The sequence below is a fragment of the Bidens hawaiensis genome, unplaced genomic scaffold, assembly GCF_021521415.1.
Source record: "Bidens hawaiensis isolate Kalapana, Puna unplaced genomic scaffold, B.hawaiensis_p1.1 tig00035446_1, whole genome shotgun sequence".
Lineage (NCBI taxonomy): Eukaryota > Viridiplantae > Streptophyta > Magnoliopsida > Asterales > Asteraceae > Bidens > Bidens hawaiensis.
In genome coordinates, this window is record NW_027496159.1 from 34,543 (window position 1) to 106,631 (window position 72,089).

Below are 72,089 nucleotides of genomic sequence, written 5' to 3' on the forward strand. Positions count from 1 at the left end.
GGACGACTGAATCTGATTCTCTGCAACGAGGCGCTGAATAGCATGGGTCTGGATAAGATTTACCCTTGATTGTTCTGCCACGACCCTTTCAAGCGCTGCTATTCGTTCCGAGTCGGATAAGGTTGCATCGAAATCAAACCTCAGATGTGATATATCTTGAGTGTACTGAGGAGGGATTTCCAATGTAACCGGGACCTCAGAAGTAGGCGTAAACGTAACCGCAGGTGGTATCGTAACTGACAACCCTGCAGTAGCTACAACTGTCGACTCAATAAATCTTACCACGACCTCCGTTGGAGTAAGAGTTGGAGGTGGCAAAGATACAATCTCCGGAGTCGAGAGTTGGAATGTAGTGGGTGGGATGCCGAATGAGGATGAGGTATCCACCACAGGAACATCCGTGGCGCTTGGCCTTGTAACTGGCAATGACGAAGGGACTATTGTCATACCGGACAGTGCGGGTGGAGTGAAACGAACCACTCTTGAGCTCTCACCAGCTCCCGAACTTGCACCTGTCCTCTCCCTTCTTGATCTACGGACCAACTGATGTACTTCTTCCTCAAAATCTGACTCACTGTCATCATCGTCTCTCTTTCTCTTCCCTTGAACCCTTTCTTGTGTTACTAAAATCCGTCTCGCTTCAGCCACATCATCATCTGACGAATCTGAATCAGCCACTGTCGTAGCTGCCCTAGCAACATCCACACTAGAAACCCGGGCTACCGAGACCTGTACATTTTCTTCAGGATCAACACGCTCCATATCAAAAAATCCTTGACCGCCAAACGCTTCATCAAGGTCTACATTTTCCTCCGGTGACACAACAGGAGCAGCAGGTATAGCTTGTTGTACCTCAGGTGATTGAGGTGCTCCAGCCTGTTGTGGTGCCGGATCCCGAAACTCGTCCCCACGAGCTGGAACATACTCTGGGTTGATCAAGTACCCGAATAATGGAGTATGTCGAGGACGGAGCTCAGGTTTGCTTCTTGCACTCGATGATCTGCACTGAGCGAAGATCCTTTTACTTACACTTTCCACGTATCTAATTGGGCGGCGCTGAGGTAACGTGGGAGCAACATGATTCAAGATCATTTGTAGGAATCTTGGATACATAAGAAATCCCTCACGCGCCACCGCTCTTCTCTGACGATCTATCTCGTAAAATACCATCTGACTAAAGCTGTAACGCTTATTGTAAGTCAGTGCAGTCATCGCCGACTGCATGGTCGCACCCATCCCATCTGTACCAGCCTTTCTCCCCGACATACACATGATCATCACGTGCATTAGAAAGCGCCACTGGTCTAGCAAGAACCCCTTGCGTCTCTGAGTATCCCCCAAAGGACCAGAATATCCCATCCTCAGAAACGCACCATCTCGGAATGGAGCCACAAAGTCGGTAGGATCGTCTCTTGTTTCATCCCCAAACTGTAACGCCACCCTTATCTGTTCAGACGAGAACTGAACTATCTGATTGTTAACCGTTGCACGCATAACCGGGGGCTCGACTCGACAGTCATATTCCACTGTTTGCCAGAAATCTTCAATGTTTGGCAAAGATATAGGCAGTGTTGTGGTAATAGCGTGGAATATACGCGAGCGAAGTAGAAATGTGATGATCTCGCGGAAATCATCAACACCACTCGCATCCGGGTCCAATGTGATGTACATGTTATGCCCCGGGAAAAACTGTCGGTTGTTGTCTCCACCTTCATCACCACCTGCACCACCTGCTCTAGCAACAGCTGCCATTTCTGCAACAAACAGTCTAAGTTAGAGAATCGTCGAGGCAAATCACAAGTTCGCCTGTTACCATGAGCGAAGTTATGATTTATTCTGTATAGGCGAAGTTAGAGGTGGGGCGAAGTTGGGAACAACTTCGCCTCAACTTGAACTTCGCGTAATAAATGTTAAATAAAAAGGGCAAGGCGAAGTTAATGATAACTTCGCCTAACCACAACTTTGCCTCATATACTGTTACATAATTAATTATCAGGCGAAGTTAAACCTCAGGCGAAGTTAAGGATAACTTCGCCTAAACTGTAAGTTCGCCTGAATATGAATCGGCAACAGTTATACGTTCAATACGAAGTGATTTCGGTCAATTTGGAGATTGCGGATCTCGTAAAACATGTTTTTAAGACGATCTAGACGATCAAGTTAATTACGACCACGTAATAACAGGTTTGAAATCGGGTGTTGAGGTTTCGAATAAAGGGGGTCGCGAATCGGGTCGAAACGACCTTTGATTATCATTAATGACATAGATTATAAGATACATCGACCCTACACACCTTCAATTCTGATTAGAAACTGAGGATAATAAGACAGATTTATTCGAAAGATAAGTTCGCTTAGGGTTCTGATAATAAGTTCGCAGGTTGTTTTGAAAAATAATAATTCGTTTGACCAAAAAATATCTTTATATAGGGTCAAGATTATACAGGCGAAGTTATGGATAACTTCGCCTATTGCAGGCGAAGTTATGGATAAGTTTGCCGGTATTAAACTTTACAAAACAAACCCCTATAATTTGAACAATTTGCAATTAAGTTTTAAAACATCCTTTAAAGCGTTAAATGATACGATCAAGACCAAGTAACCAGGTATAAAATCATACAACTACATAAGTAGAATAAAATTTTAAAATAAAGTACACGGGATCAAATTTCAGTCTCGACAGGGACTACCATGTTTTAGAAAAGATCCGAACAGGAATCATACTAATTAAGTGACTGTCACACAGATCCATGTTCAGCTGTATTATGACATAAAGAAACAGGTTGTAAGCAGGTAAATAACTTAAAATGGTTTTCATCGCTTCTGTGATACGGGTTAGGTTCAATTAAACTCAAAACTTAAATGGGCAACACCTCAGAGATTGTGATGTCTCCTATCTATTCTCAAAGCGTATTTGGCTTTCCCCAAGTCACCCCGAGTTGACCTCGACCCGTATTGTCTGATTAAATAGTAAGTACTCTTCGATCTTTAGACTCTTCTTCCCGTTCTCTTTCTTACATCTTGATTGAGAAGTATTAACATTATAAGCTCTAGAATGTCTCAGTAACATTTTTTTTTTTTTAAGTATTTACACAACTTCAGAGTAAACTACTGCAAGTCCCGAATCTGGATCACTGCAGTTTCTTGACACGTTATCTTCACGGGAATCAGAACACTCACGGGCTCATGTATGACTGGGTAATCGCTTTTCTGCCTTTCATTCGGAAAGATATATATGGAGACATGTACAACTCATAAGGAGTTTCCACGTAAAATCGAGTAGATTTAGTTAGTATCACTTCTACTTTTACGCACCATAAAAAGCTACCATGACATACAATGACTGTTCTAAAGTCTTTTAGGCCTAATAACTTCACTAGTTAAGCACACAGAATCAGTATATCTATCACTTTCCAAGGTTGGATCAATTTTCTGTTAAACATAGTAAAGGAACTTCTTACGAAGTAGTAGACTTGAAAAATAATTTCATCTCCCAAAAAAAATTTTAACTTCTATCGCCCCGATCAAGTCGAAGTCTTCAGGTAAACGGCTATCCTGAAGATCCAATGGATCAACTGGACCGACCACATACGAGTATGTGTCCTTCTAACTAAGTATGAACGACTAATTTTCAGCGAAAGAATAAAAAACACATCATAAACCGCCCCGGTCACTTTCAGTCATCTGGTTAATGGCTATCCTTATATTCTACAAGTAGAAATGAGGACCAAACATATCCGAAGATATGTCCTTCAAACTGAGGCAACCGACATAATTCTAAGCGATAGTGACGTTTTTTTTTTTTTTTTTAAACAAAGACAAAAAAACACGGTTACTCGGGATTGATCATCCATTCAGCTCAACAAGGTTTTGAAAACGAGTTTTGTCAAACGCTTTAGTAAACAAATCAGCGAAATTATCTAATGTATCAACCTTTTCGAGCACAATCAATTTCTTCTCAGCACAATCCCGTATAAAATGATGACGGATGTCAATGTGTTTAGTTTTGCTATGCTTTACGGGATTGTTAGTTACTGAGATAGCAGCAGTGTTATCAATGCAAATAGGAGTATGAGTGAAATTCAGACCATAATCGCGCAATTGCTGTTGTATCCAAAGAACCTGGGAGCAGCAGTTCGATGCTGCCATGTATTCTGCTTCACAGGTAGAAATGGCGACTGAGGTCTGCTTCTTGCACTGCCATGACACTAATCTGCCTCCAAGAAACTGACATCCACCTGTTGTTGACTTCCGATTCTGATTGCATCCTCCATAATCAGAATCTGTGTAGGCGACTAACTCCAAGTCTCCTCCTTTCGTGTACCACAACCCTAGCTTAGGCTTGCCTTTGAGATATCGCAATATCCTCTTCACACCCTTCATGTGAGATTCCTTTGGGTTTGCCTGAAAGCGAGCACAAAGACAAACTGCAAACATAATATCAGGTCTTGAAGCAGTTAAGTACATTAAAGAACCTATGATTGCCCGATATTGGGTGGGGTCCACGTCTGCATCGCTATCTGAATCAGCACCCAATTTATGGTTGACGCAAACTGGAGTATCAAATGGAGTGCTGTCCTCCATCTTGAAGCGTTTGAGAACGTCATGGACATATTTAGTTTGATGAATGAACATCCCATCTTTCTTCTGATCAACCTGCAGTCCTAAAAAGAAAGTTAGTTCACCCATAGCACTCATTTCAAACCTCTTTTTCATAACGGCTTCAAATTCCTGACACATGGCGACTTTTGATGCAGCAAAGATGATGTCGTCCACGTAGACTTGCACCAGAAGAAAGTCACTTCCGTTTCTCTTAAAGAACAGTGTGCTTTCGATCTTTCCCCTTTCAAATTCATTCTCAAGCAAGTAATCGGATAGAGTTGAGTACCAGGCACGAGGGGCCTGATGTAGCCCGTATAGCGCTTTACTTAGCTTGTACACGTGATCAGGAAAGTCTGGGTCAGTAAAACCCGGAGGTTGCTCAACGTACACTACCTCATCGACTTTACCGTTAAGAAACGCACTCTTCACATCTAACTGGAACACCTTCATCTCCTTGTGTGCAGCAAATGCCAAAAACAGTCGAATCGCTTCCAATCTCGCCACAGGAGCAAACACTTCATTGTAGTCGATCCCCTCTTGCTGATTAAAACCCTTTACAACCAGCCTCGCCTTGTTCCTGATAATTATCCTTTTTTCATCTCTCTTGCATTTGTAAACCCATTTTGTGCCAATCGCATGCACATATTTCGGTTTTGCAACCAAATTCCATACCTCCATCTCCTTGAACTGGGCTAACTCTTTTTGCATGGCTTCAACCCACGAGCTGTCCTTGAGAGCCATTTGATAGTTCTTTGGTTCAATCTGGCTTATGAAGCAGGTGTACAAGCATTCGTTAATGATGCCTGTATCTTTAATGCTTGTGTAAACACAGGTGTGCTCATTCAAGCTTTGTCTTGTTTGTACACCGTCGGACAGATCACCTATCACGTTCTCCAAAGGGTGATTTTTGTGAACTCTCGTGGTCGGAACCGAACTGACTTGCAGATTGTCTTCTAGGTTCGAAGGTAGCTCATCAATGGGTGATTGTTGTTGAGAGTGAAACGGATTGAAGAATTCCTCTTCTGTAGAGGCAGCAGGGGTATCAACAGCATTTGACGAGGAAGGTTGACATTCATCGTACAGCGGTCTTTGCACAAAATTGTCTTCCTCATCGTAAAGCATCTTCGTAGTAATTCTCTCATCAACTTCTGCACAATCCAAGTAAGGCATGTTAAAAGATTTAAAAAGCCTATCATAGTCGAAAGCCCCAGCGGGTTCCGTGCTTGGTTTTGGTGATTTGTAACTTGTGATATCAGTGTTACACACCACCTCAACCTTGCTGGTCGATGTATTAAAGACTCGTCTGTTGGGAGTCCCAACAACATATCCGACTAAAATACCTTCGTCGGCTATTTCACCAAATTTTGAGTTCGTCTTTAATATCGAACACGGGGACCCGAATGGTTCTAGACCACTCAAGTTAGGCTTTCTCCCATGCATAAGTTCATAACATGTTTTATTCAATCTTTTAACAGTTAACACTCTATTAAGGATATAACAGGCTGTTGCAACAGCTTCAGCCCAGAACACCACAAGAAGTTTCGAATCAGCCAGCATGGTTCTGGCTCCTTCAATTAACGTTCTGTTCTTCCTCTCAGCCACCCCATTTTGTTGCGGAGTATACGGGGCACTGTACTGGTGGTCTATCCCTTTCTGTAAGCAGAAGATCTCCATCTGATAGTTTTTGAACTCTGTCCCATTGTCACTCCTGATGTATTTAACCTTTTTCCCCATAATATTCTCAACCTTGGTAATCAAATTTATTACCATCTGCACCGTTTCATCCTTTGTCTTCAGGAAATATACCCAAGAATATCGAGAGAAATCATCAGTAATCACCAAACAGTATGATGTTCCACCTAGGCTTTTTACATTCACGGGACCGAAGAGATCCATGTGAAGTAGGTCTAGGGTACTGACTATTGAATTAACCTTCTTGGTGTGATGGGATTTCTTGTGTTGCTTTCCCTTTTTGCACGATAAGCATTGGTCTTCAAAGTTGAAATTTTTCATGGGAACACCCAGCACCAGCCCATTCTTGACAATGTAGTTCATTTTCCGAAGATGAATATGCCTCATTCTTTGATGCCATAACTCGGACTCCGATTCAGTTGCTTTTGATAGAAGACACGATTCTTCTGTTGCCATCTCAGTCGACCTCATGTCCATAACATACGTATTCTTTTCCCTTGGAGCCTTCATTACTATCCAATCCTCTTGTATCTTGAAACCAGGATACAGTACGATCGCTTCATTCTTGGTAAAGTGCACAGTGTAATCTTTGTCACATATCTGCGATACACTCAGCAGATTATGCTTCAGTTCTTCAACGAAATTCACTTTCTCTAACGTCATTTACCATTAGTCACCGTCCCAATTCCAGTAATCCTTCCACCACTCTCTCCAGCAAAACTCACTCTTCCTCCCTGAACAGGTTTCCATTCGTGTAACAAATTCTTGTTACCTGTCATGTGCCGGGAACAGCCGCTATCCACAACCCATAGATTGTTTGCAGCCCTGTTCAACTGTTCCTGCATGATTAAAGCAGAGGATTAAAATCTGGGGACCCAAGACCTATTGGTCTTGGGTCGATACATCCCGTACTTTGGCTGTCCAAAGTTAGTATTAGTATGATTTCTGTAAGTCCTAAAAGGATACCTTCTTATAGATTGACTATGAGGCCATCCAAACCTTCGTGAATTAAATGAATTATTACTAATGGTATGGTTGTTAACAGGGAAAAACTGAGATCGATTTCTTTGAAAACCTGGATTAGTCCAATATCTGAACTTTGATGAATTTTCATTTTTACAATTATAGTAATTACCGTTAGTTCTATTCTCAGTTTTTGAAGGCCTCATACCTCTGAATCTCTGCTTCAGAGGGCAATCAGCAATCAAGTGTCCTAATTGATTGCATCTGAAACAACTCCTGTGTTCAACTTTCGTATCAATAGTTGTTTTAGATATTGAGGCTGCATTACTGCCCGTTTGTCTAACATATGGTGGGACATACGGGTTTAGTGGAGAATTCTTTTCAGTTGGTTTATGTTCCTCTCCACGTTTTGGTAACACTGCCTCTTCTTTTGTCTCACTCGACTCGGACGACTTGTCCGAATTTGATGAGACAGGACTAGGAACAGAAATCTTAACATTAGAAACAGGCTTACTCGTTTCGCCTTTACTAACTTCTGGATCTTTAATCGTAACCTTAACCGGAACTGTCTGGCCAATTTCAACATCAACGGATTTCTGATTACTAGGATCATAAGTGTAGTTATGATTATAAGGTGGTGGAACTTCATTATATCCAATTCCTCCCCTTTTAACTGGGGAACGTTGATCACTTACAAGGTGATCAAGTATAGCAGAGGAATTTCTAAATTGCTCAAGCTTTCTGTTAAGTTCCACCACTTTCACCAGGTGATCAGCTATCTGTTTATCCCTTTCAGCTATTAGTTTGGTTTTCTCTTCTAACACTTCATAGCTAAGATCAATTACTTGTATTTTTTCAGCTAGACTGGCTTTAAGACTTCTGATATCTTTCTCACTAGCTTTTATTTTTACCTTGTAACTATTTTCTCTAGCTTTAGTGTAATGATGATCTTCTTTTAATGTTTTAAATTGAGCATCTAAACTAACAAGCTGATCAGTTATTGTTTTCAATTGTTCAGACAGATTTTCACATTTCGTACAAGGGAGTTTAGTACTTACCTCGGAGAGCTGATCTTTCACTTCTGCCATGTAATCTTGATTTTCTCCGGTTAGTTTCTCACTTCCTGCAGTTTCGAGGTTCGCCAAATTGGCCTGTTCGAACACTTCCTCAACATGCAAATTCCAATTGTATTCCCCGTTCTGTCTGGAAATCATCGCCCTATTCTCACTACTTCCACCACTCTGTTGTGTAGACCTGTTCTGACTACGTTCAACTCTGTCATTTGTGCATTCTTTGGCAAAGTAGCCATTCTGTTGACAGTTGTAACACCGAACCTTTGACTTATCAAAACCTGGTCTTTCACCAACAAACTTTCTACCAGTTTTCTTCATAAACCTTTTAACCCTTCTCACAATCATCGCCATCTGCCACTGCAGATCCATCTCTTCCAGATCATCAGCATCGATCTGATCATAGTCTTCGTCTAAAGTTGCAGGATCAACAATCTTGCCTTTAATGTAATTTTCATACGAAGCAATGAAAGATGCATAGAGAGCAAACTGCTGTTCAGCAGATTTAACACTCATGGGCATCTGAGAGTAGTTGTTGTTCGGAACACTTGAAGAGAAACTACCCTTGGTTGCTTGAGGTTTAGAAGCATTTGTACCACCAGCTACAAAACACATATCACCATCCATGTTGAGAGATACATGACCTTCATGTGTTGAGTTATCGCCTGAGTCTCCCTTTGAGTAGTAAGCAGATGATTCAGACTTCGAACTTGAACTTGAGTTAACCTTTGCACCATACATTCCCGAATCCTGAACCTGATCAGTTGGTGTCTCTTTTCGAACCATGTTAAGTTCAAAAGTTCCTAGTTTGTTGACTGCTGTTTCCAAGTCATAGTCGGCAAACTCTTTATCTTCTCTCATCAAGACAGTGTACATCTCCCATTTCGGTGGGAGAGCATCAAGGAGTTTTTCCACGATCTCCTCTTCTTTGTAAGCAATGGAATAATTACTGAGTTCGGTCTTCAGGTGATAATATCTCGTGATGATATCATCAAGTGATTCATTCTTCAAATACTTGAACACCGAGAATTGGGTTTTGAGTAGTTTAATCTTGGATGCACGAATCCCCACATTACCTTCAAATCAGTTTTCAAGTGCTTCCCATAGCTCTCTAGCGGTTATACTTCCTGAAGGTGTGAAGAATCTCTTGTGGAAGAGCCATTGTTATCGCTGCATGAGCTTTGCTTTCAGCCTCATACATTTTCTTTTCTTCCTCTTCCATCTTGTTGTATTTCTTAATCTGTTCACGACCCTCATACAGAGCAGTTGGTGGAATGTATCCATCTTGAATGCACACCCACATCTTAGCATCTTGGTATTTAACATACTGCTCAAACCGATCCTTCCAAGCCACAAAATCGGTACCCTTTAGCATCTTCGGTGCCTTAGTAGCTGAACCCGCTTCCACTTCCATCTTCACCAGTTCCGTAATATTTATCGAAGTCATCTTTTACGAAACGAAAACACAAAGAAACCCGAAAAATAAAAATTTTATCCTTAACAGTACTGTAGGCGAAGTTGTGGATAACTTCGCTTAAGTCTTAACTTCGCTTGAATTCTTAACTTCGCTCTTCTTTTTAAATTCGCCTGATTTGGCGAAGTTGTGGATAACTTCGCTTGAGATAAGCGAACTTGTGAGGTAGGCGAAGTTGTGGATAACTTCGCTTAACCTTATATCTTCGCCTAAACCCTACAAACAGTAGCGGCAACTTCGCCTGATGAACACGATGATTTTGCAGGTTTGATTTTGACGTTTTGCGCAGTATGCGAAGGTGTAATGGGTTGTTTTTGATGGTGGGAGGCGAGTAGGACACAAAAACTCGGTAAACTCGTCCCGCGAATAGTCGAACGGAACGATTTCTACACCCGGGTGATAATCCCGAACCACACAATAACGAGCAAAAGCTCTGATACCAATTGTAGGTTCCCAGCCGGATCTACACGGAATATCTCGTTCTACGTAGGTGCGGAATCCCTACGTAAGACGTTACGAGCGTAGAAGACGATACATGTTAACACGATCAAACACACGTTACAATAAACAAAGACACGTTGTATTGCAACTGGAAACACGTGATTCATTGATCACCGATTACACAACTCGTAAACTCGTTAACTCTAACTCGTCTCCTCTACTGATCTAGCCGAACCTAGCAGTTTATATAACACGACAACTTCGCCTAGCATGTTTAGGCGAAGTTGTCCCTAACTTCGCTTGTTCCACAAGTTCGCCTATATAAGCGAACTTGTGAGAACTTCGCTTACATCCAAATACAAATCCAACTAACTCGATTACAGACACTAGACACTGAAATACTGACATCATGTACCAACTGACTCCCCCTTGGCAGTAGCTTCATATCTCTATCTTCGTCTTCAATAAGTTTTCCTTTCTGTGGTTTCAACAGCTCAAACTTTTTCTGATACCAATTGTAGGTTCCCAGCCGGATCTACACGGAATATCTCGTTCTACGTAGGTGCGGAATCCCTACGTAAGACGTTACGAGCGTAGAAGACGATACACATTAACACGATCAAACACACGAATGGGATAAACACATCTGCAGATCCTTTCATATAATAATCATAACTCGTTACATACCAAACACGAAAACAAAGACACGGCCGACCCGAGGTGAGCTCTACCTCGGGTCATCCCACACGACTCTCCTTCCTGTTTCTCTCTAGACAATTGAACTACACAAAACACACTCTAACTTTTCTGGATACTCAAACCTAAACAAGACACATATATATATATCGAAACAACTTCGCGGGCTTGGGCTTGGGCCAGTAGGCGAAGTTGTTATAACTTCGCCTATGGCGAAGTTGTTCTAACTTCGTACTTCGTTTCCGCTGATCAGAATTGCATAGCGACGGTCACAAAATGCACCAACAAAGTCACTAGTTAACTTCTCAAATTTCCTACTACAAGAAAACTGGCTGTTGAACAAGTTAACTAAATGAGAAAAAGATGTAACAGAAAAGGGAGGAAGACTTAGTACCATTTCATAGCTGATCCTGATAGTGTGGCTCTAAAGCCTTTGCATAGACAAGCCTCTTTGAGCCTCTCGGGAATCGGGTTGATTTCCATCCTTTTTTTGTATTGAGTTACGTGCTCTTCAAGATCAGTGGTCCCGTCATACACTTTCATGTTGGGGGTTTGAAAGCGTTTCGGGGTTTTCGCGTCATAGTTTGGTGGAGAAAATCTGGACAATTTGTGGCTTCACTCCGGTATCTCGGGCATTGGACGTATCGCCCCGGGTACGCTTGATATCATATCCTTAAGTTTCTGCAGTTCCTTATCCATGGCTTGGTTGATACCTGCATCCTGCACGGAACCACGGTTAGCATTTAAGGACATAGGGTCATGCATGTTACCTCATTATTGTGTGAAGGTTGGCATTCCGAAAGAATGGCTGAGTTAAGAAGTGTTTGCTACAGGAGTTGGTCCACCAGAAGCTATGGTCTGCATGGGGATTATATCTCCTTCATGGACCTCGGAGGATCGTTGATGTCGAACCCCTGAGAATCCTTGATCCTGAAAGAAAGATCCTTGATTATGGACAAAGGATCCTAGTGGTTGAGAGTTGAAGGATCCTTGAAGATATGATCCGGAGGATCCAGGTTGAAGAATCATTGGTCCTTGTTGAAAGGTTGAGGATCCTTTAGCTGGTTGACCCATGGACCCCAGGTGAAGGATAGATGATCCTTGCTGAAAAGTTGAGGATCCTTGAACCTATTAACCCATGAACCCCGGGTTAAGGATGGATGATCCTTGCTGGAAAATTGAGGGTCCGTGAGTCTGTAGATTCATGGCTCCCGGTTGAAGGATTGATGATCCTTGAGCAGGTTGAGCCAAGGATATCGAAGTTTTAAAATCTAACATCCTGGGCATCAGGGGAGTTTGATCCTTCGCTAGCCTCTTAGTCTTTTTGAGATCTTTTATTTCACGAAGGATCCTCTGGTTGGTTTTTTTTTGCTGCTCCATGTATGCTTTAACCTGCGAAAACATAGAGGAAGCATCATTGTTAGTATTAACCACCGAAGTGGCAGCAGCAGTTTTCGAGCTCTGGAAGACTGGTAGTTGCGTCTTGCTTCCAGCAGCAGCAGCCCGTGGTGCTCCTGTGATTGGAGGAGGCATCGGTGGCAAAGTCCTTGATGAGAGAGGAACCGAAGATGGCATGGTTGATGAAGAAGAGGTTGATTGAGAGGCCATTGATAGTGACATGGGTATGAAAAATTGAAAATTGGTAGGAATAATATGGATTATAGCACCAATTGCCCCATGATGGGCACCAAATTGTTTTGGATAAAAATCAGCTAAGGATAATGTATCCAAATCTGTAAATGTGAGGTATAGTGCTATGATATTAGCAATGATTGTATGAACGAAATAATGAACACCGTGATTTGTTGCGAGGAAAAACCCCTTGATCTTGATTAGATCAAAGGAAAAAAAAACCCCGGGTGATGACAAATCGTCTATCACCACTTTATTAATATCAAAAAAGGGTTACAATGGGTGGAGTTTATGATCAATGAATACAATCGAGCTATGTGTGTGTGATTACAGAGAACTTAGCAACTAGAATACGTGAGAGTGTAACTATATGGCCTAGCATTGATCACAAACTCGATATATAAAGAAAAGAAAATTACAACTAACAACTAACTCCTACTAATCCGCCATTTCTCCACTTTCTTCCTTCGTGCCTTTTGACCACGTGCTATAGAAGTCCAATAGCGAAATAGATGGTGGACTGAGTCTTAGAGCCGTTGCATTCATTAAATAAAAACCTACATACAAGAGACAATTGTTAATAATACCAATTGTTGAGGATCATTGATCCTGTCACAGCTCCGGAGCCCTTCAGTAGAATAATTAATCCAGATCTGTCATCAAGAATAATATATCCTGAGCATCAAAATTATCTGCTCTAACAGATCCTATTACGATCAAGGGATTTTCCTCGTAACAAATCTCTGTGTTCATCCTTAATTTGTCTATATAATTACCATTTATACATGCACTCTAACTCACAAAACAAATTTGGTTACATTATCCTTAAACCGATTTTTGACCAAAACAATGCATTAACAGATTTATCGATTTGGGGTTCTAGGGCTCATATAGTCTATTGGGATTGAGCGTATCTGCTTAAATTCTTTCTGGTCAGTTTATTAAACAACTAACCCCCTAGCCCAGTTGGCCAGGGGTGTGCGTTAAGGCTTGTAAAGGTTGGGGGCGCGGGTTCGAGCCACCCCCAGCACCGATTTTATAGTTTATCTTTGTAATACTCATTTAATCAATTATATTGATGTATTTAGATATTTAAACTATATTACAAATGTTATAAATACATTATTTTTTATTTAAAACCGACATCCTAACTAATTACGTTTCCGAATCTTGGTTAAAATTATGTGTGTGTATATATATGTGTGTGTGTATGCTATTATTAAAAGATTATTAAAGGTTTTAATAAAGATTTAAAAAGATTGTTAATTTAAAATACATAACTAAAATATATATTATTAAGTATTTATAAAAGATGTATTTTATATATTTAAATGATTTAATTAACCTTTTATATTTATAAATATGTATAATAATTTATGATACTAAATATATTAACTAAAGTATGTTACATAATTAAAGATCTATAAATAAGTATTAATAATATATAACTTAATAAAATAATGTTTAACCATCGAACTCTCGAATCCCATCATATCCGTCAACTTTGTATATTTATTTCCGTATTCAATTTCTTTATTAGGCGATATCGTCAACGCGTGAATCACCGCCTTCATTGTTATCATTATCTTACTAATCCCGTTTGCTCATCTAGCAAGGTGAGCATCTCACTCCCCTTATTTTTACTTATTTTTAACCGTTTTGGGGACATATGCGTTCATAGATATTTTACTATTATTTAATACTCAAACTCGCAACTGTTAGTCTTGTGTGTGTAACAATTTATGCCTAACATGTTATACGCTTATATGGTTTACTTGAATACATTTCGGAAAGGTCCAACATATTCTCATACTAGTATGATCATACGCTCGTCGTGTTAGCCATCGTTCAGTTCATCTAGCATCGAGCTTACCGACAACATTATTTACTTGCTCATTGATTAAATTGCTTATCTCGCTTGACACAGTTTGCTCTTTTATATTATTAGTATAGTGCCTTAAATATGGTGTTTACTCACTCAACCTAGTGTTGACAAAATTATTGTATTTTTAACATGTGTGTAGGTTATCGTGTGATGTGATTCTCAAGCTTATTTTGAAGAAAACTTAGGATTGCATGCTAGAGAGAAGAAATAAAAATTTAAAGTTTATTTTTGTCTTTACTTATCTTAGTTGTGGTTTATGTACTTAGTATTTTATAGTTGTTGGATTTATTTAATTTGAATTAATAGATATTATAATTTTAATTATTGCATGATAGTACCTTGAGAGTTGTGAGCAATCAGCTCACACCCTGACATTTCTGTCGTAGGTTGGGGTGTGACAAAAAAACATATTTAAAACCACCTGTAGTCTGTTAGTAAAACCCGTGCAATGCGGCTGTGAGTTGAAGCAAATTTGGTTGGTATCAGGTTATGGCACTAGAACTAAACCAAACAATAAGTTCGTCAACGCCAAAAGATAACATATTAACATACCCAAAGAAACATGTGTGTTTCTATGGCTAATTGACGTGAGTTCGATTGGTATCAAAATATTGCACCGAAACTAAACAAACAAAATAAATTCGCCAACGTTCGAATACAACAAAAAATATATTTTTTTATTTAGGTTTTTCAAGGTATCGAAGTAAACCTAAAAATTAAAAAATTATTTCTTCAAGATAACAGACTTAAACACCAAAAAAACATATTTAAACAAAAAACAAAAGCATTTAAAGCTCACATAAAAAAAGAAGGAAAAAGGATAAAAATAAGAAAATGAAGAGGAAATGGAATGAGAGAATGAATAAAATGAACAAGGGAATGAAATGAATCGTACCATTCATTTGTCTTGTTTGGTTAACCTATGGAAATGAAATGAATAATTACTTTATGTTATTTGGTATAAAAAAATTGTATGAATGAAATATAAACAAATAAAAACATTCTTATCTCAAAATATATTTATTTTTATACAAAAAAAAAACTGAAATGACGACGGTGGTGATGGTAGCTCCGATGACGAAATTGGTGGTGGCGGCAGTCAGGTGGGGTGGTGATGGCGGTGACAGCATTAGTAGTGATGGCGATGGTAGGGTCACGACGACGATGGTGGTGGTCAGACGGTGGCAGCGGTTATGGTCAGGTGGCAGTGGTAGGGCTAGTGGTAAGGTGGTGGTGGTGGTGGTGGTGTCGGCGGTGGTGGCGGCGGTGTCGGTCAGGTGGTGGTGGTAGTGGTGGTGGTTGTTGTTAGGTGGCGGTTGTTGTTGTTAGGTAGTGGTGGTGTTGAGAAAGTAGGGTGAAAGAGGAATGAAATGAAAAGAAAAAGAGAGTGGGAAGGAATGGTTTTGATGAAATGAGATTCCGTGTGTAATGGATGATTTCATTCCATTAAGCAACCAAACACCACTTTTTTTCATTCTCACATAATAAATTATTTCATTCTCTCTGTCATTATTACATACCAAACACTTTATTGTCAATGGGTCATCGTCAAAAGCACAAACACAACTCCACTTGAGATAATAAATTAAACAAATTTAAAAATGCAGGACAAGGGACTCAAACATGGACACAAAATACAACTCAGCATTAAGAAAGCCACATTTAACCATCAAACCAGTAGGGTAGATTGTAAAATTAATACAACAATTTACTTAAAAGCAAATAAAAGATCTTAAAAATACTTTCTGATACCAAACTTCAATATTTACCTATAGTTATAAATATAATTATAATAATAATATATTTCTTTTTTTCTTTTAAACAGTCAACTAAGGAACGCCGGGTACTCCGTACGCGGTTCCCATTGGCTAAAGATAGCCCGAGCCGGCTACTAGTCCGGACAGATGGAGCCCCTAACGGTCCACCTGTTGAGGGATTCACCGGAAAACCCGATCCCCAATGATTGATAATAATAATAATAGGTTTGAGAAATGAATAAATTAATATTTAAAATGAAAAGATTAAAATACCCCTATGTTAACGTTAAAAACCAATGTTTTAAAAACCGGTTTTTTCATTGTACCGGATTGGGCTAAAAAATGGTACAACCGGTTGAATCGGGTTATACCGAAAGGTTCAACCAGTTGAATAGTTTACCTTATAATTTCCTATAAATGCAAGTTTTATCAAAAAATAACTCAAAAGTAAATGATTTCACTACAAAAATAATCTAAAAGTTAATTCATATTAAAAAAAAGTAATGCAAAAACACTCAATTTTAAAAAAGTAGTCCTAAAGTTTACAAGTTTGAATGTTAATTGTTGGGTTAAAAGTAATTTTAAAAAAATATGAGCCGCAAATACCAAAAATTTCTCGGACTTAAAACCGATTTTCCGGGTAACAACCGGTATTTTAGAAAAAAAACCGTCGGTACGATATTCTAGCAAACCGGCCAAAATACCGGGCTCAAAATACCGGCCCACTGTGCGAAATCCGGTTCAACTGACCGGTTTGAACTGGTTTTTAAAACACTGTTAAAAAATGACGGATTTAATAATTTGAATGAAATTTGCAATAATCAGAAACCTCAACTCAAGGTTCCAGATGAAAGAAACAACTATTTTAAACAAAACTCGCATAAACGACCAAATCTCAAAAACAAAAATGGCACTTTAATAACAACTAGTATTTCTTTCGGCGCGTTGTGCCGAACAGGTTGATAAAACCCAAGTGTTGAAACGGTAAGTTGACGTGAAATCGGTTAGTTTTGTTTACGTGTGTTATAGTATCGAAACTAAGACAAAAATAAAATAAAATAAATATTATAAAAACTAGGGTGAACCAATGGCATGACGTTGGTCGAAAAAACACGATTGTTGATAAATACCGATCGTTATCGATCTCGGATGTTGAGGTGGTTGAGTCTACACGAATTCAGTCGCTTTTCATTCGTTACGGTAACATAACTAAAAAAACAAAAATAGCATTCGGTCAGTTTTCGTTACGTAGTGAAACTAAAACAGAACTCGGCGAGTCTACGCGAATTCGGCCAGTTTCCATCGCGTTCGACATGTTACCGTAACTAAAACAAAATAATGAAAAAGAACAAAAAATGTAATTCACATTCAGTAAGTTTTCGTTACATTCATTGCACGTCGAAACTAAAAATATTATACCAACAGAGTGCCACAAAGTGGCCCCAATAGAGACTTTACAACACCAAAGTTGTAAATTATTATATATAATAATAATAATAATAATAATAACAAAACTTTGACCACTATTTATTGTCCGTCACTCCTTTGCCTCATCTAAAGAAATCAAAAACTTTTGTGGCCCACAATTAAGTTTGTGTTATAACTATATACTAGATGGGTGACCGCACGATGCTGCGGGAAACCAAAATCCTAGTAATCATGTAACAATTAAGGATGTTTAAAGTTCATTTAAAATCTTGAAAATGTTTAAACCAATCACTACTTTTGATTAGCTGGTTTCTGAATGTTCAAACCATAGAAAAAAGTTCGGTTTACGGTTTATACCAAAAATTGGCCATATAAAACCGGACCGGACTGTAAACTTATTATTGAAACTCAATGTGTGAAACCAAACCATTAGTAACGATTCAGTTTAAATTTTCTACGCTTTAGTTTTCGTTTTCAATGAAAAAAAATAACCAACGGTTTAACTCACTATTTAACTTAGAAACCGGTAAAATTGAATTGTGAACGCCTATATGTAACATGTTAATTTTTTAATTGAAGAAAACTATAGCAATACCATACCCAAATTAAAGACAATAAAATGCTCGTTTTTATGGTGTAATTTTTAAAAAAATGTATTAACGTATGAAAAAGTTACGGCTGTTGGAAAATCGTTGGTGGGAAGTTGGTTACAATTAAAATAAAAAAGAATACATAGGTAAAGATCAAGGTTCAAAGTTGTAATAATTTTTAAAATTTACAAAAGTTGAGTAAAGATGAGGGGGCAATGTTGTAACTTTTTCATGTATATTTTCTAATGGACAAGTTTGTCCCTATCTTACATGCTATAGAAGGTGTACCTTAAGCTTTATAAGTTGTGAATTACTTAAAATTAATGTGTCTTAATTTGCCCATGTTTCATGCATTATATATAGTATAGATTATTATAGTTATCAATATTAAATATAGATTAGGCTTTTTTTTTTCAAATTATTTTCTCCTATATATGCATATCATTATATCTTATTGTAATACACATATGATTATTGAAATATACTTTTTTCTCCCTACATATTTTTCTCTTGCGTTTTAACTATGGGAAAATTTTCAAAATAAACGTTTATGAAAACGTTTTTAAGGTTTTAGGTGTCATTTGCAAGAAATTTCCAAAATAGGTATTATAATCTAGTCGTGACGAGTAGTTTGTATAACCAATTAAAAATTGACACGTGTCTTTAAACTAACCATAACGAGCAGATTTACTAACCATTTACTCGTCATGACTAAATAAGTTTTATGTCTCGTAATCAATGCCCACGAGTAATTCATAAGTTCTTTAGTCGCTACGAGTAGATTGTAAGGTTAAACTAGTTACGGCGAGTTAAATACTAATAAACTACTCTTGTAGGGAACGCAAACCAGATAAACTAGTCGTCACGACTAAATGACTTATGAATTACTCGTGGGGGTTGATTAAGATGCATGAAACTTATTTAGTCGTGACGAGCAAATGATTAGTGAACCTGCTCGTTACGGTTAGTTTAACGGCACGTGTCAAGTTTTAACTGGTTCTACAAACTACTCGTGTGTAATCATAAACTATTCGTCATGACTAGTTTATAATACATATTTTAAGAATTTCTTGCAAATGACATCTAAAACCTGAAAAACGTTTTTATAAACGCTTATTTTGGAAATTACCCTTTTAACTATTATTCTTGTTTCAAAACAGTTTGGTGAGTAATTCATCCGGATAACTGGCCAGCTACTTTTTAATTCTAAAATATTAAAAAAAAACTGGAAAGCTACTTTTTTATAATTAAAGAATATGCCCTCGATTAAAAAGTTCTCACCATGTGAAGAAAACACATTTTTTTTAAGAGAAGTAAAGAATGAATACTTTTTGGCTAGGACTAGATAGTATTAAGATACAATAATTCTAAAACTATATTCCCATTTAATTGTATTTGTGTATAAGAGTATGTTATGGTTTCGTTCATATAGTTTGTTAAATTCTTTTCACAAGTGTTTGGTCGTACATATTATTTGTCAAGCGTATGTTTCTTTAACGAATTTACCGTTCATGTATTATTTTATTTCCGGGTATCTGTTTCATTTCCAGTTTTATAATTATTTATTTTTCTTAAAGATGGATATATTTTATATTTATACATTCTTTCATGTTAAGATGATGTATGCTCATAAAATGAATACTTTTTGATGTCAAACTATAACATTCAACTAACATATTCAATGCTTTCAGTTAATATATAGAAATGTGTAATAGGAACATTATGAGAAGATTTTGTCTTCACAAGGCCTACAAGTCGGTCGCACATGCTATCAGTCTATTTTCAACACCAAAAGATCAAGTTTCTATAGAACATAATGGAATAGATTGCTGGTCGACTCCACGTCAGTCACCTGCTTTCAAAACGATTTTAGGATTAGATAAAAAGCCGACCAGGGACTCCAAACAGATCCAGGTAGGGCTGTCGGCCTTGCAAATCCCCCTCCGAGTATAAGTACGCCAAGGAGTTGCTTAGGGTTTGCGATGCCAATCGTGACGGTACGGTTGATTATCACGAGTTTAGACGCTACATGGATGACAAGGAGCTTGAGCTGTACCACATTTTTCAATCCATTGATGTTGAACATAATGGCTGTATCTTGCCTGAAGAGCTTTATGGTGCGCTTGCTAAGGCAGGTATTAATATTGTACCGATATCAGTGTTTTAATTTAAGTCTTAATTTTCAACTTTTAGTGTTGTGAGTCTTAATTAGTTCCTACTTGCTACAATTGTTAGTGTTTTGCAACTTGCAAAAGGATAATTTGTTAATAGTCCGAAGCGTGCGTATACTGAATTGTTAGTTTCAAAGTGCTATATATATATATATATATATAAATTCTACATCATATTAAAATTACCGATATCCCACCGCGATAACCGATATCTGATATTTTTCCGTATTAACTGCGTAGTTATTAACCGATAAAATGAACCATGACTGAACAAAACCGGTGTTTTTGGTTCAATGGATTTGATTAACCAACCATTTGGTTATGATTACGGTTAATGTGTTATCGTTGACCGGCTTTAATGAAAACCGAACTGAACCTATCATGTTTGGAATGCCATAATTGAGCTTGGAACACTATAACCGAATTATTTTCATTTGAAGCAATGGATAAAAAGATAAAAAAATACATTACACAGTTAACCGAACTTAACTGAAACCGATGGTTAACTGATTATTTGGTAATTTTGGTTGTGGTTACGGTTAAGCCACTGTAACTGAATCGCACTGACTTTGCACGTTCATACATTTGATACATTGTACGAATATTTTAATTAGATTTTTTAATAATGATAACTCAAGGGTAAGTAACTAAGTTTTTCAAGTGTTGCGCTAAATTTACTAGTTTTAAGTTTCTTTTAAAATCACTCAAATTATATTAGGCGTTCAGAAACTATGTAATATTTTATACAGGTTTAAATTTTTTAAAAATTAAATGAGGCAAATGAAACATATATGAATGTGGTTACTAATAAGTGATTTTTTTTCTCAATTAACTTTAATAGGAGGCAACAGTGAAGAACAAAATTAACTAAGTACTAATTGTGTTTTATAATTGTTAAATTTAAGTCAAATTGTAATTTTTTAATCGCTAAATAGTGACAAAGGTTCATATATGTTTCATTGTCTCACTTACTTTTTAATTTTTTAAACATTTATAAAAGAGCTACATAGGATTAAAGCGTCTAATAGAAAGTTGAGTGACTTTTAATGTAGCATAAAAAGTTTGAATGACTTTATTGTAAACTTGATTACTATTGTATAAAGGAACCCTTTTTCGTTATCGTGTAGGGTATCAGAGCCTTAAGGTTATTTCCTTTTTTTTGTTCACTTTAATGTATAAGAATGTTTAATTGTTGGTGATGGTTTGTTCTTACTTTGATCTATAAAGTGCAATTTTGTTTGATTGTCTTTCTTTGTAGAATGATAGTCTTGTTGCTTTACACAACACAATGACTCTTAAAAGATAAGATTCTTGACAAGAAAGTTTATTGTTGGACCATTGAACTATTGCCTCTGATTTGCTCATCAAATGGTTCTATATCTAGTTTATAAAGATGGCACATAACCATTGGTGCTTCTTGATGTTGACATTTATTGGTCATTTTAACTAATACTATTAAGTAATAAAATACTGTTCTTTTTAGTTGTATTGTTCACATCTTATCATCTATAACAGCTTTTTCTTTGCAGGCATAGAACTCAATGATGACGGGTTAGCGAGTTTTGTAGAACGTGTCGATAAAGACAACAACGGGACCATAACATTTGAGGAATGGCGAGACTTTTTATTACTTTATCCACACGAAGCAACAATTGAAAACATCTACCAATATTGGGAGCGTGTATCATTAGTTGACATTGGCGAACAAGCAGTAATCCCAGCTGGCATAAGTAAACATGTTCACGCCACCAAATACCTCCTCGCTGGTGGGGTGGCGGGTGCCGTCTCTCGTACCGCCACCGCCCCACTTGACCGCCTCAAAGTCGCCCTACAAGTCCAAACAACCAAAGCTTCAATCGGGCCAGCGGTTAACAAGATTTGGAAAGAAGGCGGTGTGTTATCTTTTTTTAGAGGTAACGGGTTAAATGTCGTTAAAGTCGCACCCGAGAGTGCTATTAAGTTTTATACTTATGAATTGTTGAAGGATGTTATTGGTGGTGGGGATAAGGATGATATAGGGACGTTTGGCCGGCTGCTGGCGGGCGGTATGGCGGGCGCGGTGGCACAAACCGCGATTTATCCGATGGATTTGGTGAAAACGCGGCTGCAAACTTATGTTTGTGAAGGTGGAAAAGCTCCTAGCCTGGGAAAACTTTCAAAGGATATTTGGGTTCACGAGGGCCCACGGGCTTTTTATAAGGGGATCGTTCCGTCTATTCTTGGTATTATTCCTTATGCGGGAATCGACTTGGCGGTTTATGAGACGTTGAAAGAGATGTCTAAAACATATATTTTTGTTGATAGTGGTATGAACTATGAACAATTACCTACGTGTGCGTATGTTTTTGTTATTATATTGTTATTATTAAAAGTTTGTGTTTTTTTTGTAGAACCCGGTCCGCTAGCTCAATTGGGGTGTGGGACTGTTTCTGGGGCCCTTGGAGCCACTTGAGTATACCCGTTACAAGTTATCAGGACAAGGTAGTTGTTTATTTGCTTTAGAGGTGGATAAGCAGGTCGGTCGTGTGGGTTTGGCTGTTCATAATGGTATATTTTATAAGGGTTGGGATGACCATAAACAAGTTCTATAGGAGTATGCAAGGTTAGGTTGGGTCGGTTTTGGGATCAAACAAACCAAATAGCGAAAATTCGGGTTTTTAAGTTTTTGAAAACATTTGGTTTTGGTTTCAGTTTTACCAACTGGGCTTTACACTTTTGGGCAGCAGAAAAATGGTCTAAAGTAGTGAATCTGAGCCTAAAACTGGGCCTAAACCTTTTTGTTAATTAATAATGGATTATTATACATTTGGGCAAAAATATTTGGGTCACACTATTTTTTAAATTACTTAACATTCAAAATTAATAATGATAATCTATAAATGGGTTCGGTTTGGTTTTATTTACAAACTTTATATTAATTTTTTGACGAATTTAGATTTATACAAACTGCTATGTTTGTTTTTTATTTTTTTTTTACTTTTTCTTTTTACATCATACACGCCATGTCTTATCGCATTGTATTTAAAAGATTATTTGTTGTCAACTTATTTTTTTTATAAAATGGAAAAGAAACGACCAACATTGAACCGAATTTGCATTGTCCAATACTCAAATTTAAAGCATTTATCCATCTCAATTCTTTCCTCACGTAGTATAAATAAGTGCAAAAACTCATGTTAGTTGTATTTAGTTATAATCAGGGTTTTAGCCCATATAGTTGGCTAAAGCCCATGGGTCTTTTATGGGTTGATAGCTAGGGTTTATTTGTGTATAAATAGATGTAGTTGTTTATGTATATCTCACACCTTCAAGTAATAAACATTACTTTCACTATAACCATCTTCTTTACATGGTATCAGAGCTACGACTCTCGATCCAAACCCTAGCCGCGATCTGACCCGAACCCGAGTCTGACCAGCCGTCACCAGCAGCCTTCAGATCTGAAACAAGCCCCTGCCTTGTTGTTCTATCCTGTCACGAAATCTTTTTTTTTTTTTCGACCGTGAAAGTACTGTTCACCGACGAGCACTGTTCACGTTGGAATCACTGTTCATCGGAATACTGTTCACGCGCGGAATCACTGTTCCCCCGGAGTACTGTTCATAGCCGGAAAATCACTGTTCACGCCGGAAGTCACTGTTCACGCCGGAAGTTACTGTTCGTTTGCCGGAATTTCTGTTCACTGCCGGAAAGTTACTGTTCGCTGCCGGAATTACTGTTCGCTGCTGGGATTAACTGTTCACGACGATTAACTGTTTACGCCGGAATCTGTTCCCGCCCTCCACCCGCACTTGTTACTGTTCACAGTCAATTTTCAGTTTCGTGTATCACTATGGGCGAAAATACATACATGTATACATTTACTAAAGAGGAGCATGATCTTATTCAACGGTTTCTTACCTCCCAGTTGCCTCATCCTCAAACCAGCTCGGCACATTCAGGTAAACCTTCTAGCCTTGACTTATCATGGGTGATTGATTCTGGAGCCACACATCACATGACTGGGAATCGGGGTATTTTTTCTAGTCTTCAAAATGTTTCCCATGCACCGGTACGTCTTGCCGATGGATCTTCATGTCCCGTTCTCGGCATAGGATCCATCAGTAACTCGGAAAACCTAAAACTGTCTTCTATCCTATTTGTTCCTAAATTTCCTACCAGTCTTTGTTCAGTGAGTCAGATTACCAAACAAAACAACTGTTCTGTGACCTTTTACCCAACTCACTGCGTTTTTCATGAACTAGGAACAAACCGGGTAATTGGTACTGGTTTTGAATCAGGAGGTCTCTATCGTATATCCCCGTTTTCGCATCCTGTAGCAAACTTATGTGATTCCGCTGTCAGGGAGGCTCACTGTCGGTTAGGTCATCCCTCTACAGCGGTTCTGAGGTAAATGCGACCAGATTTACCACTTTCGTCTTTTAATTTTCATTGTGAGTCGTTTCAACTTGGTAAACATACCAGGCGTCCCTATCCCCCTAGGGTGCCCAATCGAGTCAGTTCTTGTTTTGAACTGTTGCATTCTGATGTATGGGGTCCTTGCCCTATCAAATCTACGTTGGGTTTTGAATATTTTATTACCTTTATTGATGACTATTCTCGCACTACTTGGGTTTATTTGTTGAAATCTCGTAGTGAGGTATTTTCCATATTTCGAGAATTTAATGCTTATGTTCAAAACCAATTTAACACCACCATTAAAACTTTTCGATCTGATAATGCTAAAGAATATTTTTCCACCGACTTTTCTTCATACTTAAAAACCAACGGCATTATTCATGAATCATCGTGTGCTTATACATCTCAACAAAATGGTGTGTCCGAACGCAAAAATCGTCACATATTGGATGTTGCTCGCACAATCATGATCCAATCACGTGTTCCTCATCGTTTTTGGGGAGATGCCGTTCTCACTGCCACATATCTGATTAACCGCATGCCCTCAACCGTTCTTCATGGTAAAACACCGTTTTCTGTACTATTTCCCAACGATGATCCATTTCCTCTCGCACCTAAAGTATTTGGTTGCGTCGCCTATGTTCATGACCATAGTCCAAAAACCATCAAACTTGATCCCCGAGCCATTCGTTGTGTCTTTCTTGGTTACTCACGGGTTCAAAAAGGGTATCGATGCTATAGCCCATCACTTCACCGATACTTTACTAGTGCCGATGTCACTTTTCACGAGTCTCCTTACTTTCTCGAGTGTTCCACTCCTGTTTCTGACCCGTTTCCCGACCTCGATATACCCACATCTCCCTTCATCCCCACCATTCCTGTGTCAATTCTTTCTACCGATCCAATCTCTACTGATTCTGACCCACCGACAGAATCTCCGCCACTGCTTTTCACATATGCTAGGCGGGGTAGGGGTCAAACATCAGCGACTCTTGATTCACACCCTGGCCACGACCCCGAAATACCCTCCTATACTCCGTCTACATCTGAGCAATCCACACCTCTCACTAATACATCCTTACCCGATCCAACAACCTCTGATACACCCGTTTATGATCCTCCTGGTGCCCCACTTCCCGATATACCTATTTCCTTTCGCAAGGAACCCCGGAAACCTATCTCCTGAATCTCATGCGTACACCACTACCCTTGATTCCTACCCGATTCCCAAGAATGTGACGAGCGCTCTCGCTCACCCAGGATGGAGACAGGCTATGGAAGATGAAATTGGGGCTCTAAAGTCCAATCATACATGAGATCTTGAAACACTTCCTAAAGGGAAGCGTATTGTTGGTTGTCGTTGGGTGTTTACGGTTAAACTACACCCGGATGGCTCCTTACACCGCTTAAAGGCTCGGTTGGTTGCAAAAGGGTATTCTCAGGCATATGGCATTGATTACGATGAAACCTTCTCTCCGGTTGCTAAAATGTCATCTGTCCGTATTTGTATCGCTTTTGCTGCCATTAATCATTGGCCGCTCCATCAGCTTGATGTCAAGAACGCCTTTCTTAATGGTGTTCTTGAGGAGGAGGTATATATAGAGCAGCCCCCAGGGTTCGTTGTTGAGGAGGAGGCCTCGAAAGTTTGTAGACTACGTCGTTCTCTATATGGTCTAAAACAGTCTCCCAGGGCATGGTTTGGTCGATTCTCTAGTGTTATGGGACAGTTTGGGATGACTCGGAGTGCCTACGATCACTCTGTCTTCTTTAGACACCAGAAAGGAAAGAGGATTATCGTAGTTGTTTATGTGGATGACATTATAATCACAGGTGATGACGAGGTCGGGATTATCGAACTCAAGCAGTTTCTTCAGTCTCAGTTTCAGGTCAGCGACTTAGGTCGATTGAGGTATTTCCTTGGCATAGAAGTATCCCGCTCTCCACAAGGAATACTTCTTTCCCAACGAAAGTATGTTCTTGATATGTTAACTGAATGTGGCTTACTGGGTTGTAAACCTGTTGATACCCCAATGCTTCCTACAAAGAAACTCCTCCCAAAGGAAGGAGATCCAATGAAAGATCCTGAGCGATACAGACGGTTGGTTGGTAAACTTAATTATTTAACCGTCACACGACCGGATATCTCCTTTACTGTCAGTGTTCTGAGCCAATTTATGGCTACACCATACATCGGTCACTGGGATGCTGCCATTCGTGTCTTAAGATATCTTAAGACCTCACCTGGCTTGGGTATATTATACTCCGATCAGGGTCATTGTCGTGTAGGTGCCTTCACGGAAGAAGGAGATGGTCGGATATCAGGGTTCTCAGATGCAGATTGGGCAGGTTGTCCGATTTCTCGACGATCTACCACCGGATATTGTGTGTTTGTTGGAGGAAATCTTGTATCATGGAAGAGTAAGAAACAACACACGGTTTCCCGGTCGAGTGCCGAATCGGAGTATAGAGCCATGGCAGATGTAACATCAGAGATGACATGGGTTCGTCGTCTTCTCAGAGAGCTCGGGGTTGTTTCTAATGACTTGATGAGGTTATACTGTGATAGTCAGTCAGCCATTCACATAGCCAAGAATCAAGTATTTCATGAGAGGACAAAACATATTGAGGTCGACTGCCACCTTATCAGAGATCGAGTAGTAGGCACACAAACTGATCCTCCTTCCATTCAACCAGTTCATGTGAAGACAAATTTTCAGCTAGCAGACATTCTAACTAAACCGCTCCGGAAAGCTCAGATAGATTTTATTTGTAACAAGTTGGGCATGATTAACATCTATGCTCCAACTTGAGGAGGAGTGTTAGTTGTATTTAGTTATAATTAGGGTTTTAGCCCATATAGTTGGCTAAAGCCCATGGGCCTTTTATGGGTTGATAGCTAGGGTTTATTTGTGTATAAATAGATGTAGTTGTTTATGTATTTCTCACACCTTCAAGTAATAAACATTACTTTCACTACAACCATCTTCTTTACAACTCACAATTTTGTTCAAATTTCACATGTGGACTCGTGGAGGGACTTTAATGTGTAAAAAGTTGTTAAGGGATTTTTACGAGAAAAAAAGAAAATAACCTAGCTTTTTATATTTATATGTAACTAATTGTTAATGGACTTTTATGAGAAAATATATAAAGGATGCTGTTTTTCTTTTCTTTTTATTTATTTATTATTTTTTTATAGTATTTATCTCTTATGATTTTACCATTTGACCGGTTATCAAATAAGTTTAACAGGTTGCATGTAACTATAATCAACAAAAAGTCAAAAATAGTGTTTGTGGGTCAACCCAATCTGACCTGCTTTGCTCTACTTGTACTAAAACGACCCTTTTGCGTTTCAGAATGCAAGCACATCAGGGTAGTGGAGCTGCAGCATACAACGGGATGACTGACGTTTTTATGAAAACTTATAAAAACGAAGGGCCCCGAGGTTTCTACAAAGGGCTTTTCCCGAATCTTTTAAAAGTTATACCAGCTGCTAGCATTACGTATATAGCTTATGAAGCAATGAAAAAGGCACTGGATCTTCAATGATGATGACGATGATGATGGTAATATTATAATAACAAAATAGTCGGTTACATGACATGCTTTAGTTTCCGACTCGGAAAGAAGGGTATTTTTGTAAATGAAGAACTATTTCACATGTTCCACATTTATGTTCTAGTGCACAAGATTATGTTCGGAACAAGTACATTAGACTTCACCAATTCTTTTACATGTTGGATTCGTGGAAATGATTATGACATTAATGTTATGTTATGCTTGTTCTTGTGATTTTGCTGTGATTGATTGTGTGCGCGACGCAACATGTCATAAACTAATATGTCAACAGCTTCTAAGATGACAGTGAGAGGCTTGGAACATCTAAGATGTCATCTCCTCTTTTGTGGTCAACTAAGCACTAGCAGTGGGCTTGATCACTTAGAGTCATATAAAAGCTCGATTTGGGTCGAATTAAACAAGGTTGAGTCTACTTGAATAAAACCCAAACGAGTTTATTATTCATATGGATATAATAAAGTTCATATAATATACAATAACATAATATAAATGTATAAAAGTAACTAAATAGAAAAAAACTAGTGTTTGATCTGCTTATATTCCTGTTGCGCTGCGTCAATGCACTAATATGCGTTTGGTTGGTATGAATTAAGTTTGTTAAGATGACAACACTAAATTAAACAAATTACAGTAGCAATGCACATATGACTTATAATAAAAAAATGAACATATTAAAAAGGTCGTAACATACGGTAAGGACATTGATTCTATTTCTCTCTCACGTCCTACACGAAGAATTCACTTGATAAAACCGGGCGTTGCAGCGGCAAGTACATGCGAATTCGGTCGGTATTGGTACCTGAAATAAGCCTAAAAAATAAATTGATTAAATTAACATGTTTACAATAAAAAAAACCCAAAAAATTAGCAGCACTAGTATAATATATTATAAAAAATAACACTTTAAAAAAATCGGTTGGAAAAACCCGGGTGATGGTAAAACCCGAGAGTTATCGATCCCGGGTGTTGCGGCGACGAGTCGGTAAAATAAGAGTGTTGGTAAAACCCTAGCCTTGTCGATCTTGGGGCTTGCAGCGGTGAGTCGACAAGAAATCTGTCAATTTCGATATGTTCGATATGGTATCAAAACTATAGCAAAAAAGTCGGTAAAACCCTAACGTTGCATCGATGAGTTGACACTAATTTGATCAACTTCGTTACGTTTGTTAGAGTACCTGAACTAAACTAAAAAAATATGACAATGGCCAAAATTTAATTTTAGTCTATTATTATATAATATTAACAACTAGCTCCTGTGTATTACATGAGATTTGTTAAATGACCGAAATTTATGTATTTAATCATACGTAATTTAGGGATCTTTTGAATTTATAAATTAATTTTAATATCATCACACACACTTCAAATGTTACATATTTAAAACTTACATTTTCCTAAGATAGAAATAATGTTTTAAGATGACAAAAAAAAATCAAACTTTAGAGATTACCTAAACATATTAAATATGTTTTATATGATCAATACGAATATAAGTTAAATAGTGTTTTACAAATTGTAAGATTATATATATTGTATATATTCAACGATATTTGAATTACACACATAATTAAATATCTATTATAAACCTAGTTCACTAATAGTTCGTTCTTTTGAGAAATCATGCATAACGAGTTGAACACAACATAAATAGTTATATGTGATGTTTAGTGATTTGTTTCTTTATAATAAGAAGGTAGGTATAAATTTCTATATTTTCGGGAGGAAATTAAACAAGAAGGTGGACGTGCCGGAGTGGTTATCGGGCATGACTAGAAATCATGTGGGCTTTGCCCGCGCAGGTTCGAATCCTACCGTCCACGGTTTTTTGAAAACTATACTGTTCATTTATTTTAATTGTGTTATGTGCTCAAATGATTACTTTTGAGAATTATTATTTTTTGATACCTTTTACCTATAAGAAAATTGTTTGATAATCAACTCAAGTTAATTACACGTATTCAAGATTTAAGTTATTAATAAGGGTGGTAATTTAGAATGGTAAGTCAGATAATAAATCGTTTGTAAATATTTAAACTTTTTTTTTTCTTTCTTGAATGACAACTTTTATTAAAACAGCAAACTAGCAAGAAGCTAGAGCCACAAACCATAAAACAAATTAAACGTTGAAATTACACCAATCATTCCAACGAAGAGATTTAAATGAAGACTTATTTTTAATCCAAAGAAACCCCACAGACTTGATATCCTTTCTAATTTTAGTCTCTAAAGTAACCGTGCTTTCAAAAATAGCCTCATTCTTGCATTCCAAATGCACCAACAAGCCGTTAATATAATACCATGAGGTGATTTCTTCCTCTTCTTCCTCTTCTTCTTACCCAATAGAGCCGTTTTATGAAGTTCGAGAAGATCCCTGACCGAAAAGGTGAAAATAGGGGGTATGCGACACCAAGAGCTTACGAAGCTCCAAACTCGATTTGCGATTTGGCAAGAAGTGAGTAAATGGTCTCGTTTCATGAAGATCCTCACAAAGACCACACTCTTGTGAGTCTACCGGTACTTTTTGTAGAAGAAGATCAACCCTTGTCGATATCCTATCCTTCTCCGCTTTCCAACGAACACGTTTACTTTTTTTTTGGTTTACTTTTTTTTGAAACCCAATTATTCTACTCCATAACATAATTAGCAGTTGAGCTTGTTGCGTTAAAAATAGCCCATTTCATTGAGCCAATGGAGTAACATTGTGAAATGACTTTAATACACAACTAGTAAGCAAACCCACACGTACTTGCGGTGTTCCCGATAATACGGACACAAGTATCTATGTAGTAAAGGATATCGACATGTAGTTTACACCGAAAACCATATAAACAAATAACGATTTGCGTTGTGTTAACTTGCAAATTTAAACCGAAATGTAAAATACAAGTTAAATAAATTTATAAAGTGTAGGTTTAAAAAAATTCAAACTAAATTATAGGGTTGTATTGTATTTTTACTAGTACTTTAAGAGGAAAAAATAAGTAAAACTTATTAATAGTCAAGGAAAGAGAATGAACGGTTGCTAAAGTCTACATGAAAAAAAAAAGAACTCAAGTAAGCATAAAAGAGAAAATCAATCAAAACATGTAGCAAGCGGGGTACGTTGAACACATTTTGGTTAGAACCTATCTTACCTAGACCAAATTGTTATGTTTTCCAATAGACAAAATGTGTTCGACTCAAGCACTAAGCACATCAAATGTGTTAACATCCTTTTAACGGGTCTCAAAACTAGCAAATAATAAACGGGTAAAACGTGGCTTAGATCGAGCATGTAACTTTAAGGGGTTTGAATAATTAGTTACGTAATAGATCATTATGTTAATCCTTAGATTCATCACACTGGTCACGGGAGCATTACACACAAAATAAATTTAGGAGCAGAGTCGTCCAAAACGATTATATAATAAGCTAATAAACAATATGCTTGACTATTGTTTTAACAAGATATATGATCAGTAGTGGCAAATCAAGGAATCTTCGTCAGTGGGGGTAAACAATAGGACATGTTAGAACGATTGGAGCGCGTCAGATAAAAAACATTGTATTAACCTATAACAAAAAAAATTCACTCAATATTAAGACATACAAACTATAATTCTTAAACATTCAAATTACCTGAACTAAGATCTTGATTTTAAAAAGAGTTGGATGCTGGATGCACCGAGACTTTCAGGTAGGTCTTCAAAGTCGAGGCGCTAGACACAAGACAAGAGCTTCACTATGACAGTCAAGGTGCCAGGAATCTAAATTAAAGAATAATATAAAAAATAGGCAAGAATATAATGTTTATTTCTAAATCCGGCTAGAATGTGTGTGGGATCACCGCATTTCAATTCTGAAATGCATTTCAAATCCAAACGATAGTAGCGCTTGTGACTTACATTCCGGTTTTATAATGTCAGGTAGTAGGCTATCTTGATTTTGTGATGATCAGTCTCATTTAGAATACATAAGTCATTTAGGGCTTTGAATTGTATTTGGAGGAAAATATAAGAGCCTTGAGGTCTCTAAAAAATTTGAATGGGTGGGTGCCTATTCAATTTAGGCCTACTTTTACATCAAACTAATGTAACATTTATAACAGCTGAACTTCAAGTAAATCTGTCCCTAATGATGAGATATTTATATTACATGAAACTATGAAAATATTAAGATTATAATTTGAGCCAATCAAAAACCTAATTAAACTACCTAGATAGGATAAGTAAGGTATCGTATTCACAAGGAGTATGTGGTCAATATAATTCGTGTACAGATTTAATATTATGAAGTGAATGGTTTTTAGTGATGATCACACAAGCAATTAAAGTGAATTTAGAGAACTAAGCAACGAACAAGTAAACGAGTTTTAAGCAATTAACAAAACAAACCACACCCGGGAATTCAAGTAAGCAATCTACAGTTATCTCACGCAACCTATCAGATTAATTATTAACGATTAACTACAGACTGATCAATCAGACAAAACCTTAGACATCAACAATCACTTTACACACGACACTGATTATCAAACAGTCCTTGCCAGTGTGACTCAGTTAAGGGTAATTGTATATTTTATTGTATTCAATCTAATCAAATAGTCATATGATCAGTTATCTAGCAACTGGTAACAGATCGTTCAGACTAACGTAAACCTAAACCGACCGAACACTCAGAAATACCAAATATCAATAATAATATATCAATCATCAATAAACATTTTAAAGTATTCTTAATCACATGAGAAAAAACTGTAAATGTTACAAACTATACATCCCGGGTGCGATTCTAGAAGATTGGCCGAGCCTTGACATCATTGGATCTTCAATATGGATGATATGAATCATGTGTAGGGTCTTGGCACAAGCTATGGTGGTGAAAATCGCCTCTTGTAGCTACTGGAATCGCCTCTTGTTCGTCAAAGCGGAGTTAGGGTTATTTTTTTATGAAGAATGAGATATAAACCTAAAATTCCCATTTGCACCCTCATCGCGATACGCGATGGGGTCTTCAATGGTCCATCGCATATCGCGATGGACCAGAAAGTCAACATCACTTAAACCAATGTTGCAAAAGTCGCTAGGCGGTCCCTAGGCGGCCGACCCCCTTGGAGGGAGTACTCGGAGTATTCGGGGAGTACTCGGAGAGTACCCGGACATGATAGATATAAAGAAAATTAGATTTTGGGTAATATATATATTTCAAATATCATAAGTTTACTAATATTTATAACAAAATAAATGTATTTTAATATAAATAAGAGAAATACATTTTTAAACACTAAATTATTCTAAAAAATGTTAATCATTAATTAAAAATAATGATATTCGTTCTTTAATATTATAGAAATACGAATTATGTTGTATTTTTTAAGTCAAAATAGACCCAAGTTAACCGACTAGATGTGATTCAGGCTAATGTTAACCACCTTTGACCAACTTTTAGTAACTAGGCGGAGTTAAAGAAACTCCCCTCGGCACCATACCTTGTAGCGAGTACTCGGAGAGTACTCGGCCTTGTATACCTACTTTTACAATATTGTTTTAAACCCATCGCGATACGCGATGGGTCTTCAGCAAGCCATCGCATATCGTGATGGGTCTTGTTACCAGCAAACTTCATTAGACTTCTTCGTTTCGCGTGCTGAACGTCTCGGGTCTTCATACCATGTCACAACAGGTTCAAATTGAGTACTTTAGCATCTGTGACCTGAAAACCAATAATACATGTATGAAGTATCGAAAGTTCTAGAATAAACGATTAAAACTAAATAATAAAAAACTAAAACATATACAAATTAACCGACCATCAGTGATACACATAAAAACATATGAAAAGGTGTAGAAAATGTGTTTGGTTTAAACATGTCTAATAATATAAATACAAACTTAGCACTATTACAATTAATAATAGAATCAAAGTTAACGATGTCATGTATGCAGTGGCGGACCCAGGATTTTTTGCCAATGGGGTCCCATATTTTCGGTGTTCAAATTTTTCGGGTCGATCGTTGTTCAGGTCGGGTCGAGGCGAAGAACATAATAAAAAACAATATCATAATAAAACTTTCTTTTCAATCATCACTACCTGAACGGGTCAAAATGGGTCGGGTTGACACATAAACACTTTGTTTTCCCTTTCTTAAACATTTTTGAGATAGAACCTAGATCCACCCTTTCATAAGCATGTGTTGAAAACCATTAACTTAAACTAGTGAAAAATAAAACTGATATTTTAAAGTGTTTGAATGTTTCTAAAGAAAACCATGCATAAAGTTGAAAACAATGATATGTATTTTAGAGGTGTTTGAATGTTTCCAAAGTTATTATTGCAACATTAGCAATCAAATGATTGATTAACACTAAAAATTAACACAAAAAACCAAAAACTGAGCCTTGTAAGACTTGAACCCATGACCTTTTAAAGATAAAACAAGGGACTTTCCACCAGACCACATCAACATTAATAGTATGGGTTCCAAGTATTAAATCTTATGGGGTCCTCAAAAAATTTAATATACCGCTTCTAATAAATTTTTAAAAAACATTGGTGTCCCGGGACCTAGATCCACACTATGTGGGTCCGCCCCTGCATGTATGAACTAGGAGCATTTACAACGGTTTTGATGTGTTTATTTTAAAACACCTTCACATTATCATCATCTCACCACCTTTTCTTATGTCTCTCTCCTCCATTTTCTCCTTTCTCTTTCCTCTTATTTTTATCTTTCAAAGATAAATTTGTAACTTTAAACTTCTCTCATATTTCGCACCTCCATGTGACACACTCTTATTCATATTTGTTTCAAACACTTCAAAACTTACTTTGTTTTTTCTAATGATTGATCAATGGATTTTATTTCAAATAAAGATAAACACTAATAGCCCTTAAATTATATACCAGCTATACTAGCTTCAATTAAGATATATAGTTTTGGTCCCTCAATTTATCCTTGTTACACAATTAGATCCTTTTACTTCCACATGGAGCACAAATCAACACAATTGGCATTAGCAGCAACATGTAAGATATACATCAATTCAAATTGCATGATAGTGACGGATTCAACACTTTTTCATGGAAGACGATTAGGAGCTTAACACCAATTTTAAGGGGCGGTCGGGATTTGTATATACATATAACACTAGAAATATATTTTTAAGGTGGGTCCCTTTCTATAAAGGGGCTGGGTCCGCCCCTAATCGCATCACATACGTGATATACATCAAAGAGAAATAGATACAAAACCATTAACCATTGGTGAATACAAACACATACGCAATTAACATTGGTCATGTGACCACCAATCCACCACCACTTAAGACGACGAGAGAGAAAGAAAATCAAAGACACATGAAGAGGAGGAAAGATTTTATTTTCATTAACAATTGTAATTATAATTAAAAAGACTATTTGTCAACTATGCACAAAGTAATAACATAAAATCGTATGTTACACATATGACATATCTAAAAGAAAAGGAATAAAACATTTCTCTTGTTTTACAAGCTTGTGTATTTTTTAGCCGTATAGAGTACGCTAGCATGTGCAAAATATATATATATATATATATATATATATATATATATATATATGCTTTTGCATATCTCTATCCTGTTCACATGTGGAAAAGTAATCAAATGTTACTGTTTAATATATATTTGACCAAGTTCATGAATTTTGTTAGGGAAAATTTCCAACTTATTTATTTTAGAACATGATTTTTCAATTTTATCCATCGTTTACCAAGTATTCTTAAAATGCCCATTATGAAATGAAAAACGAACACGTGTCCATAAAGATGACGCGGCGACTAGATCGTGAACATGCCGAATAGATCGTGAAGACAATTTAAGCCCCAACAAAGCAGTCGGCCCGAAGACTGCATTCGTGTCTATGTCGGGGCGACTAGATCGTGAAAAGGCCGACTAGGTCACAACCGACTAGATCACGTCGTTAAAAACACGGGCCGACTAGTTAATTATGATGGCCGACTAGATTGTGAAACAAAAAACACGATCTAGTCAGGGCAACTAGATCGTGATACAGAAAACACGATCTAGTCAGGCCGACTAGATCGTTATACAAAAAAACCGAGTATTTAAAATTGAAAAAAAAATACTAACACTTATGCTATAAATATGCATGAAAGGAACACAGATAATATGAACGAACCACCAAAACATTCCCAAACCACATGCCAAATATCCTTACAAAATGTCTTAGCTCACATCCTAATTCCGATGCCACCTATTCTAGCAATACTGATATATAAAAATGGAACATACTGATATATGTTGGTTTTGGGCTTGTACGTGGTTTTGTTTTTGTTATAAATCTGGAAGACATTTTGCAAGGATATTTGGCATGTGGTTTGAGAATGTTTTGATGGTTCGTTCATATTATCTATGTTTCTTTCATGCCTATTTATAACATAAATGTTAGTATTTTGACAATTTTAAATACCCGGTTTTTTTGTATCACGATCTAGTCGCCATGACTAGATCGTGTGTTTTTGTATCACAATCTAGCCTGCCATCATAGTTAACTAGTCGGCTCGGGTTTTTAACGACGTGATCTAGTTGGACGTGATCTAGTCGGCCTTTTCACGATCCAGTCGACCTTTTCACGATCTAGTCGGCCGGACATAGACACGAATGCAGTCGTCGGGCCGACTGCTTTGTTGTCGCTTAGATTGTCTTCACGATCTAGTCGGTATGTTCATGATCTAGTCGTCGCGCTAGCTCTATGGTCACGTGTTCGTTTTTCATTGGCTCTACGAACTAGTTGTTTTGGATTATTAAAAAGTCGAGACAACTATTTCGTAATGGACATTTTGAGAATACTTGGTAAATGATGGAGCAAGTTGGAAAAACATGTTCTAAAATGGACATTTTGCGTATTATCCCATTATTTTAATTCGAAAATTAGGTTCGCAGATCTGGTTTTAAGAGGAAGTGGAAATATGTTAGTCTTAATTTTTATTTAAATGACCATTGATCACTTATCCAATCATCTTCATTCTACATTTAGGAGGAAACCCATAGTAAATAAGAAAACTCGTCGTCCCAACCTTCAATTAATTCCCTTTTCTAGAACTGCAACTCTATTAGGATTTTTTAAACTTTTACAATCCATAAATAAGAAAGCCGAAGAACATCATCGTAAACCGTATCTTTTCTGTCCTTGATCATTCGAAACACCATCACGTTTCTATATCTAGTATCATCCGCCAAGGTGAAACAAATTCATAACCTTGTCCTTAATTACAATTCCAACCACCCCAACTCAAATCTTCACATACTAAAAAATATAATTTTTTAAAAAGTATACTATAGGTTCAAGAAATTTTATTAACAGTCAAAAGCTGAAATTACAGAATCCATCATTCTCAAAATACTTTTTTCTCATCTTAAATCTTAAATCTTAAATATATATAAACGAAACTTTTAAAAACTCTCCAATTGCTTCATATATACTCTTAAACTACCAGATTGCTTTATTTGTAAATGCAGGCTTCTCATGTTTTTGACCGGAATTTACGGGTATGGGTCTTACCAAACTCGGTTAGCCCTTAAACGGGTTATAACATCTCATTTATTTAAAATTAATCTCACCAAATATTTGATATGAAAATCCTATAAAATAGAGAGAGATTACTGGATTTTGAAAAAAAAGATTATTTATATTTAAGAAACAATTATATAATAAGAAAAATATACGGGTCATGAGTTTCACCAAACACATATAACTTTTAAACTAGGTTATAAATCTCATTTATTTGTGAAACCCTCTCATTATCAAACTCTAAGTAAAATATTATCTTTCTAATAATAAATAAATTAAAATTTAGAAATATATATATATATTAAAAACGAATAATATAAAATAACCCGATTAATATGGAGTATAAAAGCTAATATCTTTTATAGAATATGAAACGCATTTAACTAATAGCTAAATAATTTTTAATTATTTAGCTATGAAAAGGAATAGATGACAAAACCCATATAGACCAAATTTCTTACCTTTTACAAAAGCCGCTCTAAGAAAGAAAAGAAAAACAGTCAGCGTCGATTAAGAAAAGCCTACTAAAATCAAATTAATTTAAAACATTGCTTCAACTTTAAAATGATTGTACATATATGTTTAATATTTATAGTTATTTTAAAAAATCACGGTCAAATTGTTTGAAAATTTGTTTATGCATGCTTAAGATAATAAGATTAATGAGAATATAAGATACAGATACTTAATTTTTATTTCCGAACTGTAAACTTTTATAAACAAGTCAGCAAAAACCAACCTACAACAACAAAAAAACGCATCCCCGCCCCTCCTCCCCCCCACCCCCAAAAAAAAACGAAGAGGAGTCCCACGACAAGCACTTACATTAAATCAAATACATCCCTTAGTCCAATTTATAGACAAACACTCTGACCTATACTTGAATAGTTGAACCACCAAAAAACCAAAAGATCCATTTAAGATCACCTATGATGTCTTCGACTTTAATCTCGTTGCCTTGGAAAAGTCTTTCGTTCCAAGCCTTCCAATTTCTCTAACAAGCTATAATTATGATCATGTGAAAAACAATCTTCTTACTATCCCTCAAGTCCGAACTGCAGTGAAGCTCCAACAGGTCTTTAATTGAGAAAGCAAAGATTAAAGGGACCTTACACCACGAGCTAGCAAAGTTCCACACTCTTGAGGACACTAAGCACTCCGTGAAACATGATTAGTTGGCTCGATTTTCGAGTCACAAAGCCTAAACAGAACCCAAATATTCTTCCTTTCCAAAGTCACTTGGGTAGGCATCTTATCTATTTATGCTCTCCAAACGTGAATATTGAATTTAATCAGAACCAATTTGCTATGCTTTATAATCGAGATAGATCAAGGAGGTTCTTGACCGACCAAACCAGAAAAGGCCTAGTGGAGTCTATCTCCATTTGATGCAATTCGTATGCCAACAGACTCGGTAGCCAACTTTACAGTCCTTAACCTTTTCAAGCATGTAAATATTAGGGAAAAACGATATAAAAGTAGCGATTCTGGCTTATATGTCTGACCAAAAACACACCTCCCCGCCATCTCCTAGCTCACCTTTGATTAGATCTTGAACCTTTTTCCCAGCCAAAGCCAATTTGTTCACCACTTTGCTATGTTCTTCCACACCACGTGAACCCTTTGTTGATAAGAACTCTGCCTCATTCTGATCGTTATTGGTGTATAGCATCTATCGCTCTTTTCCATGACCCAACCTTATCCGTTCCAAACCTCCATGCCAATTTAGCTAAGAGATACTGATTCACGTCCTTTAACCTTGAAATCCCCTAATAGAGAGAGTATTGGCTTTCAACAGCGATTACATTTTTTACGAACACCTTTATAACACCGTTTCAGTTGTTGATGTTATTCATATCAGCACCAATGGGGATGCCAAGTTGAGTAAAGGGAAATGAGCCGGGAAAACACCCTAACACCCTAGCCATTTCGTTAACCTCCGATCTCTCAACTCCATTGTAAGGCCCCGTTACCGGTGCCTCACATTTGGACGTTGGATTTACTCATTATGACAAACTGAAAAATTTTTCTTACTTTTTCAGACACTCATCACGACTTGACTCAAATTTTCGGGACGAAAATTCTTTAACATGGGAATGATGTGACAATCGTCAATTTCAGGTTAACTCCGTTAACTCAACTCCGTCAATTCAAACCTAAAGATTTCTGAATTTATAACGCACACCTCATTACATTTAAACTAGGGTTTAAATGATGCTTGACACTTACTACATGTGTAGTCTTTCGGGAATTGCACCGAAACGCAAACGAGTTGACGCAAACAATTGGTGAATAAACGAAAAACGTCAAAACAATAATTATGTGATAATTATGTGTTAACATATGTGTTACTTGATTATGTTATGTGTGATGCTAGACAAGAAACAAGAACTAGTTAATTAAGCTAGAAAAGTAACAATTAAAAGTTGAGGGACTAAAGTGTAACATCTTGTTATTATTAATATTAACCTAGAACCCTAATCTCTTTCTCTCCTCTCCCTCACAATTGACGGCAGCCTACTCCCTCCCCTCTCCTCACAATCGGCTCACACACACACACACATATCTCTTGATTTTTGATCTTGTTTTTCACAATTGAAGCATCCTACATCCGATTCTAGTCATCTTCTACCTTCCTCTTGCTTATTTTTGTGCCTTTGAAGGTATAATTATAAACCCTAGAATCTGGAAATTATATATATGATGTTCATATGACTTGTTTTGATTAGATGATGATTGAAAGATGTATTGATTGTTGAATTGATAACTAGTATTGATGTTATTGCATGTTAATCGTTTGTGTCTTTGATTTTAGTTCAAGCAAAACCCTAATCATGTATGTGATGTGTAATTGATGTGCATGGATAGTGATTATGGTGTCTAGAATGTCATATGAATGAATTATGGTCCATAGATAGTTAATATGTTAGAGTTTGGATGCAAACAGTTTCTGGACAGATTGTGTTATTGATGTTCAATTGACTGTAACGGGGTGTGAATTTGAAAATTGGTCGAGATAATTGATACTACAGTAATCTAGGTTGAGTCTAGTTTCTAAAGAATATAAATTTGCAATTTTTGAACGTGTAAAAGTTAACTTTTATGATTTTACAAAAACGTTGTGCAAAGCTGAGTTGTGAGACCTGCTGTTAGGTTGTTTTGTAAATATTATATCTCATGAACTACGAGACCAATTGGGTTGGTTCCACTTCTGGAAGTTGACTTGTTGAGTTAGGAACCTAACCCAAGTGTTCTTGCATTTGTTGGATTTTTCATTTAACGAGAATTTCAAATAACATTCTGTTGCGCATGAATTTGACTGTTATGAGTTTGCTGTAATGTTTTGATCATTGTGAGAAACCTATGTGGAATAAAATTAAAACAAAATATGTTCTGGAAACCTAATACATGCATGCTTTTGTGATGATTTTTGGTAAATTAATTGAGATGCTATGATCGGTGGAATAGTACAATCTTTCAAGTAGAATTTCTGTCTCGGTGAAACTAGCTGCTGAATTTTGTGAAAATGCATGAAACATGATAATTGCTAGTTAATTGTTATGTTTTGACCAAATTGGCCCTGCGGGGAATACTTGCTATATAATTGTGGTGTTTTGACCAAATTGCCCCTGCGGGGAATAGTTGCTAGTGATGTACATTATTAATACATGACACGTAAATAATTGTTCACACATGTATCGTATCACAAATGTACTTGTTAAGTCACACACGATTCACAAACAAACACGAAACGTATCTTGTGCTTAGGAATTATGTGCCGGGTCTAGAGACTCGATATTAGTTCCGATACTTAGAAAATCTCCTTGTTGTTTTAGAATGCTAGAGAGAGTTTTCTGTGACGCGCATCACTTGGTGATTTATTTTGGGAATTCTTTGCAAACAGTGAGTTTCACTTACCCCTTTAAACTGTTTTAAACGCTTTTCACTTGGGGGAGATAACATACTCCGAAAACGCATTTAAGATCTTGTTAGTAAATTATATATCACTTGTAAAGGCTAAGTGGCAAACGAAACAATTGAAGTCCTACACATCGAACCGGTTATTATTTGGGTAATAGCGAGTCACTGTTGAGTAGTACTACTGGGTTTGACAAACCCCACCCAACGCTAAACTCGACTGGAGGTCGAGCGGGTGTAATTTTGGCTAACACATACCATGGTCTTGATGACCTGGTGGCAAGGCACTTGATAAACAGTCAGCTTCGGTGTCGAACACTTAGTAATACTTGTTGTATAGGCTAGCTACCTATCGATATATAATTGATTTAACACTATCTGGTAAACGCTAAACGCTAAACACAAAACGCTGAACGCAAACCGCTGAACGCAAAACGCTGAACGCAGAACGCTGAACGCAAAACGCTAAACGCTTTATTTTATATAAACTTGTGAACTCACCAACCTCGTGTTGACACTTTTAGTATGTTATTCTCAGGTAGCCGAGGCGGGCGCGCGGTATAGGATCATGCATGGTTTTTGAACATTCTGATATGCAAACATGTTTTTAACTATTATTACTTGGGTTTTTAAGTCGTCCTGCGTGACGCAACTGTCTTTTGGTTTTTACGCTTCCGCACTTAATTTCATTTAAACATTTTTATGGTTTGATTTTAACTAATGATTCCGATCCTGTTAGTTCACACCCTCTAACGGTAAAACTCCGTTAGTGGATTTTGAGGGTGTGACAGATTGGTATCAGAGCCATTGGTTATAGCGAACTAGAAGCTGCATGCATACTAGACAATAACCGCGACGACCCATTAGTTATAATGATACGCACTGCATATGTTTGTGTAGTCTTTGTTTTTCTTATCTCCTTACCTCATTCACTCATACGCGCGCATACACGGCTTACCTGTAGAGATGTCGACGCTACCATCATCATCATCCGATCATATGACTCATGCTCATGGGAAGGAGCCGCAGCTACCTACCTCATCGCCACCCCGTGTAGTCCCGGAACTCGAAGCTCCCGCACCGAAGAGGTATCGCTTATCCGGAGGCATGTACGAAAACGAAGTTAGCTGGGATTGGTACCCTAATATGATCAGGCGTATGGTCTATTGTGAACAAGTTCCCCCATTACCTCACCCGAACCATCCTGCTTACCCCAACACCCTACCACCCATAACCGAACCTGTGGAGCGAGTTCTCGCAGCTGTCGTTTCTTGTTTGGAGCGTGATGTGGGTTACATGCGCTATACGAGAGCGAACGTATCCGGACTGTTAAAAAGATGGAACCGAGACTAAGGAGGAAATTTCCCGCATGACAGCGACCATGAAGGAAATGCAAGAGGCTAGTGATCAACAGATGAAGATTATGAGAAAGATGCAAGCCGAGATGATAGACTTGCAAGAGCAACTCCAAGTGGCAAGGACCCGATCCGAGATAGCTTTAGAGCGTTGCGATGTTTTACAAATGCAAATTGCTCAGAACGCAGCCGAACCTGAGGCAGAGCCTGAAGAGGAACCCGAGGAAGATCCCGAGGAGGAACCTGAAGAGGAACCAGAGGAAATTTCCCGCCTATGGCGTGTTGCATATGAAAGAAAAATCCATGTTTAACATTTTATGCTGTGATTCTAGGAAATGGCTGGAAGAAACGCTGGACACGGACGTGGTAACATCTACTTGACTGCCGCAGAACTCCAAACTCTGCTGAACGACCACGTGGCGGCCGCTCTAGCCGCCTATGTTCAGAACCAAGCTGGAGGTCCAATTGGAACGTGTATCTTCAAGAATTACCTTGACTGCAAGCCCAGTACATTTAAGGGCACTGAGGGAGCTATAGGCTTCCTGCGTTGGGCTGAGAAGGCCGAATCGGCGTTTGAGATGTGTAATTGTCCCCCTGCCAGTAGGGTCAAATTTGCTGCTGGAACACTTGAAGATTCTGCCCTCACTTGGTGGAATTCAAACGTGCAAATCCTTGGATTGGAACTGGCTAACGCTATGAACTGGGAAGAGTTCAAAAACTTGATGCGAGAAGAGTACTGTCCGAGAGAGGAGATTGCAAAGTTGGAGTCAGAGTTTTGGTCATTGAAGATGGTGGGTTCAGAAATCGAAGCCTACACTACCCGTTCTCACGAGTTAGCTGTGATGTGTCCACGGATGGTAGACCCGCCGAGTAAGAGGATTGAAATGTATATTGATGGGTTAGCACCGCAAATTCAGGGCATGGTGACGTCTTCCAGACTAGCCACGATTCAACAAGCGATCCGGTTAGCTCACAAACTGACGGATCAAGCAGTGACCCAAGGTGCGCTACCACCTAGAGGTTCAGCCCCTAAAGCCCGTGCCAACCCGAGTACTGACAACAGCAACAACAACCCGAGCAATGGAAAGAGAAAGTTTGACAACACCAGATGCTCATCCTCGAACCCTCCACAGCAACAACACTACCGTAAGCCCAAACTCACTCGGGGCTTCAACAATCAGGTTCACAACAACAATAACAACGGTAGCGGGCAGGGTTCGAGCGGCTATGTTGGGAAGTACCCGAAGTGCAACAGGTGTAACTATCATCATGCTGGCCCGTGTGACCGTGTCAAGTGTCTGAGATGCGGAAAGATGGGTCACCAGGCAAAGGAATGCAGGGGAGACCTAGCGGCAAAGGGTACTCCTAAACCCCCTACGACGACTAAAGGATGTTTTGAGTGTGGCCAAGGGGGTCATTTCAGGAAAGATTGCCCCAAGCTGAAACAGAACGAGAACAATGGAAGTAATGGAAGTGGCAGTGGTGGTGGAAGCAATGGTGAAAGAAGAGCTTTTGTCATTGGGTCGGGTCAAGCCCGCAATGATCCGTACGTGGTGACTGGTAAGTTCCCTGCGAACGATTGTTTTGCTTCTGTTTTGTTTGACACTGGAGCTGATAGGAGTTTTGTATCGAAAGCCTTTACTCAACTCTTAGACTTAACTCCAACCCCGTTAGATGCTAAGTTTCCTGTTGAATTAGCTGACGGTAAGACTATAGAAACGACTCATGTACTTGCGGGATGTAAGTTAAAACTGTCAGGTCATATTTTTGATATCGACCTCATACCTTTTACGCTTGGTAGTTTCGATGTCGTTGTCGGCATAGACTGGTTATCCGAGAACCGAGCGGAGATTATATGTCACGACAAGATAATCCACATTACTACCCCTTCCGGCGAGATCATTTCGATCCGAGGTGAGAGAAGCGGCATGACCACCAGCGTCATTACCCTCATGAAGGCGCAGAAGTATCTACGAAAGGGTCATCCGACAATTTTGGCGCAGATTGTTGAGAAACCCGCGGAGGAGAAGCGAATTGAAGATATACCGATTGTGCGAGATTTTCCGGAAGTTTTCCCGGAGGATTTGCCTGGACTCCCTCCTATTCGACAAGTCGAGTTTCAAATCGAGTTGACCCCCGGTGCAGCGCCCATAGCCCGAGCCCCGTATCGGCTCGCACCGGCGGAGCTTCAAGAACTGTCCACTCAGTTGCAAGATTTGTTGGATAAGGGTTTTATCCGACCTAGCTCATCGCCATGGGGAGCTCCTGTCTTATTTGTCCGAAAGAAGGACGGGACTTTCCGCATGTGCATCGACTACCGGGAGTTGAACAAGGTGACGGTCAAGAACCGTTATCCTTTACCCCGAATTGATGATCTGTTTGACCAACTTCAAGGATCGAGTTACTACTCGAAGATCGATCTGCGGTCTGGTTACCATCAATTAAGAGTGCGCGAAGAAGATATCTCAAAGACGGCTTTCAGAACACGGTATGGTCACTATGAGTTTTCGGTTATGCCTTTTGGCTTAACCAACGCACCAACCGTATTTATGGATCTTATGAATCGAGTATGCAAGGCGTACCTCGAAAAGTTTGTGATTGTGTTTATTGACGATATTCTCGTCTACTCCAAGGACGAGGCTGACCACGAGGAACACATAGGCCAAAAAAGAACTTTAATTTAATTAATTCATTTTTTTTATGTCAAAATTTTCACTTTCATCCAAAAATTGACTCCAGTTTTTTATCTTGTTCTCCTTGCAAAATAATTGATTTCTATGCACATTATTTTGATTCTTTAAATTGAAAGAAATTAGAATTCTCAATTCTCTACGACGTCTAGACGATAAAATTTTTTCAGGAACAAGCAAAACCTTATTCCATGGTATTTACATGAGGTTCTTCTTTCTTATTCTTAATAAAGTCTCCGAGAGGACTTAGTTGATCCATGATTTAGGTTTCATCTTTCGTTTCCTTTTCGTTTGTTTCGAGAAATATATCGATCAATTCCGATTCGGGTAATTCTGGAATTGTTGAAGAAGGAACAACTGTATGCAAAACTCTCGAAATGCGAATTTTGGCTTCGCAAGGTTCACTTTTTAGGACATGTGATCAATGAGAATGGCATCCATGTCGACCCGGTAAGGTAGAAGCTATCAAAAACTGGGAAGCACCAAAGACTCCGACTGAGGTGCGGCAATTCCTAGGACTGGCCGGCTACTACCGGCGTTTCATCGAAGGATTTTCAAAGATTGCTCAACCCCTCACCGCTTTGACTCACAAAGGTACTAAGTACAATTGGGGTGACGCGCAAGAATCCGCTTTTCAACTGTTGAAAACCAAACTCTGTAGCGCCCCTATTCTAGCCCTACCCGAGGAAACAGAGAATTTCGAGGTACATTGTGACGCATCGATACAAGGTCTCGGTTGTGTGCTGATGCAACTCGAGAAGGTTATAGCCTATGCCTCTCGACAACTACGGATTCACGAGAAGAACTACACGACCCATGACTTGGAACTCGGAGCTGTGGTGTTTGCCCTTAAGATATGGAGGCATTACTTGAACGGTACGAAGTTTACCATTTACATCGACCACAAGAGTCTCCAACATATCTACGATCAGAAGAAGCTGAACATGCGACAACGTCGTTGGGTCGAGCTGCTTAAGGATTACGATTGTGCCATCAAGTACCACCCTGGAAAGGCCAATGTAGTGGCCGCCGCTCTCAGCAGGAAAGAAACCAATAAACCCAGGCGAGTGCGAGCACTGCAACTCACGATTCATGCCAACTTACCCGATCAGATTCGCGATGCGCAGCTCGAAGCCTTGAAGGATGATAACCTTCCATCAGAACTCATGCGGGGCATGAACAAGCAACTTGAAACCAAATCGGACGGGGTCCGATATTTTGAGAACCGGATTTGGGTTCCACGATACGGAGAGTTGAGAACTCTAGTGATGGACGAAGCTCACAAGTCCCGATATTCTATCCACCCTGGCTCAGATAAAATGTATCATGACTTAAAGGCACTTTACTGGTGGCCAAATATGAAAGCCGACATTGCCACCTACGTGAGTAAATGCATGACTTGTGCCAGAGTCAAAATAGAATATCAGAAACCATCTGGTTTGCTGCAACAACCGGAACTTCCAATGTGGAAATGGGAACACATCTCAATGGATTTTATCACGGGATTACCTAAAAAACCGACGGGATGCGATACCATCTGGGTGATCGTTGACCGATTGACTAAGTCTGCACACTTCTTAGCGATTAAGGAATCGGACAAAATGGAAAGATTGACTCGCGTCTACATGAAGGAAGTAGTGTCTAGACACGGAGTGCCTGTCTCAATCATTTCTGATCGAGATTCCCGTTTCACTTCGCACTTTTGGAAGTCACTACAGAGCGCATTAGACACCCGTCTTGATATGAGCACAGCTTACCATCCTCAGACGGATGGGCAAAGTGAATGAACCATTCAGACCTTAGAGGACATGTTGCGTGCATGTGTGTTGGATTTCGGAAAAAGTTGGGAACCTTATTTACCTTTGGTAGAGTTTTCGTATAATAACAGCTACCACGCGAGTATTAAAGCAGCGCTGTTTGAAGCACTGTACGGACGGAAGTGTCGATCACCTCTCTGCTGGGCAGAGGTGGGTGACAGCCAAATCACTGGTCCAGAACTGGTACTCGAAACTTCGGAAAAGATTGTTCAAATCCGAAACCGCATGGCGGCAGCACGAGATCGTCAAAAGAGTTACGCCGACAAGCGCCGAAAACCTCTCGAATTTCAAGTGAATGACCAAGTGTTACTCAAAGTCTCACCTTGGAAAGGTGTGGTTCGCTTTGGGAAGCGAAACAAACTCAACCCACGATACGTTGGCCCTTATCGAATAACTGAGCGCATTGGTCCGGTGGCGTACCGACTGGACCTACCAACGGAACTCAGTGGCGTACACAATATATTCCACGTATCCAATTTAAAGAAATGCATATCTGATGAAACCCAAGTAGTCCTTTTGGATGAACTGCAAGTTGATGAACAATTACGCTTCATTGAAGAACCAGTCGAAGTTTTGGATTGGGAAACCAAAACGCTCAAGCACAACAAAATTCCAATCGTTAAGGTTCGTTGGAACTCAAGACGTGGACCGGAGTTCACGTGGGAACGCGAGGATCAAATTATGAAAAAGTATCCTCACCTTTTTGAAGGGCTAACCAAACACCGAAAACCGCGAAACCCGGTAAACCGTCAGAAATCACCGGAGGTATGAATTAAATTTCGGGACGAAATTTCTTTCTACTAGGGGATGATATGACAAACTGAAAAATTTTTCTTACTTTTTCAGACACTCATCACGACTTGACTCAAATTTTCGGGACGAAAATTCTTTAACATGGGAATGATGTGACAATCGTCAATTTCAAGTTAACTCCGTTAACTCAACTCCGTCAATTCAAACCTAAAGAATTCTGAATCTATAACGCACACCTCATTACATTTCAACTAGGGTTTAAATGACGCTTGACACTTACTACATGTGTAGTCTTTCGGGAATTGCACCGAAACTCAAACGAGTTGACGCAAACAATTGGTGAATAAACGAAAAACGTCAAAACAATAATTATGTGATAATTATGTGTTACTTGATTATATTATGTGTGATGCTAGACAAGAAACAAGAACTAGTTAATTAAGCTAGAAAAGTAACAATTAAAAGTTGAGGGACTAAAGTGTAACATCTTGTTATTATTAATATTAACCTAGAACCGTAATCTCTTTCTCTCCTCTCATTCAAAATTGACGGCATCCTACTCCCTCCCCTCTCCTCACAATCGGCTCACACACACACACATATCTCTTGATTTTTGATCTTGTTTTTCACAATTGAAGCATCCTACATCCGATTCTAGTCATCTTCTACCTTCCTCTTGCTTATTTTTGTGCCTTTGAAGGTATAATTATAAACCCTAGAATCTGGAAATTATATATATGATGTTCATATGACTTGTTTTGATTAGATGATGATTGAAAGATGTATTGATTGTTGAATTGATAACTAGTATTGATGTTATTGCATGTTAATCGTTTGTTTCTTTGATTTTAGTTCAAGCAAAACCCTAATCATGTATGTGATGTGTAATTGATGTGCATGGATAGTGATTATGGTGTCTAGAATGTCATATGAATGAATTATGGTCTATAGATAGTTAATATGTTGAGTTTGGATGCAAACAGTTTCTGGACAGATTGTGTTATTGATGTTCAATTGACTGTAACGGGGTGTGAATGTGAAAATTGGTCGAGATAATTGATACTACAGTAAACTAGGTTGAGTCTAGTTTCTAAAGAAAATAAATTTGCAATTTTTGAACATGTAAAAGTTAACTTTTATGATTTTACAAAAACGTTGTGCAAAGCTGATGTGAGACCTGCTGTTAGGTTGTTTTGTAAATATTATATCTCATGAACTACGAGACCAATTGGGTTGGTTCCACTTCTGGAAGTTGACTTGTTGAGTTAGTAACCAAACCCAAGTGGTCTTGCATTTGTTGGATTTTTTATTTAACGGTAATTTCAAATAACATTCTGTTGCGCATGAATTTGACTGTTATGAGTTTGCTGTAATGTTTTGATCATTGTGAGAAACCTATGTGGAATAAAATTAAAACAAAATATGTTCTGGAAACCTAATACATGCATGCTTTTGTGATGATATTTGGTAAATTAATTGAGATGCTATGATCGGTGGAATAGTACAATCTTTTAAGTAGAATTTCTGTCTCGGTGAAACTAGCTGCTGAATTTTGTGAAAATGCATGAAACATGATAATTGCTAGTTAATTGTTATGTTTTGACCAAATTGCCCATGCGGGGAATACTTGCTATATAATTGTGGTGTTTTGACCAAATTGCCCCTGCGGGGAATAGTTGCTAGTGATGTACATTATTAATACATGACACGTAAATAATTGTTCACACATGTATCGTATCACAAATGTACTTGTTAAGTCACACACGATTCACAAACAAACACGAAACGTATCTTGTGCTTAGGAATTATGTGCCGGGTCTCGAGACTCGATATTAGTTCCGATACTTAGAAAATCTCCTTGTTGTTTTAGAACGCTAGAGAGAGTTTTCTGTGACGCGCATCACTTGGTGATTTATTTTGGGAATTCTTTGCAAACAGTGAGTTTCACTTACCCCTTTAAACTGTTTTAAACGCTTTTCACTTGGGGGAGATAACATACTCCGAAAACGCATTTAAGATCTTGTTAGTAAATTATATATCACTTGTAAAGGCTAAGTGGCAAACGAAACAATTGAAGTCCTACACATCGAACCGGTTATTATTTGGGTAATAGCGAGTCACTGTTGAGTAGTACTACTGGGTTTGACAAACCCCACCCAACGCTAAACTCGACTGGAGGTCGAGCGGGTGTAATTTTGGCTAACACATACCATGGTCTTGATGACCTGGTGGCAAGGCACTTGATAAACAGTCAGCTTCGGTGTCGAACACTTAGTAATACTTGTTGTATAGGCTAGCTACCTATCGATATATAATTGATTTAACACTATCTGGTAAACGCTAAACGCTAAACACAAAACGCTGAACGCAAACCGCTGAACGCAAAACGCTGAACGCAGAACGCTGAACGCAAAACGCTAAACGCTTTATTTTATATAAACTTGTGAACTCACCAACCTCGTGTTGACACTTTTAGTATGTTATTCTCAGGTAGCCGAGGCGGGCGCGCGGTATAGGATCATGCATGGTTTTTGAACATTCTGATATGCAAACATGTTTTTAACTATTATTACTTGGGTTTTTAAGTCGTCCTGCGTGACGCAACTGTCTTTTGGTTTTTACGCTTCCGCACTTAATTTCATTTAAACATTTTTATGGTTTGATTTTAACTAATGATTCCGATCCTGTTAGTTCACACCCTCTAACGGTAAAACTCCGTTAGTGGATTTTGAGGGTGTGACAGATTGGTATCAGAGCCATTGGTTATAGCGAACTAGAAGCTGCATGCATACTAGACTATAACCGCGACGACCCATTAGTTATAATGATACGCACTGCATATGTTTGTGTAGTCTTTGTTTTTCTTATCTCCTTACCTCATTCACTCATACGCGCGCATACACGGCTTACCTGTAGAGATGTCGACGCTACCATCATCATCATCCGATCATATGACTCATGCTCATGGGAAGGAGCCGCAGCTACCTACCTCATCGCCACCCCGTGTAGTCCCGGAACTGATTTTCCATTAGGATTTTAATTTATTTTTCTAATTCGTTAACTCATTCTTCATAACGAATTAAGTCTGATTCGCTATCTGATTCGTTACCTTGTATTTATGAACGGACTTAAATGTAAGCGAACATACATGTTAGGCAAACTTCACTTACGCAAATTTAACTTTAGCGAACTTAACTTAAGCGAATTTAACTTAAGCGAGCTTAGCTTAAGCGAACTTAGCTATACGCGAACTTGGATTCTGGCGAACTTAACAATAAGCGATCTTGTATAGCGAAGTTAACAGAAGCGAACTTATCAATGGGCGAAGTTAACAGCAACGAACTTAGCTGCGGGCGAAGTTGCCCAGCAGCAGCCACTGTTCGTTCTTGACCCCCCATAATCATCTTCGTTTCAACGTGTAATTCTTTGATATGATATTAACCAACCCGCAATCATTTCTATGGTCTTTTTAGGGTAAAACTTGGCCCGGAAAGGCATAAAGTTTGGACCTTTAGGCTTAAACGTTCAATACTAGGTCTAGGGTTTATTTTAAACGAGTTATATGCAGACGTAAGTTTGTTAAGTTCGTTTCTAAGATCAAGTCTGCTACTTTAATACTCGTTTATACCCGATCTACTCTAGGTTCAAGTTTCAAGGCTAACCATTCATAAAAATGTAAACTTTAAAGATAAAAGACATACCTTTACGTGTTTTAAGGTTACGGTTTAGCTTGGTTATGAACTTTAGGTCTTGTATCTATCTTGTACTACGAGGATCTATCAAGAATCGACGTTTGTTTGGCTCCGATATCACTTCTCCCTCTCACGGCCGTATATGTAGTGATATGTGTGTGTTTTTGAGTGTGTAGAGATTATGGAAGATGGAAATGAGAGTTAGGGTTTTAGGATCGTTTAGGGGGTATTTATATCCCTTAAGGCCCATGGACCTAAGGCCCATCTCACCCATTACTCCATCTTAATTAATCTAAGTCCATATTTCTTTCTTTATTTAACACTAATTAAATATTAACACACGATAATTTAACGCAACACTCTTTATTTAATACTAGAATTTTAGGATGTTACATCCACAACCGAAGAGGTTAGATTCCTTAAACTTTATTTTAAGCCCCGAACACATGTGAAAGAACCTCATGATCTTGGCCACATTTTTAAGATTGAACAAAGACTATTCTCCTAACAACATAGCGTTGTCAGTGTATAGAAGATGTGAAATGTAAGGTCCCCCTTTCAAAATCTGAATAATTGTAAAGATATTAAGAAACACGCCTTTTAGATCATACAAGTTAACCTTCCAACACAATAAGGAAGAGAAACGAAGAGAGTCTCGACCCTTTTGAGCATTGAAATTCAAAAAGTAGAGGACTTGTTCTCCAAAACCGAGGGTCTCGCCGATACAATACCCCGAACCTGCTTGCATCAAAGAACAGGAAACCCCATCTGATCTAAAACAGAGATTAAGAAGTCCCAGTTTATTTTATCACACGCCCTCTCGAAGTCGATCTTGAAAAAGAAAAAAAGTTTAACGACTTTTTTTTAGCCCATGCCATAATTTCATTGACAATCAAAGGTCCGTCCCGAATGTTATTGCCTTTTAGAAAGCCGACTGCATTTCCAAGGTCACCAACTTTAACACGTTTTTCAACTTAGCTAAAATTTAAGAAATCATCTACTGATAACCTCGACTACGGTGATTAACCGATATTTGTTTAAACTAACCTGGTCCAAAACTTTGGGAATAAGACAATGAAAGAGGAACCACACCCGTGGTTTATAATCCCCCCTTTCATGAATAGAAGCCAATATCGCTAAAAAGTCTACTACAAAAAATGTCCCATAAGTGTTTCATGAACCTGAAATTAAACTCGTTCGGACCTGGAGTATGATCCCTGTCGCACCCAAAACCGCCTCTTTTAACTTTTCTTTGGTGAAAACCAAAGTTAATTGCTTGGCATCCTCCTCAGGCAAAACCTTCATGTTAGAACATATCAAATCGACTCGCCAATCAACTAATCATCATTAAACCTTTTTCTAAGGAAGCCGAACATTTATTTCTTGATGAGTTTTGGTTTATCACACAAAGTTCCTCCTATATTCAGTCATGGAATAGAATTTATTTTTGCTTTTTTGTTGTTTACAACACCTTGAAAGTAAGCGGCGTTAACGACACCCATTACCTTGAGAGTTGTCTTAAGTTTTTAGTTTTCATTTCGTCTAACTCCGCAAGGTCTTTCAAAGATTCGGTTCTCACTCACTAATCTTCCTCTTTGATAAGATCCCTATTTTCCTATTTATAATCGAGATTCTCAAATTCGTTCTTTATGTTGGCCTTCTTAATAATGATGTGGTTCCAAAGTTTTTATTTGTTGGCCAAAGATATCTAGAGAGAAGCCATATTAGAAATCATAGGTTTTTTTGAAAGAGACTTGATCATTCGATCATAATATTTTCATTCATAAATAAACATTCAACATTCCCTGCAAATTGATAGCTTCCAAAACAAAATAGAAACTACCAGCTACTTAAGAAACTATCCAGTACCAAGGCCGATCATAAGGTGTAGCAGGGTGGTCGACGGCTACATGCCCGACACACCACTAGGCCCGAATTAGTTTTTTTTTTTACAAATTAAATGTTTTTTTTATTAAACAATATGTATATTTAGGGTTTAAACTCAATTACATAACCACTAGCTTGATCTAGTGACAAAAAATATTACTCTCAACTAAAAGGTTATTGGTTATAGTCTCATTTGAGACATGTTTAATACTATTTTTAAACAAATTAAAGTTTTTTAACACACCCCAAATTATAACCAAGTAAGCTCATATAAAAATTAAATTGTTTAAACCCAACAAAATACTCCTTCTACTTAAGGCCCAACAAAATTTCCGCTTTCGGCCCCCAATTTTTTTACCATTCTCGAAGCCGGCTCTGTCCAGTACTAATATTAAACGGAAAGAAATGAAACAAATTATTAATCGTGGGTGCGTGACAAATAAGATCGTGGTACACAATAAATGTCTCTCCAAAATTAATTGAATTTCTTAACTAACCTCAGGTACGGAGGCCCCTCCGACATGACAAACACACTGTCTAAAACGTGGCACATACTTTGTTTTACGGGGACCTATATCTCGAAGTCTCAACCTGCGCTAACAAATTAGTTTGTTTGTTTTGAAGGTAGAAACAACTTTCTAGACTTCGGTTCAAATCATTATGCAATTTATATAGTGTTTTTGTTATTTCTTGTAGTTCTAACGATATTATATTACAAGTTTCTAAAGACTAATTATAATATCTTTATCTCGTTATTATTTAGGTTTAAAGCTAGGATCGTTATGGTATATTTTTTAAAGTTAGGCTTAGCGTCTATTAAAGGGTTAGTTTAGATCATTAATATCCAATCTCTTTTTTATCTTTCTATTGTATGTCTCTGTATCACAAACAAAAATACTTGAGTTATAATTACAGTGTTGTATAAACCGCTAGTCGTTAGTCGGACGGTGGGGTAGAGACTATCGATTAATCGGAGTGGAATTTAATGTATAATTTTCAGTTTTTATACAAACACACACACACATTTTTTATATGTAAATTTCAGTTTTATAAATACACAAACATATTATGGTCGAAATCTCGCTGGAAACCACATGTTTCTGCCGGATTCTCGCCGGAAACTGCTAATGTTGGTTGGAATCTCATCGGAAACCGCTGATTTTGGATAGAATCTCATCGGGAACCGTCATTTTGGCTGGATTTGACCATTGGCCGATTAATTGGCCAACTAGCCCGAAATTAATAAGTAAAGTGAGGACTAACGATTAATCAGGCATTAATCTGTACATAGTAGAGATTTTTGCAACACTGGTTACAAACAAGATTCTTGAAGTACAATATTTATATTTTGAAGATTTTCACAAATTCTTTATATTTTGAAGATGGAGATAAAGATGAAAATTTGGATGAATATTGAATAAAAATAATAGACATCCCTAAAATATAGATATCTTGAAGGAAATAAAACAATGCAAGTACTCTCAATAATTTTGAAAAATAATTATATAGTAACATATGAAAAATCAAATATATTATCTATGAAAAATTATAATTGTTTGGAGAAATCACCACTATTGTTTTTATATGAAAAAATTTAACTATATGGAAAAAAAATTACCACTAATGTTTTTATAAACCAGCTATACATTTATGTCTACGTAGATTGTAGCCTATGTTTTATTATCACAATTTACCTTTAAAGTACAAAACCTAACCTTTATTTTACTATTTTTTGCAGTAGGCCATTGAAAAGGAAAATACCCACACCAGCTTAAGAGCATTCTTATCCCCTCCATCATCTTTATTCCTATAATTTAACAAAAAATCACTACTTTTTAAAATTTACCTTTCATTTTAGAAAACACCTCACATCCTATCCTCTAAATCTATCTCTATATTATTTTTTTATTAATTTTTCTCTTTCTACTCACTTACAATATTAACTACTTGCTATTTTGTCATATTATATTCTTCTTTTAAAAAGTTTCTAAATATTTAAAAAAATCGAATTAAACATTAAACGAACCAAACTCGGCTCAAACTCGTGAAGTATTCTTAACCAAACATTATAATCAATATATGGATTTAAAATGATATAAGCTATCTATTTATAATTTATAGTAGTCTGAATTTCCATTTATACACTATATGACTGACAAAAAAATATGGAAGTTATATACAAGTGAAAATGGCAACTGACTATGTTTTAACGATAAAAAAAAGGAAAAACAAGTTTGACTATTGAACATCTAGAGAAGCATTACAAAAGCATTAATCAGTCAAACAAAAGATTAACAAAAGCAATAAATTGTTGGTCGGGCCGGGTCGTATCCGTTGCACACTCCTAACACATTACAAGCAAATGACCCAAATAGATGCAAATTAAAACAAAAGTTGAGCTAATAAGTTATGTTCTTACATAAACAATTCTAATGATCATCACATAGCATGCTTCTAACTCAAACCAATAACATTCACGAAATACTAAAATATAACGCGATATCGTTTATTGTTGAGAATAGAGTAGCCATTGATGTTCAACTAGATCTTCTTGAAGTTGATGATGAGCCGAGTTATCTCTAATACGAAGATGACGTTCAATGAAGTCCATAACTCACATGTATGAGTGCGCGACAATTCAGGGAGATCATCATCAAGTTGATCATACTCCATATTAAGATTGTCACCATCATCACGTTCATCTTCAATGATCATATTATGAAGAATAACACATGCTTTCATTATATTTGTTAGCACACTCACTTTGAACATTCGTGAAGGTCTCGAATGATTGCAAATCGTTGTTGAAGTACTCCAAATGCTCGATCGACATCTTTTCTTACAGATTCTTGTGCTTTTGCAAAATGTTTGTGCTTGTTCCCTCTTGGTGCTGGAATCATCTTTACAAAAGTTTGCCACTTAGGATAAATGCCATCTGCAAGGTAATACCCCATAGTATAGTCGTTGCCATTAACTGTGTAATTGACTGGAGGAGCACGCCCTTGCGCAAGTTCCGTGAAAATGAAAGACCTCTCTAGCACGTTAATGTAGTTATGTGGAACCGGGCATGACAAAAAATGCATGCCATATCCAGAGATCATATGAGGCAACCGCCTCTGAAATAATAGTAGGTTCACGAATGTGGCCAGAGTACATACCTTTCCAAGCTGTGGGACAATTTTTCCACTTCCAATGCATGCAGTCGATGCTTCCGAGCATTCCAGGGAATCCCCGTTGATCCGCAACAGCAAGCAATCGAGTAATATCATTGGTGTTTGGTGAACGTAGATATTCAGTTGAAAAGATATTTACTATCGTCTCACAGAATTTTTTGAGGCTCTCCATTGCGGTGCTCTCACCAATGCTTATGTATTCTTCCATAAAATCTGTGGTAACCCCATATGCCATCATTCTAAGTGCTGCAGTTATCTTTTGCATAGAAGATAAACCGAGTCTTCCGACATTATCTCTTCTTTGGACAAAGTATGGCTTGTGAGTCACTACCTCATTTAGAATACGGAGAAATAAAGGACGACGCATACGAAATCTTCGTCGAAATAGATCTGCAGGATATATGGGATTTTCTGCAAAATAATCGCGATATAGACGCTGATGTCCCTGAATATGATTACGCCGAATAAACCTACGACGCTTGCGAATACATTGTCCTTCGCCATCTTCGTTAAGATCAACATCACTATCATCTTCAGAAGATATGTATGTTAACAATTTGCGAAAGAATGTACGAGGCATGTGATCAAATATGCAATTAACTCAACCTGTCAAAATATATACGAGTTTTATCAACGCCAAAGATGAAATATGTTGCAACAACTATATTGCTTTTTATTTGTAATTCACAAACAAAAAATGAACAAATAAGCTGCTGATCATGCAAGTTTTTGCCATGAAACTGGAATTATAATAAAGCTACACATTCTGTAATGAAATGATTAAGTAATTTCACGAGTCGCTTCAATTTTTCTCGGCATTATAAATGTTGGATTGTTGGCAATTGCTAGACCTATCTGCATGCCACTTTTTGTTTCTCCTTGCAATTATACCCAATTCATGGGTAAACTGCCACAAATGACAACCCAGCCGTCATAAGACTGACAAAGCGCAGTTATAAGAGCATCAGAATGACAACAGTTTACCTTTAACCAGTCAAACAATGTGCAGTTACATAGAGAAGCATTATAAAAGCATTGATAATATAATAATGTATTCAAGTAATTTATAATATGGAAGCTATTATAAACTGTTCGGTTTTAATGGATGGAATGGGAATGCTCTTAGGGTTAGGGCGATGAGCAAATTTAAAATCTTGATCGTCAATTATTAAAACTTTAGGCCTTTTTATTGCTACATCATTGGTGTAAACGACCAAGCTTGAGCTCGGCTCGTTTTCACTTACTGAAGCTCGAGCTTGGGTGGTACGGTTCGTTTGCACCCCTACACGCAGTTAATCAAAGTAATCATTTATCATGATCGTTTTTTCATTATCATCTTCGTTCCATAAATGTTGAAGATTGTAGTATACATTCACAATGAACCATGTGTTTTAGTCTATTAACTTAAAAGATTTAAACAATTTTTTTATTTGCAGGTCAATGTGTTTGTGCAAATAATTTCATCAATTCAGTATCGAGTAATCAAGCAAAGTGCCGATGATGCATTCTACGAGTTGCAGAACCCTGCTGAACAAATTCAAGCTTATGTTTTTATGGTAAATATACATTTTTTTGTCCAAAATTGTAAAATCTTTAATAAAAATCTTATTCTTTTAAAGATGGCTTTCGTCCCAGTTGTACTTGCACAAGTTCCAAGAATGACCTTGGATTAACTCTTTGAACAGAAAGATGAAGTTGCAAAAACAGTATTGAAGGAACTTAAGAAGGTATATTACTATATTGTATTAGCAATATATTTATGGTTTAGAACCTTATGAAATTACAATTGTGTCCCTAATATATCAGGTGATGGGAGAATATGGATACATGATAGAGCACATTCTAATAGTGGACATTATACCTGACCCCTCTGTGCGTATAGCAATGAATGAAATCAATGCAGGTACTTATTTGATCTTACCTAATTTGGGCATTAATCTATTTTGTGTATTTAATGTTAATGAGCGAAAATAATAATATCTGCAGCATAAAGGCTTCAACTTGCTAGTGTATACAAGGGTGAGGGTAAATTACATGAAGATAGTTGGAATCCTATAATAAATATAATGAAATTGAGCGATAAATAGAGAGAGGTGTACCTATTGCAGCTTGTATCTGTGAACACAAGGGCACCAATTGCTTCGATTCGAACCGGGACTCTTTGATTTTGGTATTTTATTTGCTTCAGAGGGAATGGAGATGGTAAAGAGGGCTGACGATTTTGCTTCAGAAAGAATCAATTGCCTTTGGTTTACTTAGAAAGGCCGATGAACCCTAGAAAGATGAGCGGGAGAAGAAGTGATGAGGCGGGTGAAAGTATGATAGCAGTTGAGAATTGAGATAGAGTGTGCTACAGTAGCTTTTCATATATGAAAAGTTACTGTACAATATTTTCATTATTTAGAGATGAAGAATATGAATAGGGGATAGGATGGAGTGAGTAATTGGATGATTTTTTTAAATTATAAAGATAGTGGGTGTTTTGATGGTTGGGATGGGAATGCTCTAAGGTTGGGTATCCTTATCAGGATTATCTTCTTAATAACCTCTAGGCTAAGAATTTGAATTCTACTTTGCTTAACTTCTGATAATCTTGCATAAACCGAAGCCATTAGCCTTGCCACACGAAGATCTCCCCGACGTGAGAATCATTACAGGTTTTACATAATAGAAGCAAAAGTAAAGTGTAGGTCAGAGACTCAAAAGTATGGAGATTTTGTGTCCGTTTAGTTATCTTATTATGATATATTTATACCAGTAGTGTTATTCAGTAACCCAATTAATCATTATTGTAAGTTAGAAAAACCATAATCAACCCCTTAATTTAATATTTATTTGTTCAAAAGCAAATAGAGTTAAAATCAATTTTGATTGTAACTAAATCTAACTCTAAAGACTTTAATATAAAGTTAAGAGTTTTGGGATGTTCAAGTCCCACTTGTAACAAAATACACATGTAATAATAATAAAATAGAGGGTTTCGGGTTAGACTATGAGGTTTTCTTACCTATGGTGGATTTCCTTATAATAGTGGTGGAAAAAAAAATGATCAGATGAATCAGTGGTCCGTTAGTGATCTAAATAACCGTTATAAAAAAAGAAAAAGAATAATATTATCTTACAAGTTCGTTGTTAGTAATAATCAATGTTTAAACGTTTCAATTAAATTAATCAATCAAAGCGTTACCTTTTCTTTTTTAATATACCATGGAACCTGCACATGTGAATATGCTAATATGGTATGGTATACCCTTATTAGTTATTACACATTTCGTTTAAACTTTCATATGTTGGAAATCTGACCACAACAAACTAAAACATTTATGAATGATTTTAGCATAAATAAGTGTAAGAATAATAAAAATATATATAACATGGTTTATTCGATCCATATGAGTGGGCAGTCTATTATCGAACAAAAGAGTTATTATATAGATCAACGTTGTAAAAGTAGGCCTTCAAGAGTACTCGTTATAAGGTATGGCGTCGATGAGAGTTTCTTTAACTCCGTCTAGTTACTAAGAATCGGTCAAATATGGTCAAACTTAGCTATAATCACGTATAGTCGGTTAACTTGGGCTGATTTTGACATAAAAAATAGAACATAATTCGTATTTGTATACTATTTAAAAAAGAATATCATCTTTTTTGTTTAATGATGATCAAATATAGAATAATTTAGTACTTAAAAATGTATCTATCATTTATACTCCTATTTTGTTATAAATATTAGCATACTTATGATATTTGACGTATATATAATATTCAAAAAATAATTTTCTTTATATTTACAATTTTCGAGTACTCCCTAAGTACTCTGAGTACACCCAACTTCCCTATGAGACCAACCTTAGGTCCGCCTAGCGACTTTTGCAACCTTGATATAGCTATAGTTGCCATTACTTGGTTATATAACAATAAAACTAGAGTTAACATGCGTTCTGGGGCTGCACGGCACCTGATCTATTTGACATCATTAAAGATGTGTTCTCAAACTATTATAGATTTATAGCAACGTTGAAGTCAAAAACTTATTAGACTCCATAACTCATCATATTCAGTTATTGACCGAAACAAACATTTAACAAAGTTTATTTTAATTATATCGTTTACTGCTTTTAAAGTGCTAATGGTACAGACAACAGACCGTGTTAAAATAACCAGCCCAAACAGCCAAGCTGGCAAAACCAGACATTTTGGCCGGTCCGAACGAGCAAAACTAATTAGTTTCTTCAATAACTCTAGTCACCAATTAGTCCAAAAATTCTGTTAAAACCGATCTAAACAAATGGTGAACACCCTTTGATCCGTGGGGTTTTTCTCTTCATGTTCAATGTTCACTCAAACTTTTAGTACCCATGTGCATGAAGTTGCAACTATAAGGGCTTGTTATTCTCTTGTTTTTTTTTCTACTTTATTTGATTCCCCTTTGAAGAGAACAAATCCTTACAAATTGCAACTATACATATAGATAAATATTATACACGTGTACGCGTGCCACACACACATATGTATGTATGTATGTATGTCTGTATATGTGTATATATATAGAACGTATCAACCATACCACCAACAAGCATTCATAAGCTACCCAATAAAAGGAAAATGAAGTTCCAAATGCTTGTTGTCTTCTTCCTTCTTCTATGTGCTCAATTTCTATCCACCTTGGCTCTTGAATCTGAAGGTAAGTTTCCTAAAATCTTTTACTTGTTACTTACACATCTTTTAATAAAAAAAGCTTCCGAGAGACCGGACTTGTTTAGTATTTTGTATGTAAATCTTGTAGAGGCCGAGAAAAACCTGATCAATGTAAAAGGGAATAGCTTTAACAAAGAAGAAGGCTTGAAGCAAGATGCATTCGTTTTTTCAAAGGCGAGTAAGGGCAAAGGTTCAAATGGTGGCCAAAACGATCATACTAAGCAAAGCAACGCAATCTCGAGCTTCATAAAGCCAAGTACATACGTTTCAAACGTTGGTATTGGTGTTATTGTCGCCTGTTTGATGTTTGTTATCGACTTCTAGATAATTAGCATGCTAAAACTATAAGATCTACTTTATTTTGTTCGGATTGTTTGATCAAAATGGGGTTTTCGAATGTTGTATTAATTTTGTTTTTATACTTTGTTTGATTTAATGAGTACTTCATATGTGGCTTGGATTAAAAATTCTGTTATAATATATATTATAGTTTTTGGATTTTTCTCTCGTATCTTTGCAAATATGTACAGTAATCAAGGGTAAGATATTAATGGCTAATGTTGAAATTCTAAAGTCTCAAGAAATAAGTCGCATATATGTTTGTGGCATGTGAACGTGTGAAGCTTAGAAACATAATTGAAATTAAACATTTGGTTAACAAATTGAGATCTTTATTTGGCCATACTAGGCTTATAACACTAGGCTTGTTATGTCATATTCGGCTCATTAGTTAACAACTATATGGCGATAGAATAACTAGTCAATGGTCCCACAAAAATTAAGGCCAAACCCTGAAGGCCAAACAAGTTTAATTATTCAACTCGAGCTCGAATCATATTTTTATTCATGAAAAAAAAAATCAACCGCTCATTAACTTTAACCCTAACACACTTAAATTCGTGTAGTCTAAACATAAACCATCGAATCATATTTTTATTCATGACAAAAAAAATCAACCGCTCATTAACTTTAGCCCTAACACACTTAAATTCGTGTAGTCTAAACATAAACCATTTAAAAACATATGTTAATATGTTGTATTTACGCGCTGATGACTTTTTTTTTTTTTTTGGTTTAGTTTGGATGCAATTAAACCGATACTGGCCAAATTCACGGCAGTTCGCCGAAGCACATGGGTTTTTGTTTTGTTTTTTAATAAGTTAATTAGTTGTATTTGAGCGTTGATGAATTTATTTTTTGGTTAGTTCCAATGCCGTAACTTAATACCGGACGAATTCACATCGACTTGCAGCTGCATTGCTCTGATTTTAGTACTAACCAATTACATATCGTTTTAATATATTCCTCCTAAATTATGCAAGTCACAATACTATTCTGTGTGTTTGTTTCTTTAGGTTCATTGTTGTTAGTTGTTACCATTAACTAACCGATGCCGTCCGAACTTGGTTCGTTACACCACCGCAACGCACCGGTATAAGTTATCTACTTTATGTTAAAACACTTAAACCAACGTAAAGAAGATGTGGTGTGCAACTTTTATTTATTTATTAAACATAAAATTAAAGCAAAATGAACCGAATCTCATACCCGTGATTTATTCAAGTAAGTTATACATTTATAAATTATCACCATCTTGTTGATTGCATGATGCTGTTGCTTTGAGTGTTATATATAAGCAAATAACATAGAACACCTGAACACCCATGTTTCACGCCCAGTGTGATTCTGTGAAGCACTACAACATTTTATCATTAATTCACTTTTTAATGGAGCATAAAGAATGACTTTCAGAATTAAAAAAATAAAAGATATAAACATTATAAATTCATGCCTGAATTCAGTCGGCATGCTTTGAGAAAACATCAAGCAGTTTCATAACATTCAAAAGTAGTCACTGGTTTTTTAAAAGAAGAAGCAGTTTCACAACATTTGTTCTCAGTTTCATAATATAAATTCATGCCTGAATTCAGTCGGCAAGCAGTTTCATAACATTCAAAGCAACAGAATCATGCAAAACCGAAAATGAGCTACTTTCAAATAGGGGAGTGTGTGGTGTAGTTTGGTACGGTTATTGACTAAACAACCGAACCAAAAACCAAACTTTCGGTTTTATGGTTTTTAAAAACCGTTCGGTCTCGGTTTTTGGGTTCGGTTCGGTTTTGGATGCGGTTTTTTCGGTTTTGCTAATCGAGGAGACCCCAATCTGCGGTGAGACTAACCGGTCGTGTTCTTCTTTGATTCTTTGCAGGGTAGGAAGCTTTGATAATCACATACTCTTGAACCACCATACTATTATTGTTAGCTATATTCGTTGTAGCAACAAGTGGGGCCTACCGTGAGGCTAACGCTACTTAAAACAACAATTCCGGTAGCTTTAGTGTTGGTGCATGATGTCAGTAGTTCAGTGTCGAGTGTCTGTAATCATGTTAGTTAGATTTGAGTTTTGTATGTAAGCGAAGTTGCTAACAAGTTCGCTTATATGGGCGAACTTGTTAGACAAGCGAAGTTAGGGACAACTTCGCCTGAACATGCCAGGCAAAGTTGTCGTGTCTATATAAGCTATTTGTTTACGGCTTATTCATTATTAGATAGAGTTTAGTTTATTCGTGTATTCGAGTCAGAGAGTTTTGTATTCAGTGATCATAGTATCACGTGTTTACGGTTGGAATACAACGTGTGTTTGATTATCGTATCGTGTGTTAGCTCGTATTGTTTTCTATACTCGTAACGTCTTACGTAGGGATTCCGCACCTACGTAGAACGCGATATCTCGTGTAGATTCGGCTGGGAACCTACAATTGGTATCAGAGCTTTTGCTCGATTGTGTGGTTCGAGATTATCACGCGGGTGTAGAAATCTTTCCGTTCGACTATTCGCGGGACGAGTTTTCTGAGTTTTTGTGCTATACTCACCTCCTACAATCATAAACAACCCATAACACCTTCACAAACCTCGAAAAACCCAGAAATCTAATCTGCAGAAAGTTCGTGTTCATCAGGCGAAGTTGCCGTCACTGTTAGTAGGGTTTCGGCGAAGATATAAGGTTAAGCGAAGTTATCCACAACTTCGCCTACCTCTTCAAGTTCGCTTACCTCAAGCGAAGTTACCCACAACTTCGCCTACCTCCCAAGTTCGCTCAACTTAAGCGAAGTTATTCTCAAGTTCGCCAATCCGGCGAATTTAAGAAAGTGAGCGAAGTTACAAATTCACTCGAAGTTAAGTTTTAAGCGAAGTTATCCACAACTTCGCCTACAGTGCTGTTTGAAAATAAAATTTTTGATTTTCGGATTTCTTTGAGTTTTGTGAAAGATGTCTTCGATAAACATTACCGAACAGGTAAAGATGGAAGTAGAAGCGGGTTCGGCTACAAAGGCACCTAAGATGCTTAAGAAAACCGATTATGTAGCGTGGAAAGATCGTTTTGAACAATATGTCAAGTATCAAGATGCTAAGATGTAGGTGTGCATACAAGATGGTTACATTCCACCTACTGCTGAGTATGAGGGTCGTGATCAGATCAAGAAATACAAAGAGATGGAAGAAGAGGAGAAGAAAATGTATGAGGCCGAAAGCAAAGCTCATGCAGCAATTACAATGGCTCTTCCACAAGAGATACTTCACACCTTCCGAAAGTATAAAACTGCTAGAGAGCTTTGGGAAGCACTTGAGAACCGGTTTGAGGGCAATGTGGGAATTCGTGCCTCGAAAATTAAACTTCTAAAAACCCAATTCTCGGTCTTCAAGTATCTAAAGAATGAATCACTTGATGATATCATCACTAGATATTATCATCTGATGACTGAACTCAGCAACTATTCAATTGTTTACAAAGAAGATGAGATTGTTGAAAAGCTTCTTGATGCTCTCCCACCGAAATGGGAGATGTATACTGTGTTGATGAGAGAAGACAAAGACTTTGCTAACTATGACCTGGAGACAGCAGTTAACAAGCTAAGAACGTTTGAACTGAACATGGTACGAAAGGAGACACCTACCGATCAGGTTCAAGATCCGGGTATGTATGGTGCAAAGGTTAACTCAGGATCAAGTTCGAAAACTGAATCATCTGCTTATTACTCTAAGGGAGAGTCAGGCGCTAACTCAACACACGAAGGACATGTATCTCTCAACATGAACGGTGATGTGTGCTTTGTAGCTGGAGGATCAAATGCTTCTCAACCTTAAGCGACCAAGAGTAGTTTTTCCCCAAGTGTGTCAAACAACAACTACTCGAAGATGCCCATGAGTGTTAAATCTGCTGAACAGCAGTTTGCTCTCTATGCATCTTTTATTGCTTCGTATGAGAATTACATTCAGGGTAAGATTGTTGATCCTGCAATTTTGGATGAAGACTATGATCAGATCGATGCTGATGATCTGGAGGAGATGGATCTGCAGTGGCAGATGGCTATGATTGTCAGAAGGGTTAAGAGGTTCATGAAGAAGACTGGCAGGAAGTTTGTCTGAGAGAGACCAGGGTTTGATAAGTCGAAGGTACGCTGTTACAACTGTCAGCAGAATGGCCACTTTGCAAAAGAATGCAAAAATGAACGTGTAGAACGCAGTCAAAACAGATCTACACAGCAGAGTGGTAGTGGTAATGACTATAGAGCCATGATTTCCAGACAGAACGAGGAGTACAACTGGAATCTGCATGTTGAAGAAGTATTTGAACAGGCCAATTTGGCAAAAATCGAAACTGCAGATAGTAAGAAGGGAACTGGCGAAAATGAAGCTTACATGACAGATGTGGCAGACCAGCTCTCCGAGGTAAGTACCGAACTCCCTTGTACTAAGTGTGAACATCTGTCTGAACAACTGACAACTATAACTGATCAGTTTGTTAGTTTGGATGCGCAATTTAAAACTTTAAAAGAAGATCATCATTTCACTAAAGCTAGAGAAAATAGTTACAAAGTAAAAATTAAAGCTAGTGAGAAGGATATTAAAAGTCTTAAAGCAAAGCTTGCTGAAAAAATTCAAGTGATTGATCTTAGCTATGAGGTTCTAGAAGAGAAAACCAAACTAATAGCTGAAAGGGAAAAATAGATAGCTGATCACCAGGTAAAAGTGGTGGAACTTAACAGGAAACTTGAGCAATTCAGAAATTCCTCCGCTATACTTGATCACCTCGTTAGTGATCAAGGTTCCCCAAAAAGGGGAGGAATTGGTTATCATGAAGTTCCACCACCTTTCAATCATAATTACACTTATGACCCTAGTAATCAGAAATCTGTTGATGTTGACTATGGTCAGACAGTTCCAGTTCAAGTTACTATTAAAGAACCAGAAGTTAGTAAGCCTGTTGCAAGTGTTAAGATTTCTGCTCCGAGTCCAGTCTCATCTAACTCAGACAAGTCCTCTGAGTCGAGTGAGACAAAACAAGAGGAAGTGTTACCAAAAAGTGGAGAGAAAAATAAAACACCTGAAAATAAGTCTCCACTAAACCCGTATGTCCCACCATATGTGAGACAAACGGGCAGTAATACAGCCTCAACATCTAAGACAACTTTTGATAAGAAAGTTGAACACAGGAGTTGTTTTAGATGTAATAAATTAGGACAGCTTGTTGCTGATTGCCCTCTGAAGCAGAAATTTAGAGGTGTGAGGACTTCAAAATCTGAGAAAAGAACTAACGTTAATCAATATAATGGTAAAAATGAAAACCCATCAAATTTCAGAAAATGGACTAATCAAGGTTTTCAAAGAAATAGATCTCAGTTTTTCACTGCTAACAACCAAACCTTAAGTAATAATTCTTTTAATTCACGAAGGTTTGGATGGTCTCATAGTCAACCCACAAGAAGGTATCCTGTTAGGACTCACAGAAATTATTATGATACTAACTTTGGACAGCCAAGGTACGGAATGTATCGACCCAAGACCAATCAGTCTTGGGTCCCCGGATTTTAATCATCTGCTTTAATCGTGCAGGAACAGTTGAACAGGGCTGCCAACAATCAATGGGTTGTGGATAGCGGCTGTTCCCGGCACATGACGGGTAACAAGAAATTGTTACAAGACTTGAAACCTGTTCAAGGAGGAAGAGTGAGTTTCGCAGGAGAGAGCGGTGGAAGGATTACAGGAATAGGGACGGTGTCGAATGGAAAGATGACTTTGGAGAAAGTAAATTTTGTTGAAGAACTGAAGCACAATCTGCTGAGTGTTTCGCAGATTTGTGACAAAGACTACACCGTACATTTTACAAAGAATGAAGCGATTGTGTTGTATCCTGGTTTTAAGATACCAGAGGATTGGATTGTTATGAAGGCTCCAAGAGTGAAGAATACGTATATCATGGACATGAGGTCTACTGAGATGGCCACAGAAGAATCGTGTCTTCTGTCAAAAGCAACTGAATCGGAGTCCGAGTTGTGGCATAGGAGAATGGGGCACATTCATCTTCGGAAAATGAACTACCTTGTCAAAAATGGGCTTGTGCTGGGTGTTCCCTTGAAGAATTTCAACTTTGAAGACAAATGTTTATCATGCAAAAAGGGAAAGCAACACAAGAAATCCCATCACACCAAGAAGGTCAATTCAATTGTCAGTACCCTAGAATTACTTCACATGGATCTCTTCGGTCCCGTGAATGTAAGAAGTCTAGGAGGAACATCTTACTGCTTGGTGATCACTGATGATTTCTCTCGATATTCCTGGGTATATTTCCTGAAGTCAAAGGATGAAACAGTGCAGATGGTAAAGAATTTGATTACCAAGGTTGAGAATATCATGGGGAAACGGGTTAAATTCATCAGGAGTGACAATGGAACTGAGTTCAAGAACTATGAGATGGAGATCTTCTGCTTACAGAATGGGATAGAACACCAATACAGCGCACCGTATACATTATCTTTGCTGCATCAAAAGTCTCCATGTGTCAGGAGTTTGAGGCCGTCATGAAGAAGAGATTTGAATGAGTGCTATGGGTGAACTAACTTTCTTTTTAGGATTGCAGGTTGATCAGAAGAAAGACGGGATGTTCATTCATCAGACGAAGTATGTCCATGATGTTCTCAAACGCTTCAAGATGGAGGACTGCACTCCATATGATACTCCAGTCTGCGTCAATCACAAATTGGGTGCTGATTCAGACAACGATGCAGACGTGGACCCAACCCAATATCGGGCTATTATAGGTTCTTTAATGTACTTAACTGCTTCTAGGCCTGATATAATGTTTGCAGTTTGTCTTTGTGCACGCTTTCAGGCAAACCCAAAAGAATCTCATTTGAAGGGTGCGAAGAGGATACTTCGGTATCTCAAAGGCAAGCCGAAGCTGGGGTTGTGGTACTCGAGAGGAGGAGACTTGGAGCTAGTCGCTTACACAGATTCTGATTATGGAGGGTGCAATCAGAGTCGGAAGTCTACAACTGGTGGATGTCAGTTTCTTGGTGGCAGACTAGTGTCGTGGCAATGCAAGAAGCAGACCTCAGTCGCAATTTCAACCTGTGAAGCAGAATACATGGCAGCATCCAACTGCTGCTCCCAGGTTCTTTGGATTCAACAACAGTTGCGCGATTATGGTCTGAATTTCTCACTTACTCCTATTTGCATTGATAACACTGCTGCTATCTCAGTAACTAACAATCCCGTAAAGCACAGTAAAACTAAACATATTGACATACGTCATCATTTTATACGGGATTGTGCTGAGAAGAAACTGATTGAGCTCGAAAAGGTTGACACGTTAGATAATTTCGCTGACTTGTTCACGAAAGCGTTTGACAAAACTAGATTTCAAAACCTTGTTGAGCTGAATGGGATGATCAATCCCGAGTAACCATGTCATATGTTTGTGTTTGAATTAAAAAAAAAAACAAAAACAAAAAAACAAACGTCACTATCGCTTAGAATTATGTCGGTTGCCTCAGTTTGAAGGACATGTCTTCGGATATGTTTGGTCCTCATTTCTACTTGTAGAATATGAGGATAGCCATTAACCAGATGACTGAAAGTGACCGGGGCGGTTTATGATGTGTTTTCATTCTTTCGCTGAAAATTAGTCGATCATACTTAGTTAGAAGGACACATACTAGTATGTGGTCGGTCCAGCTGATCCATTGGATCTTCGGGATAGCCGTTTCCCTGAAGACTTTGATTTGGTCGGGGCGATTGATGTTAAATTTTTTCTTTTAGGGAGATGAAATTATTTTTCAAATCTATTACTTCGTAAGAAGTACCTTTACTATGGTTAACAGAAAATTGATCCAACCTTGGAAAGTGATAGATATACTGATTCTGTGTGCTTAACTAGTGAAGTTATTAGGCCTAAAAGACTTTAGAACAGTCATTGTATGTCATGGTAGATTTTTATGGTGCGTAAAAATAGAAGTGATACTAACTAAATCTACTCGATTTTATGTGGAAACTCCTTAAGAGTTGTGCATGTCTTCATACATATCTTTCCGAATGATAGGCAGAAAAGCGATTACCCAGTCATACATGAGCCCGTGAGTGTTCTGATCCCCGTGAAGATAGCGTGTCAAGACGCTGCAGTGATCCAGATTCGGGACTTGCAGTTGTTTTCTACGTGAAGTTGTGTATATACATGTTAAATAAAAAAAAAAAAAAAAAATTTCTAGAGTTCATAATGTTAGATTATCAATCAAGACGCAAGAAGGTGAACGGGAAGCAGAGTCTAAGATCGAAGAGTAATTACTACTTAATCAGACACTACGGGTGAAGGTCAATTCGGGGTGACTTGGGGAAAGCCAAATACGCCTTGAGGATAGATAGGAGGCATCATAATCTCTGAGTTGTTGCCCACTTATGTTTTGAGCTTAATTGAACCTAACCCGTATCACAGAAACAATGAAAACCATTTTAAGTAGATTACATGCTTACAACCTGTTTCTTTATGTCATAATACAGCTGAACACGGATCTGTGTGACAGTCACGTAATTAGTATGATTCCTGTTCGGATCTTTTCTAAAACATGGTAGTCCCTGTCGAGACTGAAATTTGATCCCGTGTACTTTAATTTTTCAAATTTTTGTTACTTTTGTAATTGTTTGATTTTATACCTGGTTACTTGGTCTTGATCGTATCATTTAACGCTTTAAAGGATGTTTTTAAAACTTTATTGGAAATTGTTCAAAGTATAGGGGTTTGTTTTGTAAATACTGGCGAACTTGTTCATAACTTAGCCTGGAATAGGCGAAGTTATCGATAACTTCGCCTGTACTAACTTTGACCCTATATAAAGAAGTTTTAAGGTCAGACGATTTATTATTTTCCAAAAACCAGCGAACTTACTGTCAACCTAAGCGAACTTATCGATCATGTATTCTCAATCATCTGTGTTCTTATTTCGATTCCAATCCGTGATTAAAGGTGTGTAAGGTTTCTAGTTTCGTATAATCAATGTTTTTGAGGTTGATCATCGGTCGTTTCGACTCGATTATCGACCTCGTCTTTCGAAACCTTAAACACCCGATTTCAAACTTGTTATTACGTGATAGTAATTTACTTGAACGTCTAAAACTTCATAAAATCATGTGTTACGGAGTCCTCGATCTCCAAAATCATCATCTACACGTCGTTCGATTATCCTAACTGTTTCCGATTCGAATTCGGCGAAGTTACAGTTTAGGCGAAGTTATCCGTAACTTCGCCTGAGGTTTAACTTCGCCTGATTATTAATTTTTGAAACAGTTTATGAGGCGATGTTGTGGTTAGGCGAAGTTATCATTAACTTCGCCTGGACCTTTGTACTTAACAGTTATTAGACGAAGTTCAAGTTGAAGGGAAGTTGTTTCCCAACTTCGCCCCACTTTTAACTTCGCCTGTATAGAATAGATCACAACTTCGCTCATGGTAACAGGCGAACTTGTGATTCGCTTTGACGTTTATCTAACTTAACCTGTTTGTTGTAGATATGGCTGTTGTTGCTGGAGCAGGTGGTGCAGGCGGTGATGACGGAGGTGATAACCAGAGGCAGTTCTTCCCGGGTCACAACATGTACATAACATTAGACCCGGAGGCGAGCGGAGTTGATGATTTCCGCGAAATCATCACTTTTCTTTTACGCTCGCGGATATTCCACGCGATTACAACAACTCTGCCGATATCCTTGCCCAACATTGAGGATTTTTGGCAGACTGTGGAATATGACTGTAGAGTCGAACCCCCGGTGATGCGCGCAACAGTCAACAATCAGATTGTTCAGTTCTCTTCTGAACAAATCCGGGCGGCTTTACGATTTGGGAATG

At 37.7% G+C, this 72,089-nt stretch overlaps 2 protein-coding genes, 1 non-coding gene and 1 pseudogene across 4 annotated transcripts; 3 read left to right on the plus strand and 1 right to left on the minus strand.

The window, feature by feature from the left end:
* Positions 1–20,137: 20,137 nt before the first annotated feature.
* LOC143587306 (calcium-dependent mitochondrial ATP-magnesium/phosphate carrier protein 3-like) lies at positions 20,138–28,710 on the plus strand. 2 transcript variants are annotated; one of them, XR_013144862.1, is made up of 4 exons: positions 20,138–20,365; positions 21,931–22,707; positions 22,792–22,917; positions 28,159–28,710. XR_013144862.1 is itself a non-coding variant. In XM_077068631.1 (4 exons), exons 1-3 carry the CDS (start codon positions 20,260–20,262, stop codon positions 22,851–22,853), a joined length of 945 nt encoding a protein of 314 aa, XP_076924746.1. In that variant the 5' UTR covers positions 20,138–20,259; the 3' UTR covers positions 22,854–22,882; positions 28,159–28,707. The 2 variants fall into 2 exon arrangements, 1 of the variants encoding a protein (XP_076924746.1); XM_077068631.1 differs by having other exon boundaries at positions 22,792–22,882; positions 28,159–28,707.
* A 1,409-nt stretch (positions 28,711–30,119) lies between these two features.
* Positions 30,120–30,201, plus strand: TRNAS-AGA (transfer RNA serine (anticodon AGA)). Its single transcript has one exon. It is a non-coding gene; the product is annotated as a tRNA-Ser (tRNA).
* Positions 30,202–56,583: 26,382 nt separating this feature from the next.
* Positions 56,584–57,795, minus strand: LOC143587308 (uncharacterized; annotated as a pseudogene).
* A 769-nt stretch (positions 57,796–58,564) lies between these two features.
* Positions 58,565–59,206, plus strand: LOC143587309 (hypersensitive-induced response protein 4-like). Its single transcript, XM_077068632.1, has 5 exons — positions 58,565–58,576; positions 58,652–58,771; positions 58,901–58,942; positions 59,022–59,118; positions 59,202–59,206. The coding sequence occupies exons 1-5, from the start codon at positions 58,565–58,567 to the stop codon at positions 59,204–59,206; spliced, it is 276 nt and encodes a 91-aa protein (XP_076924747.1).
* Positions 59,207–72,089: the final 12,883 nt, after the last annotated feature.

Coding starts and splice junctions, on each gene's coding strand:
- LOC143587306 (XM_077068631.1), top strand. CDS start 20,260: ATGGATGACAAGGAGCTTGAGCTGTACCACATTTTTCAATCCATTGAT. Junction 20,366..21,930: donor TGGTGCGCTTGCTAAGGCAG/GTATTAATATTG, acceptor TTTTCTTTGCAG/GCATAGAACTCAATGATGAC. Junction 22,708..22,791: donor ATATATTTTTGTTGATAGTG/GTATGAACTATG, acceptor TTTTTTTTGTAG/AACCCGGTCCGCTAGCTCAA.
- LOC143587309 (XM_077068632.1), top strand. Junction 58,772..58,900: donor TTCAAGCTTATGTTTTTATG/GTAAATATACAT, acceptor CTCTTTGAACAG/AAAGATGAAGTTGCAAAAAC. Junction 58,943..59,021: donor TATTGAAGGAACTTAAGAAG/GTATATTACTAT, acceptor CTAATATATCAG/GTGATGGGAGAATATGGATA.